Here is a 60,948-nt window from a genome sequence, read left to right as displayed (position 1 = left end):
CCCAGAAGAATTCTCTCATCAAGACTCTATATCATAGAGCCCAATGCATCTCCGACCATGAACACATTTCCAGTGAACTCAAACACGTACGCCAAGCTCTTAAGGCTAATGGTTACTCCGACTACACAATCCGCAAAGCCATCACTCCAACCACCAAGAAAGATCCTGTTGAGGAGCCTTTCAAGACCATCACCTTACCCTACATTGCTGGGGTCACAAAAAAGATCTCCAAAATCCTGATTAAACACAAGATCCAGGTCCGATTCAACACAGTACATAAAATCCGTGATCTGGTACCGTCTGTAAAAGATGTGGTTCCAGACATACAGTACCCTGGTGTCTACAAACTAAGTTGCCTCTGTGGTAGCAGTTACATTGGGGAAACCAAACGACATGTCTCGGACCGCATCCGTGAACATAAAGCTGACCTGAAACACTGTAGGACAAACACCTCAGCCGTGGCAGATCACTGTTACAACTCAGTGGGCTCACATGACATTGACTTCTCCAAGACAGAGGTTCTCTGCAAGCCATCTGGCTATCATGAGAGATTCGTACATGAGGCGATCCACATTTACAAACACAGAGACAATTTTAACCGAGAAGATGGATTCTGGCTTAGCAATCACTGGAAGGACGTAATAAACCATTTTGATACACATTAGGGTGGGTAGAATAATACATAGTGTTTTATTAAAAATGTATAAGGTATAGGGTGGTTTATAGCAATACAGTATGTAATTTAATGTTGGTTTTGCCTATGGAAGTATATAGTACGGTATAGACGCGTGTGATGTAAGAGAATAAAGTTTAGATGGAAGCATATTATATAATTTTTTACAACGTAGAATTTTTCATGTATTACTTACTGTTAGTAACTCAGCTTATTGTAGAGTATAGTAAGTTTACTGATGATGCTATGTAGTTTATACTTTAGTTTGTCATGCAGTTTATACTGTAGTTTTTTACGTGGTTGTTTAGTAACTACAGCTACATACTATTAACATTCCTTTCCTTTGTTAATGCTCCCCCCCTTCCCCCCCCCTTTGATGCTGCTAATCCTGCATAATGCACGGGCATAGTATTGATTTGGAACCCCCCCCGCCCACCTCCTACGCATTTTCCATATGCTGAATTCCTCTTGATATGCAAATTATTTTGTTTAGGCGCTCTTCTTCCCACCTCCCCCCCCTCTAACCCAGCTTAAATATACGCTCCAAGCTTGGGGTGTTTCATTCTTCGCCTGAGGATGGCTGCTTGCGTTGTGGCCGAAACGTCGTGAGAATTGTTTTATTATGTTTTATTTTTTATTATTTTATTACTTCCCTTCTACGTGACTTTACCGAAAGAACCAAGAAGATGAATCCCTGCAGTCACGAAAGCTTTAAATCGAAATCTAAAAGTTTATATATCCATCCACACACAGCCTACATGTCATGTAATTACATTTTGGTATGTGATTAAACGGGGGGGGCGCCAATTTTATAGTTCGTCCCCGGGCGCAAAATATCCTACCTACGCCACTGCCCACTAAAAGTTGCTTTGAAAGTTCAATTTTAAAATCAAGTATAGTATATCTGTGTAGACTTATAATAACTAGCTATTACAATCATCGCCCATCCATCTGCCACGATCGATCCACTGCTGGATGATGACCGCTATGTGCCATCGCCATCTCTCGTGGTCCTGCGATGCACGATCTATTCTAACACTCGACGGTGCATTCCCGCCCTTCAGCTGCCAGTCCATTGCTAGTCTCGAGCGCCAGCCATTCCATCTTCCGGCTGTGAACAAATGATCAGCCACGTGTCTTGCTCAAACGCACGTCATTTTTTAAACAGTCAATATGATGCCCCTAACCTGCATATCATCTCTGTGATCCACTCCTACGTGCTCCATGTTTTGTAAACGATTTATACATTTGTTTCTGCATATATTTACGCGGTGGTTTATGAACAATTGGACGACTGCAACCATTTCCACCGAGTCAAATTCTGCTTCATAGTCTACAATAGCTTGGCACAATTGAATTTGAAATGCATTCCTAGTATGCAGAGTCAGATTGATAATTATCGTGTGCTCGACAGAGACATTTTTTTCTATACCCTGCTTCTTGACATGGTTGGCCTGCCTATTAATTATTTTGTTATTCTGTTTTAATGGTCTTTGTGTACAATTTATATACATATTGCAAGAGGTTGAATGGTTTTTAGTTATTTAAGTAATTTTCACTTGCCATTTTTTTTAAATAGAATAATGATTAAGGCATCATTATACGATCTAAAATATTAAATTTCTGTGCGAATATTTCAGAAATAGCTTCTCAACTGTTTATTCTAACAACTGGCCCGATTATTTTATTATGTCCACACGCTCTTGTAGTCCAAGAAATGTAAAAATGTTCATGCTGTGAAGGGCAGTGTTTTATTTTTCCATTGTGACATCTGGAACTTCTTTTTGGTTCTTGGGACGTGACATAGATTTAGGGTTCAAGAGTTCATCTTAATGTCCAGTTTACACTGGGCCATGATTCACTGGGGCAAGTTTGAAGCAATTGTCACAGGCAATGGTTGCCAATCAAGATTCAGACGCTTTCCAACATAAATCACATCAGCAGCAGCAGCAAACGCAACATCAGCAGCATCGTCACGAGAAGCAGCAGGAGACGATAGTTCAGAAAATGGGTTCGTGTAACACTTCTGTGCGGAGCTTGTCATGTGCTATCCTTGTCTGACTGAATTGCCTCTGTGCCTCACCGTAAAGTAACATTACCCTTAAGTATCACAACATTCAAGATACAACTCCTAACTCTGTGTGTATCATCAATACGGCGAAAACGTAGAAAGTTGGCACAGTGGGGAGCACAGTCGTACATATGTGGAACTTCGCATCGTACATGGCCAACCGTGCTTATTGGAGGTGTGGGGGAAGGGCAACACACTAAACACAAAAAGCAGCTCTAAAGAAATCAGTTTTGGATCTGGATTTAAAAGTGGTGCATTTGCCAGTCATATATCGACCAGTCAAACCATGGCACCTGGGTCTGTTCTATGAACAATTTGCCGGCGGGCCTTCGACACTTCACGTCGCCTCCAAAGTGCACCTAGCATGGCACAAGCGCCGTGGTGACGTCATCGCCACTTTGTGGTGAACGGCGATTGTTTAGAGGTGTTGTGTCCGAGTGAATGCTGTGGGCAGTGCCAGCTCCATCCCGCTATTTGTGCTTGTGCGTCAGTATTTATCAATCTGTGGGAAAGTCCATTCAGGGGGTGCACATGGTGCAGCATTGATACCCTGCAAGATACATGTTTGTGTGTGTGCAAGTCTTTACTACGCTCTTGTGTGCCGTTCAGGGCTTCATTGGTGCTTGCGAACAAGCACTTGCCCCAACGGTCTGTTTTGGCTATGGAGGGCTTTTTGTTTTTGGTTGTGGGTGTATATACACCTTGTGCATATTTATGTACATGTGTAGTTGCAACACGCACTAATCACACATGAAACACATACCTAACTACCGCCGCTTTAATTAGTGGCATGGACATGTGGCCTAAATACAAGTTACAGATTGCGCATATATTGCAATAACAAGTCATGCTGCCGATGATAAATAGAGGGGTTTAAAGATATGACCCTCTTAATCAATTATAATAAATGCATTACAACATCCAAATGGGTCAGTTCAATGCTATATAAGGTAAAATGCTCAGATGCTGGAAGCCAGATGATTGGTAAGTTTTGCATTGGAGTGAGGATGGAGAGGCGAGTGTCCTAATAAAAGTTTGCTGTCAGCAAAAAAAAAATCCTTTTTAAAATAAGGAATCTGGGAAATGGACGTGGAAAGCTCAAAACAGTGAAATTAAAAGAGTAACAACTTCGTAGTCGTTAATCGGGCATTGAGTCCTTTTATATGTTCCATGGTTTTGTTCTGGGTGACCACAGGCATACGGTAGAGAGCTTTTACATTTTTCAGTTGTGCACCAAATAAACCGCATCTGCTGCCACGGTTTGTGCAGTGGATGCGGTTTAGGGTTGTGGCCAAGAAGCTGTGCGGAATATTGAAGCCAGTGATATTCTGCGTCGAGTCTTTCGCGAGGAGGTGTTTGTGATTTTCTTGCATGAACTGGAATCGCCATGGGTAGTGCAGTGAAAGTGGAGGAATAAGTTACAAAGCAATCCGAGAACAAATTGGCCCAAACCACAAACACCACGTTGAGCAAGAACAGATATTGATCGAGATAGGACACTGCGCAAAATATTGTATGCATAGCAGGGGCGGTTTCTTCATTAGGGCGATTGGGCGACGCACCACCAATGTCATTCAACCACAGAGTCACGCTAGCCGTCACTGTGCCTCTGGATATAGTCCAATCAGCGTCATGTCCTGTTCTGTGGAGTACCGCCTCTTTTTGGGCGATTTCACTCCGGCTGAGAATCGCCCAGAGTGGCCCCATAGACTTACATTCAAAGATGTTTTTTTTCGAACGGGGGGCGCTGCAATGCATTCTCTATGGCTTCCGGGAGGGTTCGCCCTAACGTGCTTACGTCATCATACGTAAGCACGTTGCATCCAACAATATTATTTGTCGCCACCTAGTGGAATTTTTAATAAAATAAACTTGAGTGGATTGTATTAATAGTGAGTATAGAAACAAACAAGATGTATTGTAAGAGTCACTTTATTTTTCATTAATATTAAAGAAGTGAAGTTGCCTTTACTTGCTTAAGCTGTTAATTTATCTTTTGCATGGGTGGACCTTATCCTTATAAATCATCCCGACATTTGCCCCCCCTGAGAGATTTTGCAGGAGCCGCCACTGATGCATAGATATCTGTTGAATGATGAGGTACAGAATTGGAAAGGAAATTGGAGGTTGCAACATAGGCATCGTTATCATTGAAGATTCTGTATCGAGTAATTGACAACGTAAGAAAAAGGAATGTTGATGATCACAAATAGTAGGCCACACGGTAGAGAGATACATCTTAAAATTAGTGGATACATATTTGGAGATCTTTACAGCAATTATAATAGACAGCAAATTTTGTGAGTTTTATAAAATAATGTTTGCATAAGATTATAGTGATTATTCATATGACATATGTTTTTTTATGGTTGTCATTTTTGTTAATCTTTCCTTCACACGGGGGAAAACAATACAATTCTGCAAATTAAACAAACACCGTTTAATCTTATTTGACAGGTGTTTGGAAAAATGTCAGTTGAATAGTCTTCCATTATTCTTTGGATGGCGCAAAGTTTATCAAAATAAAATGCATTGTAAATGTAATATCCCTGAAATTGCTGCACGCAGAATTGCCAAAGCATTTTGTAAATAACATTGTTTTACAGAGCTGAGAAAGCCCTCGTGTAATTCCACGGAAGCATTTTGATACAATTCTCGTTTAGTCAACCAAAGCTAATATCCATTAAATTGTGATACATTAAATGCAATCTTCAGCAAAATGTCAACTTTTATGCATTCAAACAATTACAATCCAATCACTAAATTTAAGTGCAGTGAACATGCCGTTGACATTAAAATATGGCATAAAGTTATACAATATGCATTACTATAGACGTCTGGGATTATGTTAATAAAGTCACAATGCACGTGTGTTTTCAACTTTTTCCAATTAAAATGTTGTCATTTGTTGCTATATTTACAAACAAAATGTGAAAATCTCCAGATATTTGTAAGTTTCAACTGCAAATACATTGCATTCATCTTTTTAATATATATTTTTTATTTACTCAAAGTAATTTAACTTTTCTCTTTTTCTTTCATACATACTTGTACAATTTAATACAATTGTCATTCGTCTTGCATAAGGTACACTTTATTGTTTAACGCTGCATTTAAAAGCAAATTAGACTTATTAACATTGAATCACACCTGTGTGTTTTTGGTACCTCTGTTAATATGCAATTAAAGACAATACTAAAATGTTCTTGAGATGGCAGTGATTTTTTGTTGCAAAACAACTTGCACTGCGGTTTCCTCACCGATCCTACATTATCATACCATAGCTCGTTGGAGGGCAATGCTGTACCGAAAAAGAGAGGGAATATCTGCATTTGTTTTTGAAAAAAATTGGCTTCACATACAGTATGTTAAACTTCGAATTTCCTTCGCACCGTGCACAATTTGTTAAAATGCATTAAATAAATAACGGGTGTGATTGTATTTCTTTTGAAAGTTAATTATTTAAGGTCAACCTGATCTTTGAAATGAAAGGGTTAATTTTTACTCGTGTTATTGTGAAGTAACCTTTTCTTTTTTTTGCTCCATTCTGGGATTTGTCAGTGATTTTCATCCAATGTCTTTGTGGTTTAAAAAAAGAAAAGACGTGCGCTGCTCCTGGGAATTTTTGACCTTTGAAACCTTAAGGCCGAACTTAATGGGAATATGGAAGCGTTTATCTTTATTCTGTTGTGTGCATGACTAGAACACCTGTCTATCATCGTGGGGCACTGCGATTCATTAGTCCGATGCTACGAACCGCACCTCTTCCCTATGCTCTGTCATTCTTCGAGCGGCCAAAGGAATTGGTGCACGCAATCCGACCAGCCAAAAGTTAAACCACATTGCACACAGTGCCATTCGTGAAATGTTTATAAATTCCGTGGACTTCGGATCTCAAAATGTTTTTGTTCTACGAAATATCGGAAATGTAAAAAAAAGTTCAGTCTTTAAACGGTGTTTTTGGCATGCTTATGTTTACATTTGATTCTATAGCGTATTGTTTATTTATACAATATTTAGGCACGACATTTTGCAGAATTCACTCACCGGGAACTACACAGGCAGTGTCTTATCGTGATTTTGTACTCGCGTTCAATAGTGATGTTGTTTCAAATGAAGTCTCTCCCAAGTTAATTAAAAACATGTCAAAAGTTAAGAGGTGAAACCTTAAAATGTCTCGCTTGTGCAACTGCTGGCAGGAAAAGCCCTTCACTAAACGGTGCACTCTGTCACAAGTAAATAGCATACATTAATAAACTAATGACTGTGTAGAACTAGAGCAATAATAACAATACCAGCCATATACACCAGCTTTATTAAAAATATGTTTGACACCAAAAACAACACATTACATCATGTGAACAGGCTCGAGAAGGGGATACACAAGCACCTTCAAAGCAATACTTTCGGAGTGGCTTCGGATTGAACATAATACATTAAACGCCACATTGTAGATGGTAACTACAAAAATACTAGTTTTTACATGTTACTTTTAATATATATTAACATATTGATTCAAATACATTTTACCGATTGCTGATTTTTTTTTACACCAGTAAAAAATACCAGCTCCATCAACTCCAATTTAAAATGGAAAGCATAAACAGTTTGTCTATGAATGCACACATTTACTGCTGTGGTTATGATAGCTTCGTTTAAAGATGTACACGGATGCATTGCAATCAGATGGTATATCGTAAAAATTGTCACGTTTTCACCCACTTGCTTAAATTCTCATCGCCATACAATTGCTCTATTACGTTCGCCTTATTTTAAATATTTTACTGCCGTTCACTTAAAAAATTATATATTCGTATTCTATACCACAAGGCAAGCGCTGGATCCCTAGATGTTTTTTTGTTCTGTCTCGTAGCTCTCTCTCTCTCTCGCTCTCTCTCGCTCTCTCTGTAAGCACGCGCGCGCACGCGCATGCACGCGCGCGCACGCGCATGCACACGCATGCGCACGCGCATGCACACGCACGCGCACGCACGCGCACGTTTCTTCACGCGTATGCCGACGAACGTCGCTGTTCCTTTAAAAACGGGTGTTTTGCACGCGCGCACAGAAAAAAGAAGAAACGAAACATGCTTCTCAACCCAGCTAATAACAAAGTAAAGCGTTTGGTTAAGGTGCTTTAATGATCGAATGCACGTTATCTCGGCGTGTACACGTACCACTGCAGCCACATTCAGGAATCCAGCTGCGCAGTAGGATGCAATGCAGCTGCTGAATCATCACGCAATTCTGGCCATATCATCGACGAACTACATTCTTTACTCGCAGCTGAGACTTGTGCAACGTTCTCCGAGCGTCAATCATGCTGGGAAGTCAATATGCACACGCCGCTACGATTGTATGTATGTGGAACAGTCTTTCACCCCATACGTAGGCAACCGTGCTAATCAGAGGTGCGTGTGTGTAAAGTGAAGCGAGGCATGTCAGATTGTGGCGTGAAAGTCAAAGTGAAGGTGCCGCCCTGCTGTTTGCTCGCTTACGTCACCGCTGGTGGAAGGGCCCCCCCCCACTCGAGGTAGCTCTAGAGAGCCCCTTTGGAAGGTACTTGGCCTACTCTTCCATGCTGGCCACATGTCTTGGGCGAGGTGGACGTACACACACTTTACCCCGCCGCACACAGCCTGGAAATCAACTGTGGCGCATGCATTTATACTGCTGGCTGGACAGAGGTAGGGGGCAGGGAGATTTAAGAAAGTTGCCCTTTGCCAGGAGATCGAATGGATCCGGCGACTTGTTGATTGCCTGACCAGTGGTGGGAACCATTACACCACAGCAGCAGCATCGTCTACGGACCGGTGATTTAACACGTTTGTGTTTAACCTTCCCAAAGAGGCACAGCCAAAACATGATAGTGATCTCATATGCGAGTGTCAAACAATTGCTTGAGAAAACGTATGCGCACAGAGTGTGTTTTTGCCACATGTTTAATCGTGAATTGACTGAAGTACCGTGTGTGTAGATGACCATGTTTGACACAGCCCAATAATGCTGTGCAAGTTCCGGGAGTTAAGAGTCCATCCCAAATGATGTGCTGTTCCCCAAGATTACCAAATAAAATTGTCAATATATATTCGGCAGAATGTTCTACTGCCATTATCCATTTTGCAGCATAGAACATTTCACAATGAGGAATCAAGTGATAGGGCCCACTTCATATTAATCGTACTTAAAAATAATATTACAACATTAAACATAATGGGAGGGGGGGGCAGGAGAATGAAATGCCCCTGTTTCAGTTATATTTATGAAACAAAAGCCCGTCTTTTCACACAATGTCCAGGGCAAGAAAGAAGACGACACATAACCAAGACAATTTAAAGTAAGTTTCCCTCCTCCATTATCTCACGTCAAGTTCTTCACCTCATTTCATTTAAAGAAAAAAACCCCCGAATATATACAGGTAGATTATAAATAAATTTGTTCAAAAAATTATTTGCCCGTCTTTCAAAGTCCACAACTTAGGCTAAAAGATTCTATTTGGCGCGAAAAAAAAAGAAAGTCGCGCTGTTGAGTTGCAGATGCAGTGCATAGTCTGGGCAGGTGCCAGTCCAACTGTTTAGCAGCATAGTGAAGACTGTCCAGGGCCTCTCCCTTACTCTCTGGATCATTACACGCTCGCTGGTGTGGCATCCGCCTCTCTTTCCGCCTGCTGTTTTGGTCTCTTCTGATGGCTTTTCTGCTGTTTGTTCCGTTTCCTCTTTGGTTTCTTCCTCGGACTTGTAGCATCTGGCGATTCAAACAGGGCGGTGGTTAAAATGGATAAGCGTAGGATAAAATAGTTTTTTCCAAACGCCTGTGAACTTGGTAAACTGGTCATTTGTAAGCATCGGTGTTGTTGTCGTCATCCACTTACAAAGCGATGCACGATATTTGGTTTCAAAGTGTCTAACTAGCAAAATGTACCGATAGATTAGTCAGCTCATTTGCGACACACATACACACAGATACATGTATATCCTTAACCAGTTTAACTGCATCGTTCAATCTCAAGCCTCTCCGTTTAGATCATTTACCACGACGTCGCCACCTTTTTTTTCCAGTCGAGTACATTGATACATCTAAAAAGATGCAGTTATTTTAGACAATCGTGACATTTTTTTAGGGTTCACTGTTGAACACTTTGGAGCAGCACTTTCATTGATGAGGTGTAGCTTGAGACAGAATTAATTTATTGATTTGTCTTACTACCGAGTCAATATCCTGTCACCCTCAACTCCAGCTCCACTTGCTCACTTCACATTTGCCAGCCAGGGCTTAATTCAGCCCGGCATGTCGAGACAGGTGACCCAGGACACCACATCCAGTGTCCCTCTCGCTATGGTTGTAGCTACTGGTCATGTGCCTACTCGTGTCTGCCAGCAACCCAGAACATATGCAGTGAGAAGTGACGTCCTGTTGCCAACCTTGGTGACAAATAATCCAATCATCTCTGAAAACAGGTGGCCAAACCACTGATTGAACATATTAATCCAATTTCATGTCTCCAGTACCGAGAGCCAAGCAGAGGGCTGTTAGCTGGTACCACATCAGTGAACACTCCTTGGGTGGGCACCAGCTGCGAGTTGGAACCTCCCCAGAAATCAAATTCACTGTCTCAGGCGGACGATGAAAGCTCTTGGCCAGTGAGTCGGTCTGAGATTATGCAACCACTGCTTCCTGCATCTAATGTTCTTATCCCCAAAGCGTCTGATACAGAGCAGATGGAGAAATGTATTTTAAACAAGCCCAAAAGCTAATGCTTTATCAGTTCTGGGTTATTGCTATCTCCCTTTTTCATTTATTTATTTTTTCACTTATAGACCGAAATAGTGTTGGCTGGTACTTTTGAAGTTGATTGAGTATGGGGCTTTTATTATAGAAATGGAGAACACTTTTTTTTTATTAAAATGGGTCCCTTAAAAATGAAATGCTTATTTTCAATAGTTGGAGATCTTTTGGTGGGACTCGGGTGGAACTAGGGCTGCACCAACAAATATGAATATACAGGTCTGTATTAATTAAGAGTCATATTCTCTTCCATTTACATATTTGGGTATTGACCTTTTGATTATCAGTTAATTGAGCATTCGTTTAAGAATTTCTGCTACAAGGCGACCGAAACGTGCATTTGAATTCGCCGGGAAAATAAACTGACGGGAAAAATTATGGTGTCTGACCTGCGAATGCTCCTACATGTTATTGAGCTGTTAAAATGTGTAAAAGTGTTTTCCTTAGCCTCTCGTGAATTCCAAAGTTTAAGTTACCAATTACAGAGGACGTGAAGAGATTTTCGCTCCTGAGGCCTGGGATACCTAGGGTTACACTGTAGGCTATAGCGAGCACAATGCTCTTGATGCAATATTTATCTTTTCATTTCCCCCAAAAGTGTTTTTTTCAGTTTATAAAAAATAAAAATAAACATTTAGTTTACTGGCAGTTCTTGCTTTTTCCTTCCGTGTAACAAGTTACAATATTCACGTGAGCACAACAAGAGAGTGGGAGCAGCAACAATACCAAGCTGCGAGTTAAACTAACCCACTTCACCGGGAAGGTTTCTTAAAATACAGTAACAGGATCCAGGCGGAAAGAGCCAATGGTGGCCAGTAAAACAACCGCTGTTCCATTAACACAGAGCCAAAGATTGCGAGGACAAGCTGCGGATTAACCTTCCCATTTTTGCCTTGGTGCAACTATCTAGCTATTCCGAGAAGTGCACGTCTTGCTGCTTCACTGTTATTGTTAAGCCTTCCCTCGGAAGGCCCCTTTGCCAGACGCGCACGAACACTATCAATGTGCGGCCGCTCGGTGTTTCAGTAGTAGCCGACTTGATGCGTGCGTATGCTGCCTCTGGCCTGTTGCATGGTGAGCTGAGTCCTGACCTCTATCATCTGTGTCACTGAACCACATGCATTCTCTGGGGCTGTGTGTGCTTCCGCGCATGCGTGCGTGTGTGTGTGTCTGCGCGCAGCAGTGTCGCGGTTAGCGCGCTGCGCTACGAACCCGGTGACCCGAGTTCGATTTCCGCTCACGGCCAACACTGGTGACGATTATCTGACCGGTCATGGAGCCCCCCCCTGGTCGATTCAGCCTCAAATGAGTACCTGGTGTGGTGTGCAAACATCACTATTGGAGAGACAAAGGCGGCCGGGTGTGGTGTTGGCCACCCACCCCCTCGTGTGTCGTGCCGGACTTCATAGGTGCTCGCTAACAGCACTTGCCCCAACAGTCTGTTACAAGCAATATGGGGGGTCTTTGTCTTCGTCTGTGCATGTGCCAGTGGTGACATACGTGTGCTAGCACATGTCCATGTCAGCGTGTAAGTTATTGCTTGTGTGGAAAGTGGAAGATATGCACAATGATGTTTTAGAATATGGAAATAATGGACAAGATGAAGACTGCTTTAATGAAATTTTCATCGAGGTACCAAGATTTTATATCGCAAAATTTACTTGCGTTGCAATGTAATAATGGTCAATTATAAAATATCGCACTGTTAGCATGTACTGTGCAATAGTTTTATGTTTGACATGTGTTTAAAACTTTCTTGTAACATTAATTGTTGCGCAGTGCCATGTAACAACCGCACCATTGGGCGTGCTATGTCCAACATTTATTTCAGATGGCAATGCCGACCCAAATATTGTGGCAAACATGAATTAAATAGCAGTGGTAAAATACTGTACCCATGGAAAAAGTTTAATATTTAATAAAGCTATAAAAGTGAACAATTTCACAGGAAATATTTCAAATGAGTCTTCCTCCGTGACATCACCTGAATTATTTTCAAACGCGACACAACGCTTGTGTCCACAGTTGTAGAACGTATGAAGATGACCAATGGAAGCTCCGACTGCTCTCTTATACAACCGACCATTGTGCACTCATTAATGGCGATGAAACGCACTGATTTTGACAACCACTGAAGTCGTAGAAAACGACACTGCATTAGGCAACGACCAACCATGTGGCATGGCGACCATGTGGGATTATTGGCACATCTGCCTGAAGATCACTATGGGTGCTGCTTTAGGAAGAGTTGTTTAATTATTTACGAATTCTTTTTGTTTTACCAAAGTTGATTTTCACCAGCTCAAAGTGAATAAAGGCCAACGTGTGCATCGATGTGCCAAGCCAAAGTGTGGATTCCTACTGATTACAAGAGGGTAGAAATAATTTGTGTTTAAAAAAAATGAAAACCTTATGAACGTTTTGTTTAACTCAAAGTGGTAAGATTGAGCGATACGCTAAATACTCCAGTGTAGTTGCAATGGCTAGGCTGACACTGTAATGCGCACATGCGGACGAACATGTGGAAAGACATGCACAGAAGGGCGCAATTACATAAGCCTCCCACCAGAAGTCTGGCAAGCAAGTAAAAATGAACCATGTTCTATTTTTAAATGTCAGTGCAGTATGCAGATTGTTTTTGGCACGGCATCTGCACTGCTTGTATTTTCACACAATGCTCACAATTATCTCTTGAACGCAGTGGGATTGCTTTGTTATTTACATACTCCTGCAGATGTCACGAATAATAGAATCTTATTGGATAAGCAGCCCATAAATTAGTAGCTTTGGCATTCATGCCATTTCAAGATTCACACTTCACCATAATGTCGTTTGATCGCCACGTGAAAAATACGGTCAGGTCATGCAATTTCCATTATTAGCGGCTCTGCGACACTTTCAGCCACTGTTGACTCACGATGTAACCAACACGGTGGCGTGTGCGCAGTATTATATCAACGATGGCAACTCGTCACTCTACAGGATGTCGAACAAAAACACGAGCAAGCCACAGCAGCAGCGTGTACAAAATCCCTTGGCACGTGTCGTGATGGTTGCCGTAAGATCCGATCGCATCCGCTCAGTGCTTGCTGAGCTGCATTGGCTCCCAGCTGCTCAACGGACACATTGCAAGGTTGCGCTTATTGCACACGGGGCTCTCCGCAAACGAACCACGATACCTTGCCGAGCTTGTGAAGGAATAGAGACCATCACGCAGTCATCCTCGTAGCAACTTTTAGCCACCCGCCAAACGAAGACGGTCATAACATTACGTGATTTTAGTTCTGACTATGCAACTGTCTGGAACATTCTTCCTTCTGACATTAGAAGCCCACTGGAACTGTGCACTTTAAAATATAAAATAGGACTTCATATTATTTGGGTTTTACGGTGAAGTCACGTAGATAGGTCAAGATAAAATAGGACTGTTTTATAAGGCTTTTTGAAGCATCATATATCAGTTTAACATGTAGGCTTTCACGACCAATATCATCCATAATAGAGGATGTTTGGTTAGATCGTATAAATATATAAATGTGTCGTTTAAACCCGCCACCACCCGACACAGCCAACTAGTAAGGGTTTGGCACGTAAACAGAACGTGGGCAATTCGTCACTAGTACAGCACACCGGTGTGTTGGAGAGCCAAGCCACAACATTTACAATCTGAGTACGATGTTTCGCCAGTAATTACAAATAGCTTCATCAGGCAACAGCCAGATTTGTGGAGACGTCTAACTGTTTTGTTCCTTATATAGAGGTGTAGATGTGGTGACCACGTTTCTGCGCTCTTGCGCAAAGTGGGGGGGGGGGGTTACTGAGGCAACGTACATTATGCATTATGCGAGCACTTTTAACTTGTCCTTCCTGTCTATTGTGTGTATTAAAATAGCCGTACCAACAGCAATCCCTATTGAAGTATGCTGCCCTTTGTAGGCCTGTATTTAAATATGTATTATTTTTTAAATGTATTATTTGATGATTCGCTTCCACGCAGCACTAAGGCGGTAGCTATCCGAACCGTTAAAGTTATTTTTATTTATTAAAATTTCGATAGATTCTCTAATTAGTTTTGGCCAGTAGTCGCTAGTTTTGCACAGAACTTCAACATTATCAAAATAAATTGAGTGTCCTTGTTGGCACCTGTGTTCTGCTACTGCTGACAGTTGTATTTGGGAGTATTTGATATTTCTCTGATGTTCTTTTAGTCTCGTGCTGATCATTCGTCCTGTTTGCCCAACATAACATTTCCCACACCTGCAGTTAATCTTGTAAACACCTTCTGTTGATACCTTCGGTAATACATCTTTTGTATCAGATATAAATTTCTGTATTTTATGTACCGTGCCAAGTCTGACTCGGATGTTTTGTTTTTACAAACATCTGGCTAGTTTATTAGTTACTCCCGCAATGTACAGTATTTTGATCGTTTTAATTACTTGGGCATTCTCAATGCTCGTGTTATTTGATTTGGTTTTAGCATTCAATGCCCTGTTGATTTGTGCATTATTGTAACCGTTCATTTGCAGCGCTTATTTAACATATTTAATATCACATCTCAGACTGTCACCATCTGACACTTTCTTAGCTCGATTAATGAGCGTCTTGATAAGAGCAGATTTCTGTGCGGGGTGATGATGTGACTGCATTCAGATCGGCGTCAGTATACGTTTTCTTTCGGTAAACTCTGTGTGTTATTTTACCATTTCGACCCTGACCGAGCAGAATATCCATAAATGGTAGAGTTTTGTCAGCTTCCACTTCCATGGTGAACTGGATGGATGGGCTTTGCGAGTTGAGATGATTCAGAAATGCATTCAGTGTATCTTTGCTGTGTGGCCAGACCACCAATGTGTCATCCACACATCTAAAATAAGCAGATGGTTTTAGTGTGCGTAAAGCTATTGCTTGTGTTTTAAAATCTTCCATGTACAGATTCGCTGCAATGTTGTGGCTTGGCTCTCCAACACACCGGTGTGCTGTACTAATGACGAATTGGCACGTTCTGTTTACATGACAATCCTTATTAGATGGATGTGTCGGGTGGTGGTGGGTTTTAACGACACATTTATATATTTACGCGATCTAACCCAAAAAAAAAACTCTTATGGATCATATATCACATAGGCACTTTCCAATCAGGTTTAGTCTGCAGTGCCGAAATGTTAACTATCTCGCCTGGTATTCAGGAGGTCGTGGATTCGATCCCAAGCCTGACGACGCCTCTATATTTTGAGTTTGCATGTTCTCTCCATGTTCGCTTAGACTTTTCTCCCGGGTTCTCCAGTTTTTCCCTCCAAATTTAGAAACAAGGGTTCAGAGTATTTGGCTGCTATCAATGCCCTATGAGAAGCCACTTCATTGGGCTATCCATTGTGGCCAGGTCGCTTCTGAAAAAGAGCTATATAGTTTATTGGGCATAACCTGGTAAAATAAAATCATCCGTTTAGTAAAAAAAAAAATCGCTTTTAGTAGATGTTACCTGATGGATACCCAATTATTTGATTTGGGGGTCATTTCTTAAATTTGGCAAATTTGGGCTGTGACGCTGGCACACGTGGAATCACCCTTTTCCGAATAACGCAACAGAATCCATAATGTCCACTGTGCAGCAAACGGCCTATATTTCTACGGTTAATACTCTGGCAGTATTAACCGGGGCGGCCGCTGTGCTCGAAAAAAAGGAAACCTCTCCGTGACAAAACGCACTGCAGCTCGGCCCACGTCCGCCGCCCCTCGTCATCGGTACGTCGCTCGGCTCGTCGGCTCCCAGGCAGTGGCTGTGCGCAAGTGAATCGCTCGTGTGCTGAGCGCGAGGGCGCGGGGCTCGTCTCACCGTCGCCCGGACAGAAGCGGAGGGGCGCGCGGCAGCGCCGCGTCTCCAGCGTCTGGGGGCAGGCGCGCCCGTCGGGGGATGGGGGCTGGTTGACGTGACGGCTGCGGAGCGCTTGCCCCCACTTGAAGCCGCACGTGCGTCCCTGCTTGGTGCATGTGCCCCACTCTGCCCAGGGCCCTACCTTGCAGTGCACTGTGGGGGGAGAGAAAAGGAAAAGATAATTATCTACGTATATTGAACTTCTTTCAAACCGTACGCAGCCATTCGTGTTTATTGGAGGTGCGGGGGGAGGATGACAAATTGGTGGGCAACAGGACTCGAATGCTTCTGTTGGTGACATCATGTGGATTTAATAATAATGATAATTTAGTTTCATAAAAGGCACCCTTAAACAATGCATGTCAGATCACCATGCATATAAAGGAAAACTATAAGTGAGAAGTAGCCGAAGGGAGAAATATTAAAAAGTCAAGATAGAAAACTAGAGAGAGGGAGAGGCCTTTATTTAACAAGTGGTGGGGCCTTCAGCTAGGCCTTAAAAGTCTCCATTGACTGAAAATTCCTGACAATGAACGGCAGGGAATTCCAGAGCCTGGGCACCGTACAAACAAAAGTCCGGTGGTCGGACCCCAGGTTCGAAGCCTGGAGTATGGTTACACTCAGTAGGGCTTGATCGGTGGATCTTGGAGATTGCAGTGGAGTGTGTGGCTGGTTAGCGGAGTGTGTGGCTGAATCAACTCCTGGATGTGTAGTGGAACAGGCCATTTTAAAGCCTTGCTTGGACACAAGAAGGAAAATGTTACACTTGATGCAAGGTTTGAACTGTAAGCGAATGCAGAGACATGAGCACAGTTGAGATATGGTCCTAAAGAGAAGTCCAAGAGAGCACCATGGTGGCTGCATTTTGGATGGACTGCAGTCTGCTTAGGAGGTTGCTCTGGGCTCCGGAGGGCAAGACATTGCAGTAGTCAAGAAAAAAAAAGAAAAGCGTAGTTTTTTTTTAGGTCGTGCCGTTTGGCTCTCCGTTGTGTTTTTAGGTTGTACTGCGCCTCGTTCGATTTGACGTCCAACATTTTGCTCCAAGTGCTGGAAACTTATTCAGGAAATGAACCCCCCCTGTCAGTACATTAGAGCAAAATGCCGGACATCATAGCCGAACAACATGTGGGACAAACCTAAAATAGATTGGAGAGAGGAAAGCTAACTTTGTTTTACCAATGCACAATCATCAATCATTCATTATGATTTAAAAAAACGTTTACAGTTGGGTATGAGCTGATCTCCAACTGAGATCTAGCTGAACAACTTGTTAAAGAAACAGCAGGCATAATGTATGAGACATTGAAGTCCCCACTCCTCTGTGGTTCTTTTTAGAATTGTTAGCTTCCAGGTATAAACATGGATAATAAGAAAATGTGAGGCTTATGTTTACTATGCCTTTCTCGAGACATTCCAAAGAAAGACCAATAAGTAAAAAAAAATACTTTCTGAATTCATATTTTTTCTGTAAAAAAAAGAATCAGAAATAGCTATATATACACACATATAGATTACTGCCTGTGAATAACTGTATTGGTTATACAGTATTCACAGAGTACATACCACTAAACATGATTATTCAAGGTATACAAAGGCTAGGCAAAATGGTATTCAATATTCACCCGTCTTTCTGAAAAGCATGATGGATATTATTTTGGATGCGGTAGTTGGTACAGAAACCTATTCCTAAAAGCTGGCTTTCGCACATGCTTGGTTGACCTCTACATGTTCCACTATTTTATTTCAAATGATAAAAATCAACTCGGTGGAAAATGATGCAGTCATCCAAGCTCTCACACACAGAGGACTTAAAAAGAACCCCATAAAAAAGCATTTATTGAATTGTGACTGCTACAGTGAGATTAGATTGAGATGGTACCAAAAGGCGGAGTCTGACAAAGAGGAACGCACTTTGGCCAAGATTATTCGAAGAGACGTAAGATATTTTCCAAAAAACTGGATAAAAACAACACAGCCACACACATATAAACACACATGTACAAATGTAGATTACATTTACTTTCTGATATTTGCTGATGGCGGTCGTTGTATATATAAAAAAACAATCTTGAAATTAACTAACGGAAAGGATAGATGGACTGAATAAGAAGACTAAAAAGTTGGGCTGCATAAATGTGAGCAAAACAAATGTCACGTGCAAAAAGTATTGAAAACAAAATAATGAATATATATTTTTGATGGACACAACTGGAACCCAGCATCGTATGTATAGCTTGGAGAGTTATTGATGGGCGGTCAGAATTGAAATGATGAAATGAAGAGGTAGACAAGAGTAGGTTGCATTGTTTTTGTGCAGCTGAACTTAAAAGTAACGTGTCAATTCGCCTAAAAAAATAGTTTTTCGTGCACATCACCTGTTATGCCATATGGCCATAAACATGGATAGTGACAAAGCCACATTGAAAAAACGTGCAAAAAAAGATAGGGAGAGATGCAAGCTTGGATTTTGTTTAGACAGACAGAGGCACACATGTATGAGAGAACATACAAAGACATAGCGACATGCTGTTGCATGTGAGGGAAAGTCAGCGGGCTTGGGCATACGATGATGGCTTATGCCGGATTGTCAGGCAATGGACAACATTTTCACCGTGGAGATGGAGTAATGAAATCAACTCGATGCAGGAGTCAGATGGATTGTTGCATCGCAATGCCATGGGAGATGGTAACGACCAGGGGAGAACGTCATCGGATGTTAATGATTACATATTTTCTGTTTCGTGTTTTTTTGACACGAGGGGGTAAAGCAAATTATATCTGAGATCGGTGCTTTTATTTAGCAACATTAATTCCGAATTAATGAATTGTGTATTTACGAAATATATCTAGGGGAAAAAAATCACTGTGTTTAATATAACTCACAATTTAAAGTGGGAGGTAAAAGACATAAGACGTTTCACTCGTGTGTCATGGCCATTTATGTACTTGGAACATTTATTATCTGCATGAAAAAACACACATTGTCAGAAATAATTCGTGAATTTTGGCCAAAACTGTCTGCACCAACGTTGACTTTATATACTAATACTTGCATAACTTCGCATGGACCTTTCCATCCTTGCGAATATTACTTTTCTCACAAAATTGAGTGGTAATTTGTGGCTTCTAACCCTCCAAAAGCATTCGTCATTTCACTGAAAAGGTAAAAGAAAACCTGACTTTGTTTAAGTGGTGGATAAATGTTGGCTTTGGGCATAAAACCTATTATATGAGAATGTATGGTAGCTCATTCATAATAACCATCTTAAAAAATGTGACGAAACATGCAAGCTTTACAGCATATTGCTTGGCTTCATATGCAAAAGTATCAGATGAAACCAAAGTAAGTGGCTGGGAATTGTTGTGGTGAATGAGTGAACAAAGGTGTAAATACTCACCAACACTTGTGCATTCCATGGTCTGGTTTGCAGCTGAGAAACCTTCTGGACAAGTGTTGTAACATTTTCCTTTGTGCAGGTAATAACCTTCTGTGCATTTGGTACAAAACGTGTTGCTGAAGCACATTTCACAGTTGTCTACTTTGCACTCTGTAACATATGAAGGGGGGGGGCAAGAAGCAACAAATTAGAATAATTGTGTCAATATATTACACTTCACGTTAAAACAACACAGGTAATCCCTATTATACACAAGCACATTATTTTCTAGATGTTTATTTTAGTTTATTTTAAACCTCCTGGATGATGTGTTTTTAATACTGTTTGTATCCATCCATTTCAATTATATTCATTGCTACATTAAGAGCATGGCAGAGAGAAAGATGTCCAAACATGCATGTTGGATATTTAATCGAATTATTTAAAAAAGAAATGCATAAAGAGAACTGAACATAAAAAAACTGCGGGTATGGTATCAACATTATTCTTTCTTGGTATTTAAATCTTTAAAACTACTCCATTGTAACTCTTTCGGGCAATGGTGTTGTAAACTTTTCTCTATGAACACAAACCAAACTACAGTACAGGGTTGTGTCAAATAGAGTGCTTTTCCGACATGTGTGTGTTTATGTAAGTCAATACCTACAGTACTGGTTAATACAAAACACAACCTTGAATATCTGAGGTTCACTATTTCACGGGCTCAAAATATAAGTGGATTTATACTTTTTCCACAAAGGCAGATTTTAACAAAAATGGAAGAACCTTGAAATGAAGCCGAGCCAGAAGCTGTGCGGATTAAACATTCTTATAAAGGACATTGTTCGCCTTTCATGGCTTATGCTGAGCAAAGCTGTATTTTTTAGACAAATCTGCAAAATTTTGTATTTTAAATGCCTCTGCTGCTTTAACTGTGAACTGCGCAACTTATTTTTTTCAAACTAACTCATGGATATAAATTAAGCGGACATCTGCTCATACATTATAGTTTCCAAAAACACCAAAGGAACATGTTATTAAAATTACACCTGTGCAGCTCCCAACTATGCCAAACAATGAGTAAATTATAAGCAAAATAAAATGGGACCGGGTTTGAGGTCTGGTGTGAAATGAATAGGTTTACAGTTTCTGAATAAAGTGTTCTATACATGTTGACAATGTGGTATTTAGTTCAAAGGAAATTGACATTATTTGAGATGGGTTACAAAGAGGAAGTTAACGATTAGGAACTTTGCTTAACATTCTGCACACCCATGCTGTAAGTGTACAATATTTTATTTCAAATGCCACATTTAATTGAATATCAGTACATCTCCTGGCGGCCCATTGAGAAAATAAATGTGCATCCATACCGGGTTCCTAGCAGTGGTTTCAAAACAATACTCTCAGACAAGACACCTGCTCTTGAAAAAAAAAATCCAATGATTAATATGGACTTAAGTCTCTTTATTTCAACTTTCAATACTGAGCTTCTCTCCATTGTGAAGCCCGCATGTTTATCAGCAGTGAGCATCTCCATTCAATTAGGAATTAAACAGGGGAGCGCTAGCACAGTGGTCTCAACTCCTTGGCCTTAATTCGATCTTCGGCCGTGGCCAAGATCCGTGGCGAGTGATATCAGAACCCGTCACGAGCCACCCTTCCTCCCTTTACCAACCCACATGAAATAGTGTGGTCAAGTATCGTCAAGCAACCCACAATGATCAGCAATGCTCGTGGAAGCCTTCAAGCAGCAGTGGATTGAAAAATTGCTTTACAATTATTTTTTGCATTATCTATATTTATTGTTCTGATGACCATATTTTGTTCTATCGGAGACAGAGCTTTTTGCAGTCAGGGTCTACGATTGTGGAATTATCTTCCTCAGTATATTTGGGAATCTCAGTGTTAAAAAAACATTAAGCCGTGTCTTAACACTCACCTGTTTTAAGACAGGCTTTCTCCATAACTTAGGCTGCATGTAAAGTTCTTATGAGACCTTGTGCGAATTGCACTGAATTCATTATTATTTATTAAGATTGTAAGAACCAATAATGGACCCTCTGGTTTCTTCTCTCATGAGAACGGAGTTCATTTCGAGTAGGGGTCGGCAACCTGCAGCTCTGGAGCTGCATGCGGCTCATTGAGGACTGCGTGGTGACGTTATTTGTGAAGGAACATCGTCTCGTATTCACATGCATTGCAGCTCTTGAAAATATTGAGATTTTTTTTTACCGAATAAAAAAACATGACTCTTCTTGTTCTTTTGGTTGCGGACGCCTGACTTAGAAGGTTGATGCCACGTACCCTCCCTTTCTGCCTCCCACAGGAAGAAAACAAACTAAAACAAGTATAACCCGTAAAAGCAAAGTTTTTCACTATAAATCCTTTATATGCGTGGCGGCTAGAGTCCTCTCGTCCTCTGGCTTGAGATGGCTGCCACCTATGGGTCAAATGATTGCATGGTACCATTAAGCAATTGGTAATTAAATATAATATTTTTGTCCTAAAAAGTGTAAAATGTTGGAAAATTTTTTTCACTAACATGAATTGTCACGCACAACGAGTCTGTGTAGAAAATGTCAGCTCGATTGGATCACGGGAAGTGGGTTAAAAAACGACCGAAAGATTTGCACGGTCGTAAGCAAGCAAGCAAGCGCGCAAGTGAACTTAATATAAAGGATTTAAAAACACCCAGTTTGGGCTACAGAGCCAGGTGCCCTGAAGAGCACAGGCGACACGTACTTGCACACTTGCTCATGTTGGTCCCACGCAGTCCGTAGAAGCCGGAGGGGCAGGCGGAGAGGCAGGTGCCCACCTGCCGCATGCCGGTGCGCCGCAGGTGAAAAAAGAAGCGAGACTTGCACCGAATGCAGCCGTTGGCACCGGAACAGCTGTCGCAGCCCAGCGGGCACAGGGGATTGGTTGACGCATTCGCCAGCGAGGCTGTAGAGACGGGAGCAAGCACAAAGTCAGGTCGTACGAGGTATCGAGATCACACCCACCCCACTTCACATTTACATTAGACTCCAGAGAGCCCCATGCCTGACAAAAGAGATTAAATAGTTTACGAAGAAGGGCCATTGCTCGACATTTTGCCCATTATACACATTTCCTTTTTTTAAGATGGTGTTATTGATAAACGTGAGAGCTTGTTAACTTTACGTGTAAGCCAGCTTGGTGACCTCCTGGCAATATGTAGGTTAAAGGTGAAGACGAGCCTGGCAATTGCTTTGTTCTCGCCACGGCTGGAGAGGGCCCTCCACTGAATCACCGCTGGAGGGTATTTTTGGCCTAATCTTCCATGCTGGCCCATAACGTCTTTAGAAACGGTTGGGAATACCCACACTGGCAACGTCAATGAGAAAGTTCACAATTTGTGTGTTTGTTCGTAAACCTTAATTGTTCTTACCATCTATTCTGCCCTCTTTTTTACGACAATGCTCAGAGGGAAACACCTGCTGGCAGTATATTCTAGAAAACGGAAAGGTAAAAATATGTATAAGTAAGGTAGTGTACATGGAGTTCTATTTTCAATACAATACACACATTTGTAATGTGCAGCAAAGGTTTAATTATATTGAGCCCCATGCTCCGTTGCTCTTCATTTACTTTTAATGACTGTACGACGTAGAATTAACTGCATTTTTTTTATTTTAAAAGACGTTAAATTCAGAAATGTGGTATATAGTGCAACAAAGTAAAAGCCCATGGATATATATATATATTTTAAATAGCCCACCAATGTCTTGGAATATTAAAAAGAAATAATTCATGAGTACACACATTTTTCTAGCCAAGTCACAACCAAGGATCTAATTTTCACACCACACTTTTTAATGCGACATATGAAAACTGAGTGATACATTTCAAGCATCCGTATCAAATACAAATATATTGATTGGTGTGTTATTGTGTAGAAGCTTGTGTATTTGCCACAATAGCAAGGATGACATCATTTTCTGGCTGATGTACAAATTATAATTATTTCTCAATTATTGACTTTTTTGTGGCTCACTAATGCATCTATGATTTAAATATTTATGGGATTATCCATTGCGTTTCTATGTGCTGTGGTCTTTGGTCTGTGCATTTGGCCTGGAGTTGAAATCCCGATGCATTATACCCCATGAGGTAAGCATTAACCTTCTTAATGTCATTGGTGATGGGTTGAAAGGAAATTAAATTTTGCAGGCACCTCTGAAGGCAAATGTTTAGGTCTACTTGGAAACACAACGATACATGTGCTTTCCCAAAAATGTACTTTAATATAATTGCAAAATTATACGAAAGATTGCTTTTAATCAAGATTTTTTTTTCAATAAATCAATTTAGTGTAATAGGAGCAGCCCAAACTTCGTTTAGATGTACCCCTCCCCCTGCCTTACTCCCTCCCCCCTGGTAGCGAGCCAGCCAGCCAGCAAAACTGCTTGCGATTACGGTACAGTTATAGTATTATAGCGTATCCCACACATTTCCGTGGAATACACGGCAGGGGGTGGAGGGTGGGTGGGGTGGAGGCGTGACTGACGCATGAACCCGGCTCATCGCGCAGGGATGCGGGTGATGTCATCACGCAGATGTGCGCGGTGACATCACCAGCGTGGATGCGCACTCGGGTGCGCGTCAGGCAGGCCGGCATACAGGAATCCAGGCAGGAAGCCACATAGAAAACGTGTTTCTCATCGAGTATGATAGGCATAACACTCAGGGGAGAGGTCATCGCAGTGCAAGTCCTGTTTTCCTGATATTAGATTTATAAGGTTGGCTCCAGCTCCAAGTTTCATTGACTTGATACGTTGAATTGGTTTAAGTATGCATGTGGATATACATAATGTGCGCATTTGTTTTACAATGCTAAAATCTAAACAAAGTGTCCGTGGGTGTTTTTGACAGGGAAAAAAAACATTCAATGAAATATAGGATGCAGACTCCTGAAAGCATGTGAAAATAAAGGGTTATGATGAAAACCATGCAATACAACTGTGGCACACGAGTGAATATTGTCTAAAACTAGTTGCAGATGTCACAAAGCGCACCCTACAAAAAAAATAAAAACGCATACGGTATACAAAAAAGTACTATTGGAATAGCGGCATATATTGTGGAGTGTTATTGGTGCTGACAAACAAACACTGGATTTTGTATCTCTTTAGAATTGTGAATATTGCGAATAACTAATAACTAACTTTTACATATACGTGATTGCAGGCCCTTGATTAACTTCTCTGAAAATTCAATCACGATTTCCTTCACCCGTCACACACATTCACATTATCATTACAAATGTCTGCACTTTATTAGTACGAAGAGGAATTTGAGCCATTCGTGTTCTCCTCGTTTTGTACCGGTTGCAGTACCATGCCAGAAATTCACCACTGTTTTTGCGCCACAAGAGGACTTACAATGCTAAGGCAAAGGAGATGGCTATGGGGAATTGTGATTTAATGGGTGGGTTTGCAATGGAACATTGGTCACAATGGTCTACTGTTGTAAAAAGTGTCATGGGATTTTTTTTACATCTCAAAGCAAACGGAAGCACTGGTTGCAAACGACATTTTGACCAGAGGGAGTGCAAGGGAACTAAAGTACATACATAGGCATGTGCCATATGGGGCCACATTTGTAACTTACAGGGCACCCAGCAGGGTCAAATTCATTATCTTGCAGGTGGGTTTTTAACATTTTCACGCACACACACAACATCAGTGTAACCTTAAACGTAACCTCAAATTTGTTTTCAAATTTTTACATCAAAACTAATTTATCAAGCCCTTTCAATAGCTCAGTGTAGTCGGTGTGGCATGTTGTGAGTCTGTTTTATTGTAGATTTTTTTTGGTTTTAGTAAAATTTATGAATTTCCTGGCCTGTACTTTCAAACTAGCTCTACATGGCAAATTACGTGGCAGAATGATGGATTTCACCGTAGTTATTGAGCCTGACCACATTTCTCATGAATCCCGGTTTAAATATCATTCTCCCTTACTCAAACCATGGGCACATTAAATGAGTTTTTACACCTGGCCACAGCTTCCTTCTGGTAGACTCGGCCTGAAATTAGTACCTGTGTGTGCGGCAGGAGTTGGGGGGGGGGAGACGGGGCAGGGGACAGGGGAAGGGCATTTTGCAGTGAAAGCCATCCCCTCGTGGGCTGAAATGACCCCAATAAAAGCACAATCGATTCCTACACTTGCTACACTTTTCCAACCAGAACCTTTCGTCCGAGAATGTAAAAAAACTAAATCAAGCCAGTAGGCAACATCTTCATTTTGCAAAGTGGCTCTTTGTAAACAAAACGGATGTGCCCATTATCAAGTCTCTGCGTGTGACCTTTTGCATAAGAATGTCATAAGAATGTCTCTGTGTGAGTGCATTGTGTGTGGGGAGTTGTAGTGTAGCGGGTAGCGCGCTGCGCTACGAACCTGGCGACCCGGGTTTGATTCCCGCTCACGGCCAACACCAGTGACGATTATCTGAACCAGTCCTGGGCCTCCCCTAGGTCGACTCAGCCACATGAGTATTTGGTGCGATGTGTAAACATCGCCACTCGGGAGACAAAGGCGGCCGGACGTGGTGTTGGCCACCCCCCACCCCCTTGTGTGCCGTGCCGGCCTTTATAGATGCTCGCTAGCAGCACTTGCCACAACAGTCTGTTACAGGCTACACGGGAGATATTTGTCCTTGTGTGCTCCACCAGCATTATAATTACAAATTATAAAACATTTAAGGAGGGGGGAGGGGGGTAGGTCATAAAAGCACGGGACACAACTACACAAACATACCGTAATTGTAAATGTGCTTTCTAGCACCCTTTAGCATGTTATATTCACATGCTGTCGTGTGCTTTATTTATTTAAAAAATAAAACCCTACATTCTTTGATATAGGACCTGTTATGTTAACCACTGATTAATTTTACCAGTTGCTGCAATATGTTGAGCTCTCTTTTTGTATTTCTGCAAAACGAATCCATATGCGTTCAGACCACTCTACATTACCTATTAAAGAAACACTGCTGCTTTGTAATATAACATTGCGAAGAATGAAATAGTCATGACAATTAATAAAACTACAATAAAAATGCAATTCTGGGAAACAATGCATTACATTTATGAGAATTCGGATATACAATCTCCCTACTTAACTTTAGAAATACCTTGGTGCATAAATAGACCTTATAACTCGTCCAATAAAATAGTTTCTGACAGAAAGACCATGCACCTTGAAAAGCTAGACATGCAAAACTGTTTGGGCTATTGGTTGCCAAGTGACCACCACCTGCAGCCTGTGGAGAAAGCGTCTATTTGGTAGGGTATGTGGAAATGCCCTCTAAAGTTTAATTTTAGCCTAGCCCACCCACTTCCCACCCCCGGCCCTGCATTTGGCATTTTAAAATAATGATTCGGAAAATGTGAAACAGTCATATCCCTTTCCCCATTGCTCTTTTACCCATCACTATTAATAGAGCATTAGCCTCCCCGTGGCCTGCAATTATATTGGTAAGAACTACTCCCGTTCAAGTGTATTCTGAAATGTCACTAAACGGATTAATTGCATTTTTCAATGTCATGAAGTAGAACAATGCCTTTATCTAACACAAACCACAGCCACTGTAGTGTTGGGTTACTTTATAAAAATAAGCAATGATTTTATGTTGTACAAAAGACATGGGCTAAATCAAATAACATTTGCAATTGCCCTAAATTGACTTTTTTAAGCAGACACGCACCACACGATTTAAATCATACTCTCTGCATAACAACTGCCGACACCAACATTCAGTAGAAACGTTTGAGTGCAGCTGTTTCTCTCACTACAAAAGTCGGGGCATTGCCGAGACAATTATCTCATTAATTTACTAATCAAAGAAGGCAGACAGTGTTTGCAGTGAAGATGTAAATCATGTTAAGCCCTGGGTATCCATTATCCACACGCCCATGGGTATCTACAGGTCATGAATTCTCACATGACGATGACGAAAAACTGTGTTTATTTCGTTACGGGAGATGCACTTGAAGTGTCTCGCGCGACTGGGCAGACAAGAATCGCTCGCCACTTGAATTCTGGAGCACAGGTTCATAGCATTCGACGATCCCAATGACGTAAATCGCTGCGCTCATGAAGTCTAGGAGCGGACGAGGTTAAAACCATTAATGTCATTAACTGGCTCTCTAAAAGCCATGGATGAGAGCGAGAAGAGTGAGGGGAGAAGGGACGGTGTGGGCTGGGGTCTAGGAAGCAGGAGAAGAGGGGGGCCTCTCACGAAAACGGAGCATGTGTAGATGTTGGGGTGGACTCGTAATGCTCGACAAAGCCGTTTATATTGCGGCAACTTGAAACGTGAGGCTTTGAGAATTACATGTTCAAGAGCCGCCGAGTGAGAGAGGGCATCTGGCCGCGTGTGTGGGGCTAGCCCCGCGCATAAACAAACCAGGGAGCCCGACCCCCTTAGGCAGCTAATGAGTGGGGGCCACGCCCTCCCATCTCGCGTGGCACACCAATAAGTCCAATACGAATTATCGTCGAGTAAAATGCGAATCACTATTGAGCCCCGACAAGTCGAACACGAATTATTGTTATTTTTGAAGCAACGTTATATTTTTTGGCCAATTTCATGCAGCGGTTATGACGCTAGAGAAATTGGTGGGGGGGGGGGGATATACAATTGTAATTCATAAGTCACGTCCTTTACATCGTGGTTATTATAATGAAAATTAAAAGAATGCGCTTATACTAATTGATGTGTAACGTGAGGAATACTAATCAGGCTTTGGTATGACTAATTTTCAACGTAAATAAATTCTGGTTTCGGAAATCATCTTGAAAGGAAAGTCACATTTCTGGTGGGTGTACTTCTGCCCAGTGATAAACTATTGTACAATTTAATATCGTATTGTAATGGTGACGATAATGATGTTTAGCAATAATAATAATAATAGCATGATATACGATGTATTATATCGTACCGCGGCGAACGATCATTTAAATATCATTGTTTGCACTGTTGGTAAACACGATTAAGGGACGTGACACCATCGTTTTGGACGGCGTATCACTTAAATAATACTCCATAACGCCGAGACCGATTAACAGTCGAGAGCATGGAGCCACGCGGTATTCAGGCAGTTACCGTGCATCATACGCGGCACTCGTTATAGACACGTTGACCTTTGCCGGTTTTTTTTTACACGCGCTATGAAATACAGATCGACGTTGCATTGAAATAATGTGGTATTTTAGCATCGCATATGTGCGTAGATATGTGCAGTATCGATTGACTCCTAACCATTGTGGACCGATTTAGCGTATTTCCCGGCACAAGCTGGGACATGCTCAGACACCTATATATTGAATCGTTATTGAATTGAAATAACTCAAGCGCCGCTTATTGCGATCCAGCGCGGCTGCCGTGTTTCATGGCGACATGCAATGCACGTGTACACACGTGTGTAAGGTGTGCGGACACACACACGCTCGAGCCACATATGTTACATGCACACACAGCACGGTGAACTTACTGCGGGCGTTCCTCCTTGGTCTTATAATGCTCTGGCCATAATTGTACTCCATAAGGTGAGCAGTGATGAGTATTAGAGGCAACAACCACAGATGCATATTATAGTGGTTGTAAGGTCTTGCTCGCCCAAAGGACCGTCGCTTGGTATGTGATCAGGTCGCAGATGTCTGCTGGTTGCAAAGGCGCTTCAATCGCTCTTCCATGTAGGAGGAAGCGAGGTGGAGAATCGACGCCGCAGCTGACTCAATTGGCTTCCCCCCATCCCCCCCTCATGGCATCTCTCCAAGGGGATGTCTCGACGTCCAGAGCAGCTCAGTGATGCGCCAAGATCTGGAGGGATGCAGGCGTAGCTGGGCGTGGGGCTGGCTGCACCATGCAGACGATGTCTGGACTTTCAGAAAAAAAAATGCAGGCGCCTCCGCTTGCCTCTTGTATACTTGTTGGCGGACGGCTTTTTTGTATCTGATAAAAACAGCGGACAAGGAGCGTTGCGCCAATTTAAGACGACGCCACTTATTGTGGTGCAATTTGAGCCGCAGGCGATTCAAGAACTGCATTTTACAAAATAAAATAAAATGGGTTCGTGAAAAAGAAAAGTCACGGTTTTTCCCAAGACCGGTCAATAAAAGTTAATACAAAATTGGAAACACAGTTGCAGTAAGTGCGCACGAGTATTTACGACTCATTAAATATATATACACATCACATAATTAATTCATATTACAGCATCACTTTTCATGCTCCTTAATAGGAAGCTAAATTATAAAGTTCAATAGGAATTGCTACACAGGACGTGGGAGACGACGAGTGGATTTGAAGAATAAAAAGCACGCTGCCACAAGAAAGTGATCTCACGTGGTTTATTTAAAGTAACGGTTTTGATGCAAAGACCCAACTCGCGCGTGATGTTCCAGCTGCTCATTTCGCTGGTATTTTATCTGGCATGCAAACCAATTACCCTGCAACACGATCTGCTATTTATACATATTCCAGTCCAGAGTAAATAACACATTGCGCATAAAAAAAAACGCTCGCACACACACATACGCACAATACAAATCGCGCGTATTGTTCCAACAAGGCTCAGCAATACATCTCCAATGACCAAAAAAACAAGACATGAGAAAATACACTTTAAAATTCTTACCGTTCACGGAGAGAACAGAGAACGCAAGAAGAAAAAACAACCTTCCCGCTTCAGATGTGGATTTACTATCTAATCTCTGCGCTTAATCCCGATCAGTTGCATCATTTGTTCGTCTAATCTTTCCCAGTAACCATGTGCGCCGCGCACGTTTCGCAGGTCTCAGTCCGCGCGGGGAGGGACCTGCCGAGAGCTTTTTGCCACTTGAAGCTGCGGGTGGTGAGTGACGCAGGCGGACGTCAATGGCAATGCAACATACCTCCCCGTTCTCCTCCTCTCTCCACTACACCCCCCACAAACCACTCTCTTTGCACACCCCCCCCCTCGTCTCTCCTCCTCCTCCCGTACCTCCACAGGCCGGCTGTGCCTCATTACATGCACCCTTTCAGCCCCCCCTCCCCACCCTCTCTCCTCGATTTTTTTTTCTTTTTCAATATATCTCCTCCACCGTGCTTTCGTGCAAGCACTGATCTAACTCGCTGGCATCCGACAATGAAGCGACGGTCTGAGTACTAGAGCCAATGGACGTGTTCAAGAGGGTGTTGTAACTCCTCGAGCAATGATACGTCGATGTGTAAAATGAATGGGAAAGGTTTATCCAATTTTTTTCCCGCGGTGCTTTATTTGACACAAAAACCCCGATTACACGTGAATGCTGGAGGATGTGACACAATTCCAGTGGCCTCCTTTGTTTTCAATTATCGCGCACTTCATGGCGAGATTGTACGCGGTGATCGCGGAACGTAAAGATCCACAACCAGCACCTGCACGCGAGCTTATTCCGTCGCTCCCATTTTCCGAGGCGGACGCATTCCCCTTCCTTGTTCTGCCACTCTGTTGCTGTTCTTAACCGTCGGCCATCACCCCTTCTAGCGATGTGTCCTGCCCAAGCCCACTCACTTTCTATTTTATTATGTTATTCACCTGCATACATTCCCGAATCCATGTGTTGCTCTTTTGGTTAGTATCCTCTGCATTTATTTAAGTCATACATTTTGCGCTAAAATCCCGTTGAATGCTTTCAGAATCAGAATCTTTATTTGTCGTGGTGAAATCCGATGAGCTATGAAGCTCTTTCTCACAGATGTCCAGTAAGGGTGGGTCAGAAAAAAAGTAACAGTGACAGAAGGAGGGGTAACTATACTTTAAGAGTGTGTCTCAAATGGAAACGTAGTCAATCTACAAGAACAAAGTTCACAAATTTAACAAACGCTCAAGGAGGTCGGAAGTTGCCCGGGGGATGATAATATGCGTCGTCATTGGTTTTTAATGTTCCCTTTCACCGAAGGTTATTCGACGGCAATGTATAAAGCTACGCACGTACGTCACCGCTACACGCCACTTGTGACCTTGTGACCTTATAATTATAAGGTCACAAGCGGAAGAGTTGCCTGGCATGGGTTGCGTTGTTTTCTCGTTTTGTGTGACATCTTTAAGGGGAATTGTATGTTTGGGGGGGTGGGGTGAATTCGACTACAACAAACGACAACAATTGAGTCAAATAAAGTGGGCTTGGGGGTGGGGGGGCAAAACGCGTCGCGAGAAGAGATGCTTGTCAACGGTAGAGAACAACGAGGCGCCATGGAACGCGTCCCAGAGAGTGCGATCCACCAAAGGGATGGAGCCCGTCAAATTGGCTTGTGTGTAGTAGGTGCTGGGTGGATTATTCTTCTTCTTATAATTATTATTTAGCAATTATACTTAGTAATAGATGATGGCGATGGCTTTGGGAAGGCTTTCACGCAGCAGTGAATTGATCGTGGCTGATTGTTGATGGCAATGATGAAATGAGTGTGTTTTTTTTGTACTCGTCGAGGAAATGCATCAACGTCGATTTGCTAAGATTCTTTAGAAGACGACGACCAAAAAACTCCGACCAAATCCAAAGCCCCATGCGATTACCATTAAAGCCTCGATCACATCCCCGCCTAGCACCATCAGACACCAGCGAAGAAAATTAAATAAACGCAAGCTTAGCGCACCACGTGGCTCGAGACAAACCGCAACTTTAGATATGTTCTGTTTTGATTTAGATATTTGGAATTATCATCTGAATCATCATACCATACCTCTGGCGTGACCGTTTAAAGGTGGGGAGGGGGGGGGGGCACGGAACATCGTGAATGTTAAACAAACTTTAAACAAATGTTAAACACTAAACAGAATGAGTAACGGTATGATTTGCTTTCGTCTATCATGCATTCTGGCCGAGCTCCCACTTACCCTCCCCCTATGTAGCGAGCGCATTCTCCGAGTCGCAAAACGCATCGCGTCCTCCTGCATTTTAAAGCAAATTCGAGGGTGCGTCTTGTAATCCGGTCGATGTGCGTGCGTGTGACCACATCTGTATTACTCTGACACGGGGCACACATATGTGCGGGGGTGCGTCTTACAATCCGGGGAATATGGTTTCTTGGTACATATGTGAGGAAAGGCTGTCCCTACATTTATTTTGAACGTAACAATTTTAAAGGGGAGGGGGGGGGGACTCAGCCAACCCTACAGCCCCCCCCCCACCCGTTCCTCATCCTCGGTGTAAATTAATTGATCTCCCGAGTTAACAAACGAACGTCGTCACGTGTAATAACACCGTAAACACATACTAACACACATAATATCTACACACACACGCGCGCACAACAAAGTGAGCGGCAAAGCTGTCTCGCTAAAGATGAACGCGGACCGCTGGCGGTGGCGACCGCGGGGTGGAGGGGCGTTTACGCAACGCGCGGGGTGGTAAGCGAATACGGCAACTGCCGTAATAAACGAGCGCTCTTGAAAATGAGGGGGTCACGCATTGCAGGCGCGCTCCGGTGGTGCCTCCTGAATCACCGAATCCCAACCCCCCCCACCCCCCGTGTGCTTTGATTTTCCCTGCCAGTCAAGTGCCACCGTGTTTGGCTGGCTCGCTTCCGCGTGTGTTTCCCAATCCCGCAGGGCGCGACTCTTCCTGCCAACTGGCAGATCGTCACGCTCTTGTCAGTTTTTTGTTCTTTTCATGCCGAACTTTATAGCTGCCCCCCCTTCCCTCTCTGTATTTAGTCGTAATGGTATTAATAATATACGAGCGCTAGGCGCTTTGCTGTGCGCACCTCAGGGTGATGCCAATTCTCGGGCCAATAATTGGATCCGTCCTGTTGAAGAAATGAGGATTAAATGAAATGGATAGAAACTAAAGCCAACGTATATCGCTGCTGCCACTGTATAGTTAAGTCAGCCTTATAAGGTATATGGCCAGCATGTGAAGTGGTATATTTACTTTTGTTTTTTTAAATAATAGTTGCTGCGTACAGGCACAACTCCAAAGTGGCCATCAACAAACAGCACACATCTCTGGGAACCTTTCACTGTCGGTATCAAAATGCTGAAAAAATAGGCTTTATCCTTTCTGCCAATAAAACAGTAAGTGTCAAGGTATTCAAACACTAAATATACACTTATTGCAAGGCATCAGGGCTGCATTAATCATACGTGGCCTTGTCTCATCGTGTGGTTAATGCAGACTTGATGGTTTTCAATAAGTGTCCAATTGGCGTTTCAACATCTTTCATACGTGTTTTACTACCGTACGGGATAATGCTTATTCTCTTTTCATCACAATTAAAGTTGTTATTTATATTAAAAAAAGGAGTCAACACGTTTCTTGACTTGAGCAAGGTTAAAGGTTAGAATAACTTGGGGAACAGGCGATGGGAGGGAACGCCAAAGTCGAGTCGTGCGAGAGGGGAAGACTCAAATATCGAGGCAGTGCTGTGACCTGTAGGGTGGTGTTGTGAGTGGATGGGTGAGCGAGGGTGGTGTAGTGAGTGGATGGGTGAGCGAGGGTGGTGTTGTGATGCAACTTCGTGGTTGAACGCAGTGTGGACGAGGCGGGTAGATCGAGTCCACAACACGGGTGGGATGAACCAACAATTGGAAGCCCACAGGAACAGTAAACCCCTTTGTGGTAGCCATAGCAGAGTGATAGGGAGGCGACTGACCTCTGGTGAGAGTAGAATCGTGCAACAATAATGTGGATGTAAATATTGCAGAACGGTGCAACTCACTGAACGCTGCGTTCCACGTGGATTAGGATACCTGACCCACGATGATGTATCATATACACTGTTTAATGTTGATAAACGCACGGGCAAATTGCAAGGCTTATTCTTAGCCGGAGCTGTCCGGGGCTTAGCTCTGGAATAAATTTGCCCCACCGCCTTGTGTGTGTGTGTGGGGGGGGGGGGGGGTTAGAGAAGGGAGGATGGGGGGAGGGGTTGGGGTGCCGCTGGGGAAATGGGGGGGGACCTCGAAAAATATTGCATGAGTAATGAAGCCCAGGTCGCATGAGTATCCGCTTGCCCCAGTGCTACAGCTGCGTCTGAACATGTGGATGGATGCAAGGCATCGCTATTGCATTAATTGACTGACGTTCCTGAATCGATCCACTTTTGGCAACAATGGATATTTTTTTAGGTATGATCACAGCTCCACTTTAGACGTGTGCATGTTGAACTAATTTCGCAATACACGTAGCCAACCGTGGTCATCGGAGGTGCGGGGAGAAAACATTTTTCTCAAAATCTTCACAATATAATTTTTCGTCTGAACGTAGGACGCCCATATATTAAAGAAGAGGGTCCTTGCCAATAACATTCAGTAGTTCACCAGCGTTGATTCTGCCTGTCTGCTGATGAGACGCTGAATGTCAAAACCGGTGTATAGTTTGCTTGTGCTTAATCAAGGCTGCTGGAATGATTCACTCCTTTACGGTCGTTGGGTTGGGCAAGATGGATTGTGTAAGAATGATTTTATTGTGGAGAGACACGTGAAGGATATTGCTTTTTCAATATTGCTCTTCATACAGTTGGCGTGTTTGATCAACTCTCACCGTTTCCAATGCCTGAACCCCGAGCATTAACCCTTCTCTTAAGTTTTGACTTAAAACTTTCGTGACTGCAGGAATTAATATTCTTTGGTTCTTTCGGTTTATTATTATTATTATTATTATTTTTATTCACTTTATTTTTATTCTTATTTTCGTTCTTGTAAGCCCAACAGCAAAACTTTACTCTCATAAACACCATATAGATTAAGCTTATATGATACATACGACATGGATAGCATGTATAAATGTGTCTGCTTTGTTATTATCACGGGGCTCGAATCGGGTAGTACTTGTAATTTCGTGGAGATCTGAGCAGATTGTTCTAAATCGTAACCATTCTACACAATTCCTCGGATTCCTTAAAAAAAAAATAGCAGCTGCCCCTGCATCCCGAACATGGGAACCCCCCCCGCGCCACGCACATCCCACGCCCAGAACAACGTGGCGAATGATAGTGACGTCACTAAGCCCCTTCAATCACACGGAGGGAGAACAAAAGTGACATTTTGTTTTCGTGAATCTCCACCGTTTTCCGACCAATCAGTAAGTAGCGAGATGTTCACTACTTCGCCTGGTATGCAGGAGGTCGTGGGTTCTATCCCGACCCCGTATGCCTGCATATTTGGAGTTTGCATTTCACTCTCCCCATGCTTGTGTGGATTTTTTCTCAGGGTCCTCCGGTTTTTTCCCCTCCAAAATAAAAAAAAACACGCGTTTAGAGAAGTTGGCTGCTATACATTTCCACGTGATAAGCCACTACATTTAGCTATCATTCATGGCCAGGTCGCGTATGAAAAATAGGTATATATAGCTCAGTGGGCCATACACACCTCACTCTAAAGTAATTGACTCAATTACATTATCTGACATTTAAGAATATCACGTAGCCTACTACCATTGTTGACATCTCATTTCTTCCAAGTGACGGCTGTATCATTATATTACTAAATACGTATTACGTGGCTGATAACAACAACAACAACAACACAAATCCACCCGTTTTCCAATAAGCGGAGCATAATCAAAGGTTAGCGAGGCTCGCGGCAGGCATTGATGGCAGCGCGATGGAGTTTGCGAAGTAGCTGCAGCATGATTCGATTTTTTTGGTGGAGGGGGCGAGTCGCGTGGAAGAATATTCTCCACCCGTGCGCGCTGCGATGCTTGCTAACCAAGTGTCCCTCCGAGACCTTGCCTAATTGGGGCTAAGCACTAAGCAGTGCAGGTTAGAGAGGGGTGCACGTTTCCCCCAGCCATGTGCTCAAGCTCACGCGCAAGGGGGCGGGAGACCCCCCGCATGCCGGGCGGGCACTACCAGGGGGAAAACCAAAGTGAACAGACCTCCTGTGTTTTACAATCGTGGCAAAGCAACACAATTAAGGACGCACAACCCCTCACCCCCCACTCTTCCTCTTACTGGTTTCAATCTTTAAAGAACTAAAAAGGTCCTTTTGTCACCTATGTGAACTTACACGAACAGAGGGGGAGGGGGGGTGGGATGGTGGGAGGGGGGCAGGCGGGCAGGAGGGGCACCAAATATTTAGGTTTGAAGGAGTACATCGAAGATAAGTGCACAGCAAAGCCTATGGACTGAGGTTCCACGTTGTTGCCTAATTCTACCCCCCCCCCACACACTTTGTTTCAGAGCAAATTTTTTTGGAGTTGCTTGGGGGATTAAATAACGTTTTTTCAACTGTCACGCCAGGAGATTCGATCGAAAGGGTGACCTCTGGATGGCACGTCCAGTGTGCTGATCGTTACATAATGACAGCATCCCATGGAACTAAGATGTAAAGTCAAAGGTGTGTACATGTCTCGCAGCCTTAAAACACAAGCCAATGTTAAGCATAATTATCTTCAGACTGGATTCTAACAACCAACTATAGTATCTTCAGACTGTCGTGTTAAACATGCGTTTTTGTAGATAGAGCTTCGTACACATGGGCGACTGTCTACCAATATTGTTCTGGCTTAACCACCAACGTTTAACTGCATCAAAACGTGTGACCATCATCAAAACCCCTATTGCATGTTCAACACATGTCTCACATGCCACACCACGGGCCAATTGCAATCTTCTTCATTGAAGGACAACAGAAACGGCAATGGCCTAACCAATTACAAAGCTTGTAATGGAAACAGTCATTGTTACGGAGATGAAAGATTCATTTCCAGCACTATAATTACCGGTAATGGGCTTAGGGCTGCAATCTGATGGAGACGATCATTGTTTATCTTGCCTGTATATGTTTCTTACCTGCATATCCCAGACTAAATAGCTATTGATAAAAAATCTACATCACATGTGCAGTATGAAGATGCAATGGACATATCCTTGATTTAGGAGAGTAATGAGGACGATTTGAAGCCAATTTGAAATAAAAACACGAGCATCCATCAAGGCAAAATAACCACATTGCCAATTTACTGTTATAGTATTTCAAACTAACGAATCTGTCACCATTCTTGCGTGAACAAATTAATTAAACATAGCCCTGTTATTCATGAAAGTAAATTACAATTAAGTGCCTTCTAAGATTATAGATAATAAATAGTATTGGTTCTTTCGGTAAAGTCACGTAGAAGGGAAATAATAAAAATAAAACATTTTTTTAAATTAAAAAGTCACGTAGAAGGGAAATAATAAAAAGAAATCTAGTTTTAATTTTTATTATTTTATGATTTCCCTTCTACGTGACTTTACCGAAAGAACCAAGAATATGGATCCCTGCAGTCACGAAAGCTTTAAATCGAAAGATAATAAATACTTTATTTCCTTAGTATATTGTCCACTATACCAGGAGTGTCATTATTTAACAAATTTAGATAATTGTTATACATTATAATGTAATATTTAAGAAAATGCATATATATATACTTTAGAGTATACTTTTTGGTTCTTTCGGTAAAGTTACGTAGGCATAAAATAAATTAAATCACGACATTTAGATAGCAACACCAGCAATCATCATCAGGTGGGAAAACCACAGCAAGAAATGTTTTGCTGAAGTGGGAGAGAGATACCGTGGTAAGAGGTTATATAGGTAAGAGAGGGGGGAGGGGCAAGAGAGGGGGGTAGGGGGAGTGGACGCGAGGAGAGGGAGACGTGAAGCTAGGACGACGGGAAGTGGGCGGGGCTGGAAGTGCCCTTGCCCCTCCCCCACACAGACACAATTTCAACCGAGAAGATGGGTACAAACTGAGCAATCATTGGAAGGACGTTATCAACCAGTTTAAGTCATAATGTTCACATTCTACCACCTTCCGATGTTAGTTGTGCTTTACGCCCATTTTAAACCTTGTGCTTTCACGGTCACTTCGCGCGCCAACCCCTTGGTTGCGGCTCTGCGATATACCATTAATATGCTAATCTCTCATTAACATGCTAATTTTTACCTGGCAGCCCTTTGATTGGTGGAAAACCAACCACCGTCGGTTTGGCTGCCCACCTGGCACCTTACACTATCATTGGCTGCTGACATTTGGGCTATGCTCGTTTCAAACCCTTATAAACAGTTTGCCTTGGAAGCTAACCCCCCTTTTCCTGAAGACGACCGCTTGTGTTGCGTTCAAAACGTCGTAGTTTTTTTGTTATCTTTTGTTATTTTCTTTTAACGTATCTACGTGACTTTACCGAAAGACCCAATAATATAAATTCCTGCAGTCAGTGGCGTCACTAGGGTTGGTGTCACCCAGTGCGGTAACTCGTGGTGTCACCCCCCATGGACCTCCTCCCGTACCACACCATACAGAATCCTTAGTAATGTTTTGTGTACTGTTACTCGTAAATCGTAATTCCCGAATATCACTGAATGTAATGGCAATAGTAGTGGCAGAAACAACTACACCTTTAAATTACAATATCATACGTACAGCCTAAATGTACTTTTACATAGTTTCATGTGGTTTATGTGAAAATGCGGTAAGAAAACAATAGAATACTAAGTAAAAAAAAACGTCAAAACATTTATGAACTACATTAAATCAGATATATATATTTGCAAGACAGTGATTTTTGAAATATCAATTTAAAAAGACTAAAATGAAAAAAACTTAATTTAATATTTAACTTATATTTCTAAACATGTATCAAGAAACAGCATTTCCCCCCACTTCATTTTTAAAATGGTAAATTTCTCTATTTAGTTATCAAAGAGTTATATAATCAATAATTGTTCTACATGTAAGTTTATTATCAATTATAATCATAGAATAATATGTGATATAGTTGTAAATTTCATAAATGTAATATTTCTTAAATTATATGAATACTAACAACAGAATTGTTTTTATAAAATCTTTCTACATTGAATTACAACATTATTAGTTATAACATTATTAGTAACTGAGCGGAAGTCTTTTTTTATTCTTCTCCTTTTCCTTTAATTACCACTTAATTCTCAAAAAAGTTATTGATATACGTTCACAAATACTAATTACTACAATATTGTAGCTAAAACACGAGAAAATGTGACAAAATCAGCGACGATAAAAACACCAGCAGCGACGAAAACAACAGCGCGTTGCTGTAGCGGTGCAGACGATACCACGTGACTCGAAGCGTCACTGTAGTTGGGTAACAATGACAGCTCTGACCGGAGTGCATTAGGAGGTTTTAAAAGGTAATTAGCATCGAGTTTTAGCCTTGTAGGTATATTGATACAGTACATGTAAGCTGGGCTTAGGGAAATGTTTTAGTTGTTATAACTACTGGGATATTTTTAGTAACAAAAATAATACATTTCTGCTGAAACACTGCGCAAAATGTTTTCATAGACAGTCATTTTGGTGTCACCCCCTCTGATGGTGTCACCCGGTGCGGTCCGCACCCCCCGCACCCCCCTAGTGACGCCACTGCCTGCAGTCACGAAAGTTTTAAGTCAACATTATAAACACTTGGTAATAAGTGCAATTATGTAAGTGAGAAAAATACAGCCAACAAAGTGACGTATGTAAAATATAGGTGCAGTAAAAATACAACTCTAAACATTGTGTTTTTAAGCTCAATACCCTTGGACGCAATGGACGTGTTTCTTCCGCACCTCCGATTAGCACTGTTGGTTACGGTGTGAAAGAAGTTGAACATCATACAAATCCCCAATTACCCATCACCCAAACCCTTTCTACTCAGCGGTAACGAGTGTGCCACAGTTAGTGACGGAGTAAAGTGTGGGCACGTCCACCCCTTCTGAGACATTTGGCTAGCGTGGAAGAGTTGGTCCAAATATCCCCTATAAGGGTTCCCTAGAGCTTCCTCTAGTGGAAGCCCGTCTGAACCAGCGATTGTTAAATGTTGGCTTTCTCTTTTAGTCACAAGTAATTATTATCTGTTCACAGTGATACCGGGGGTAATATGGCTTCTTTTTGAGAACAGTTGAAGGTTTTTTTTGTGTATAATGTAGCAAAACACATTCTCTACATCGAATAAATAACACGCACGTGTTATAAGCTATATAGCGCATTGTAGGCTCGTGCACATGTTTGACAACTGGCCATTTATCTTTTTTGTGAAACAACAAAATGAATATTTGAGGTTTTTATAGGGTGCTTCACATTCGGCCAACAGTTCGGTCGGTACTGGCATCATCGGGAAGATGTTACTCTCTGCATATGCAAATAATTTTGTGCATTCCACTGTGACCTCAAATTAATCAGCATTTTTGGCACCGTATGAACAGAGGCCCCCTTTTATGTACTTACTACAATAAGTCAAATGACCTGAGCACTTTATAGAAACGATTACATCTTTTTAAAGCGCCAGTGAACCGAGTTGCTGCACGTGCCTGCAACTGTGGTGAGCTGTGGATGATGATTGGCCCACCTTGTTAAATAGGCATACGGTTCAATCATAACTCCCCAATCGCTAGAAACGGGGCAATTAATTGCAAGTGCAAGAAAGGACCATCTGAAAAGCGGACCCTGGTGTTCTTGGTAGACCGGCGTGGTGATTAACTTGTGATTCTGCCAGAGGTCATTAACAGCCAGAGGCCGCAAAACATTGATCTACTTGATACCAGCCAGGCCACAGGCGCACGCAAACGCGGCCCAGCACAGACCACGTGAAAAAAGTGCACTGCTCGTGTAGCTTCGTCTGTTCGCTAAATGGGAGGTAGGGGCGTGGGGGTGGAGGTAAATTTAAACACCATTTGTAAACTCTCCGAAATGTCTCCTAAGAGCTGAAATCTGGGAATGCAGACAGATGTTCAATGTGCAGCAATATGCAGAATGTACGCGTGTTTTCCGTCCAATGTACAAGCTCGTGTTTCTGCTGGAAAGCTTTAAAAAAATTATAGGATAAACAAAACAATTAAATGTAAAATGCAATCTGGACATTATTAAAGAAATGTAAAGAATCCAAAGAATTTTGTTTCGAACCAAAACGCTCAAAATGCATATTTAAACATATATTTGTTTCTTTAAATATAATTCGAAGAAATACCTCGGCGCTCAACCGGAGCGCTGTTAGACATCTGTAATAACTCTTATGCCTCTACTGTGATGGCGTTGTAATTAAACATTTCCTACTCATTATACACACTCGTGGGGTATTTACCGCAGCCCAGAAACATTGACACTCAAGCTCATTAAAAAGGTCGACCTTTCAATGAAAACCACATCTGAAAGAGCTAATTGTGCTCTATTGGCATGTGCAAATTGCGTGACTTAGACAGTGTTCATGTATGAAAACGAATACCCCACTTGTAATGCAAAAACCTAAAATCGTTACAATGATAAGGATTTAAGGACTACTCTAACACGGTATGTGGTATCTGATGTTTAAAAAAAATCAGGGTATTCCATGAGTGGAATAGTGGGGCATTGGTTAGCGCACTACACAATGAGTCCTGTAACCTAAATGCAGTTATGTCCATGGGTAATATCACTGTGATCTTTGAACTAGATATGCCTCGTTCTTCAACCCTCCAACCCACGCTGACACAGCATGGTCAAAAAAATGTCAGAAAATGGGAAGGCCTTCATCCCGCACTGGATTGACAAAGGGTGCTAAATTCCTCTTGTTCATGAATTGAAATGGAAATGTACAGCTATTTGTCAATGCGCTGCTGGATGAAGGCCTCCCCACGCCTTGTTGGTCGCGAGGTCTGTTTGAACATATTTCATTGCGCTGATCGGTGCAGGTTGGCAAAGGAGGTCCTGCGACCAATTCAGATATCTTAAGCCACGGATGTTAGCGGTGGCCTGGAATCGAACTCAGTGGGCCATGTCCGTAGTGCAGTGTGCTAACCTCTGTGCGATCGTCCACGCAACATTATTCCTAGTAAATGTGTATCTACCCATTTAATTTTTAGACGTGACTTAACCGAAAAGAACCAAAGAATAATTCCTGCAGTCACGAAAGCTCCTAAATTAAGATTGAACCACTTCTACGGGGAAGTTTTAAGCTTATACTTTTTCTTTCTGGCTATTTGTTCTCTCTGCCTGTGTCCTCTCTTTGGAATTTTCACACTTAAAATTCTAACTTAGCAAATTTTGAAAAACGTAATCAACCAGGCTATGCGTTAATTGTGTGTTAACCGAATCTCTGTGTTGTATTACATCACATTTCGATATTTTGCTAGGTTATTTAATTTTTGTGTGCCTGTCTCCTAATTTTCAATTTTGCGTGCCCGTTTTCAATTTTGCGTGCCCGTTCCACATTGTCATCTTACTTGCAACAGCAGTACGTTGCCGTACACTCATTGATATGCTAATTCTCTCTGCCCCCTCCCTCTCTCCGTCCCCGCCCCCCCCTCTCTATATTTAAGGGACCGTCACAGAAACGACCCCTCTCTTTGTGCCGATTTGTGTCCTCTCTCTGTGTGCCGTTGTGATGTCTGTCTGCTTGTATGTCTGTCTATAGTTTTCTAGTTAGATTTTTGTTGCTATTTCTTTTATACCTGATGATGATTGCTTGTGTTGCAATCGAAACGTCGTAATATGTTATTTTAATTTATTATTTTATTTTTAGACGTGACTTAACCGAAAAGAACCAAAGAATAATTCCTGCAGTCACGAAAGCTCCTAAATTAAGATTGAACCACTTCTACGGGGAAGTTTTAAGCTTATACTTTTTCTTTCTGGCTATTTGTTCTCTCTGCCTGTGTCCTCTCTTTGGAATTTTCACACTTAAAATTCTAACTTAGCAAATTTTGAAAAACGTAATCAACCAGGCTATGCGTTAATTGTGTGTTAACCGAATCTCTGTGTTGTATTACATCACATTTCGATATTTTGCTAGGTTATTTAATTTTCGTGTGCCTGTCTCCTAAGTTTCAATTTTGCGTGCCCGTTTTCAATTTTGCGTGCCCGTTCCACATTGTCATCTTACTTGCAACAGCAGTACGTTGCCGTACACTCATTGATATGCTAATTCTCTCTGCCCCCTCCCTCTCTCCGTCCCCGCCCCCCCCTCTCTATATTTAAGGGACCGTCACAGAAACGACCCCTCTCTTTGTGCCGATTTGTGTCCTCTCTCTGTGTGCCGTTGTGATGTCTGTCTGCTTGTATGTCTGTCTATAGTTTTCTAGTTAGATTTTTGTTGCTATTTCTTTTATACCTGATGATGATTGCTTGTGTTGCAATCGAAACGTCGTAATATGTTATTTTAATTTATTATTTTATTTTTTAGACGTGACCTAACCGAAAAGAACCAAAGAATAATTCCTGCAGTCACGAAAGCTCCTAAATTAAGATTGAACCACTTCTACGGGGAAGTTTTAAGCTTATACTTTTTCTTTCTGGCTATTTGTTCTCTCTGCCTGTGTCCTCTCTTTGGAATTTTCACACTTAAAATTCTAACTTAGCAAATTTTGAAAAACGTAATCAACCAGGCTATGCGTTAATTGTGTGTTAACCGAATCTCTGTGTTGTATTACATCACATTTCGATATTTTGCTAGGTTATTTAATTTTCGTGTGCCTGTCTCCTAATTTTCAATTTTGCGTGCCCGTTTTCAATTTTTCGTGCCCGTTCCACATTGTCATCTTACTTGCAACAGCAGTACGTTGCCGTACACTCATTGATATGCTAATTCTCTCTGCCCCCTCCCTCTCTCCGTCCCCGCCCCCCCCTCTCTATATTTAAGGGACCGTCACAGAAACGACCCCTCTCTTTGTGCCGATTTGTGTCCTCTCTCTGTGTGCCGTTGTGATGTCTGTCTGCTTGTATGTCTGTCTATAGTTTTCTAGTTAGATTTTTGTTGCTATTTCTTTTATACCTGATGATGATTGCTTGTGTTGCAATCGAAACGTCGTAATATGTTATTTTAATTTATTATTTTATTTTTAGACGTGACTTAACCGAAAAGAACCAAAGAATAATTCATGCAGTCACGAAAGCTCCTAAATTAAGATTGAACCACTTCTACGGGGAAGTTTTAAGCTTATACTTTTTCTTTCTGGCTATTTGTTCTCTCTGCCTGTGTCCTCTCTTTGGAATTTTCACACTTAAAATTGTAACTTAGCAAATTTTGAAAAACGTAATCAACCAGGCTATGCGTTAATTGTGTGTTAACCGAATCTCTGTGTTGTATTACATCACATTTCGATATTTTGCTAGGTTATTTAATTTTCGTGTGCCTGTCTCCTAATTTTCAATTTTGCGTGCCCGTTTTCAATTTTTCGTGCCCGTTCCACATTGTCATCTTACTTGCAACAGCAGTACGTTGCCGTACACTCATTGATATGCTAATTCTCTCTGCCCCCTCCCTCTCTCCGTCCCCGCCCCCCCCTCTCTATATTTAAGGGACCGTCACAGAAACGACCCCTCTCTTTGTGCCGATTTGTGTCCTCTCTCTGTGTGCCGTTGTGATGTCTGTCTGCTTGTATGTCTGTCTATAGTTTTCTAGTTAGATTTTTGTTGCTATTTCTTTTATACCTGATGATGATTGCTTGTGTTGCAATCGAAACGTCGTAATATGTTATTTTAATTTATTATTTTATTTTTAGACGTGACTTAACCGAAAAGAACCAAAGAATAAGGCAAGCTATAGTAATTGTGTCATATTTGGAACAATTTGAAAAAGCTTTTTCTAAGTAAAATAAAATGCGGAAACACAGTATTAATGAAAGTTTAATTACACCACTGCCTGCGCTATATTTAAATAAAATTACGACTTGTTCCTTAATGTTTAGAAATATGTAGAGAAAACAATTTCCTTTATTCTTAGATTGTTAAGTTTTGGAGCAATTAACGAAATTAGCGAACATAACACTCTAAGTGTATATATAACACTTTAAGTATTAGGCTAAATTACAATCTAGCAAGCCGTTGGTTTATTCTTGATGATATGAGTAGAGTGTGTGTGCAATATAGTTTTCCATGAATTCATTGTGCGTCAGTATTTGTTGATATGCTCATAGTTTTGATCTCTTGCATTATTTACGTTAAAAACACAGGGAAATGGATAAACCAATATGCCACTGTTCCTTCAGCCAGTCACAAGTCCAGCCAATTGAAGATGATGCTGACCATTGGGCTCGGCTGCCCGAGCAATGTACAGTTATGGGATTCAAAATATTAATAATCTATTCCAATGTGAGTGGTTTGTGCTTTGTTTTAAGTTAACCTCATGACTCACTTAAACTATGCCATGATGGATTACATGAATGGCAAAAACCAGTTACTGCAAAGGACTACTAAATCCTGGTTCTTTGGCAACAGGTGTTTAGCCCATGGGGTAAACTTAACAGCAAACAGCCATACCTCGGTAATTATAGATGAGATGCACTTTTTTTAGCATAGTATCTACATCCTGAAACTAATACCTGGCATATGTTCTCAATCAAGACTATGCTGCTAAAATGCCAATCTATAAGCATTAAATCGTTTTGTTTATATGTACTGTGCATAATTTTTGTTCGCTATATTTTGTCCATTATTGCTCCATTGGTTTTTCCCTGATTAGATTTGCATATGTCGGTATGTATTGCTACAGAAGGATACTGCGTCCAAGCTGAACTCTAAGAGGGACCAACGTAATGAAAATGGCTGCACATAGAAGGCCTGATGATGCAGGCAGTGAGGAGAAGGACACTGCTACTATTTGGACACACGTCGGATGGACACCAACAGGAAAATGTAAAGTGTGTTGTTCGGGAAAAATGGAAGGAACCGGAAAGAGAGGAAGACCTCACAGAGCAGGGCTCGGCGACATACGAGATTGGTGCCAGAAAGTTGTGCACTTCTTGAGCATATTGGCACAAGACGGAGAGGAAAGTGGAAACAAATGACGAAATGTGCAGTGGACACCTACGGGGATATCTGCCCATGGATCGTGATGATGATGATGATGTATGCATGTTGAACTTCTTTCGCACCGTATGTAGCCCACCGTGCCAATCGGAGGTGCGGGGGAAGGACAACAAAATAAACACACACATCAGTTCTAAAGAAATTATTTTCAATTTAGATTTAAAAGCGCATTGTTGCATTGGCTTCCTAATATCGGAAGAGCATTCTAGACGGCCGCAGAAGCACATCTGAAAGCGTGCGATGGACTGCTCATTATTTCCCTGTCTTAATTATGTGCGGAATAAATTATTTTCACACATATATTTCACATGTCATCTGACAAAGTGTATATTAGCTTTGCAATGCCGACTAATTGATTGGGACAACAAGCAGCTTTCTTAACATTCCAGAATCCCATCCCTCTAAGGCAGGGGCTAACAAACTGCGGCCCTGGAGCCCTTTAAGTGACTGCTTCGTTACTTTATTTATCAAGGACTCCTGGGCTCGTATTCACATGCATTGCGGCTCTTGAAATATGGAGTTTTTTTTTACCGAAATTCGAACAAAAATTGCTCCTTTTATGTTGGTTGCTAACCCCTGATCTAAGGTGGGTGAATGGCATCATATGAGATTATATCCCTGTGCCAAGAAGAAGGTCCACTACCCACAACATCACCTATTATACATGTTTTGCTCTTTTGGGCAGTCCTATTTATGAAACTGTTGAGTGTTTGTCCTTTTGTGCTTGTGCCCCACTGGCAACAAAGTTTAATATATATTTCAAAATGTACAGAATAATGTGTTACCGCGAGCCCAAAACAGGAATTTAAAAGGAGTTCTGTTGTTGTATTAAAGGTACGTTGTTACGAAGGTATTGCCTGTGGGTTTGCTCCATTCTTGAGAGATTTCGTCGAGTTCTGTGGGTGCTTCTTGCAGTGGCCCCACCTCTGAAACCTATACCAGTGAGATGCAATTGCAGCCGCAAACGTGTCACTTGGGTTCACCACCACCTCCATCACTTTCCCAGTGACGCATACGAGGGAAATGGGTCAATTGCTGCTGGAGTCAAATTTTTACCAAGTTTTTAACACTTAAAGGAAGTTGCAAATACAGCCGTGGACAGTTGCTTTTGCTTTTAACGGTGGCATTAGCAAATACAATCAGATTGAGCTGGAATAACACTTCTTCCAGCCATTGCGTTTGTGATCATCATCACCGGCATCAGCAGCCATGGTCAATCCACTGCTGGATGAAAGCTTCCCAAAGTCGCATCCATCTCTCACGATCCTGCGATGTAATGGTAATCCGCCTAGCGCCTGCACATCAGCTGATTTCATTGCTCCATCTTCTCGTTGGACGTTCTCTCAAATACGTCCCATCTCCTGGCTGCCACTCCATCAGTACAGTATTCTTAACCATCGTCCCTTCTAACGACGTGTCCTGCCAAAGCCGACTTAATTTTCTGAACAGTTTGAATGATGATGCCACTAACTGGTGTGCAGTGTTGCTCTCTTTTCCACGAGTTACTATTTCTGTCTCTCAATGTAAGTTAAAGCTGACATATATTTAAACTATAACCTAAACTGTAAACTATTTTTTTTTCATAAGGTAAGACCCACTGAGCGATGTATCTATTTTTTTCCGAAGCGACCTGGCCACGAGTGATAGCTCAACGAAAGTGGCTTATCATGTGGAAATGTTTAGCAGCCAAGCAATCACAACGCATGTTTCTAAATGTGGAGGGAAAAACCGGAGAACATGTAAACTCAAAATATACAGCAGGTGCCAGGGTCGGCGTTCGGACCCATGATCTCCTTCATACCAGTCGAGGTAGTTAACATCTCACGAACATTAAGCTTTGACACTCAATTAAACTATCTCTCCACGCTTTGCACACTTGGAAGATTTCGTTTTATATATGTTTAAGTTAATGTTTATGGTTCTGAAGCATATGTCATTTTATATTCGGTGTTCATCGACACCTCTGCTGGTCGAGGTGCTTCTTTTTCAGTTTCTTTCCTCGTACTGCTCCACCTTGAAATTCCCTCCTCCGATAGTCTCATTTGCGACTGAAAACGTGGTTTTCTTGTTTGGGCACTTTTCTTTTTGTTGCCCTTCATTGTCAAGTTCAGCTTTTCAAACACAATCCAAGCTTTTCTCGTCTGCCCGTTATTTTTTTTTTTATATAATGTAGTTTATAATATTTGTAAAAAAATAAAAATACTTTAGCGGCGATTGCCAACATATATATATACTCCGTAGGCATTATTTTGTGACACTAATATGCTCTTGATGTACCTTAAAAAAAAACGCAGGAGTTCTAGTAGCCAGAGGCTTCATAATACATTACACTGGCTGTGCATGATGTGCACATGGGTTTGAAACTCGCTTCCACAACATTGCAGTACATTATCACTGCTAGGTTACACATATGCCCCATAACGTAACAAAATACGTCCATAGATGATTTCCCCCCCCACCCACAAAAACACCAGTTAAGCGGCTGTATATACCCCTGCATAGTTTAAAGTTATGTTTGTGTCTGTAATTTTTTACTTTGGATGCTGTTTTTAATTTGTGTAGACTAGGATTGAAGATCACATGTACCCATGCAGCACTTTTTTTTGTTAATGTCATTGCTAGCTGAGGGGCCCTACATGCTGTGTGGGTAGTGGGGGTTATTTGACCATACTTCACCACGCTGGCCACTGCGGGTTCACGGAGTGGATGGCTAGGACTGGTACAAATATCACTCGCCACTGTCGTTACCCATCCATGGCTAGGACTCAAAATCAGGTCACCAGGTTCAAAGCACAGTACGCTAACCACGTCGTCACTGTTCCAATATATACTTAATTTACCTTAATGCGATGATTGCTACAAATTAAGATTGGCTATGTGCTTCCTCTCCACATTAACAAGCATGGGTCTTTGTTTACCTTGACATACCCATATAATCTAATCCATATGCTCCATCGGCATTATGTGCCCAATTTGAGTACTTTTTGCCCAATAATGATATCTAGCTTATTCCTGCCAATTTTCCAACAGTCTAATGCACCTATTCGTTATAAATGATTTACCTATTTTGCCAAGAAAATCGCGTGCGGAATGAAACTCCTAAAAGTGCACAGAAAAGAGATTGAGCAGCCTAACTCGATGCTCGAATGCTACAGCCAACACTAGGTCTTGCAAAACCCTGAAACTAAATATGACCTTTGAAATGTTGGAAACAACACAATGAAGAAGACGGCAAACTTGGCCTATGGATAAATATGAAAAATGGCCATGTACAACAAGTTCACGAAAACAATTGGAGATATCTTTTAATTTGACAGATTTTGAAAACACAGCGGAACATGTGTGTCTAGGTGAGTTATTGAACGTGGGCTGGAATCAGCACGATGGTATAAAGAGGTGGACAAAAGCAGATGCTCTTCGTTAAATCAAACTTGATCATAAAAAAGCAACTCACCAATGTGCCTAAAGAATCACGTTTTTCATCATTGTGCACAACCTGTGGACAAAGATGCATCCTTGGAACTTTGTTGAGCAACAGAGGAACACATGCATTTCCCATACATATGCTAAATTCCTCTTGATGTGCAAATTATTTTGTCAAGGCGCTCTTCCCCCTCCAACCCAGCTTAAATATACGCTCCAAGCCTGGTGGTGTTTCATTCAGACGCTGTCTTCACGGCAGACCTGTTCTTCATCTGAGGACGGCTGCTTGCGTTGTGGCCGAAACGTCGTGAGAATTATTTTATTATGTTTTATTTTTATTATTTTATTATTTCCCTTCACGTGACTTTAGCTAAAGAACCAAGAAGAGAAAAAAAAGGAACACATAACTTGGAGAACTTATGCAGGTCAAATGCGTAATACAAATTCTGAAGAAGAGCAAGAGAGCTTGCGCCAGAGCACGTTAAAATAAAGCATGGTGGTGGAAAGTCATAAATAATAACAATATAGAATGGCAGCCATGCGATGAAATGTGACAGGACGTCCATACAGAAGATGGAGTGATGTGATCAGCCCCTGTGCAGGTGCGAGGTGAATCATTACGTCAGCTTGGGTAAGGCCTTCATCCAGTAGTGGATTTTTTCTGGCTCATGATGTTGATGTGTTGTGCTATACAATAGTAGAAATGGATATCCTTTCATCAAACCCACTATTTGATGAAGGCCTCTCCAGGACATGTTGATTGTGAGGGCTGTTTAACCATACTTCGCAATGCTGGTCAGCGTGTGTTGGTGAAGAGTGTTGCTCGCCACTGATATTCGACATGGCAGGGAATTCAATGCAGGCTACCAGGCGATTAGCACAGTGCGTTAACCATTGCACATTTAGGCGACATGTATGGTAAATACTGTGTTAAAATACACTAAGTTCAAATCATTATTATTCGAGTATGTCCTTGCAAGAATACTTGCAAACTTTTAATCGGTAGTTCAACTAATTTAAGCAGAGAAATTTTATGATTTTGAAATATGCCGAATATATTTTACATTATTTTTGCCCCTCATATTTCTTGCCGAGGACGAACGTTATGAATCCACTGGTACGTCCCAAATGTCTGTCTTTAGTTAAAAAAAAAGAACCGTATTGAAGATATAATAACGGATCGTGCATGTGCTTTGACTTATGTGTTGGCAACAAATGTAAGATTGCAGCTGGAGCCAACGCTGGTAATAGTGGTAACAGACCTAGCAGAGAGATGCGGTAGCAATAGCTAGATTTTTTTTGTTACATGCTATATTTCATCTTTTTGAATCCAAACCTAAGCACAAATTCAACGATAGTTATTTTCTTGGAATCCTCAAAAACATTAGAACGGTTGTACAAATGAACCTTATGGCGGGACCCCAGGGTCCTGAATAAACAGAAGTCAAAATCATAATAAAACATTTTTTGGCGACTCCGTCCCACCACACACATAAACGCCGCGACCTACCAGAAATAAATCCGCTCTTTTTTCACCGAGCACCCGTCGTTGCCAAAATTTCCGTTATCATAAACAAAACTTAGAAATTTTGATGAGGGCATCGTGTAGAGATCGTCAAGAGGAATAGAATGCCATATTGCTCCCCTTCAACGAACATAAAATGATGTTGCAACGCAGTTTATGCGAAAGCCGAGGGCTTATGGCACTAAGGGTCTCGCCATAAGGTTCAAATGTCATTAAATACAATGATGGTCTTTTGTAGTTTCTTAAATTAATGCCTTCAAGTCTAACCGTGGAATGGACAATAAGGGTTAAAACTAATACAAATCAATTAAGTATAAGCCATATCAAACATTGCTATCTATTCTATGTATTCCATATATATATTCATCCGTAATAAATAAACGTGCATTCTCACGGTGTCCAGTGTGAGTGAAGATATATATCATGAGGCCTCTTTTCCAGTACCAAAATATAAGAATAGGTTTTTTTCCTTTTTTCTGGCAACAAAACTGAAACCTTTTTACGAGGAATCATGTCTGCATTAACCACACTACTTGTGGTCAGAATGCAAGCAAAAAACATACTCTGATAATATATGCATTGTCCTTGAAACTGATTGGTCTACACCAGAGACAACTTTCTTTTGAGCTTAGTCTTAAAACGGTGTTCGACCAGAGGACGCCAAAAGGTATGCCGTTCTTTGGTCGAACACCGTTTGAGACTAGGCTCAAAAGAAAGCTGTCTCTGGTGTAGACCAATCAGTTTCAAGGACAATGCATATATTATCAGAGTATGTTTTTTTTTGCATTCTGACCACAAGTATTGTGGTTAATGCAGACATGATTCCTCGTACAAAAGGTTTCAGATTTGTTGCCAGAAAAAAGGGGAAAAACCTGTTCTTGAAAATATATACTGTAGTTGAGTACAAATAATTAATCGGAAAAAAAATATTCTACAGCAAGCCATTTTCATGACTTTTTTCAATTATTAAAACGCAAAGCATTCCTCAATAACACTGCCATAACGAGAACAATTACACTGTGTAACACATTTCTTTTGTTCCTGGGTAGAAAGTGTCATTTCCTAATTGCTTCTGCCTCAAATTTACAGAAAATGGCTATTATTCCTCACAAACTTTGCCTTTGTGACCAGGACAGTGATATTTTTATATTTACCTATTTTCAATGAGAAAACGGGAGAATTTGTGTCTTTTCGTTCACATAAAGTAAAAACAACAACAACAAATGAATCAAAATTAACATGTATTTATACTAAAGTAATACAAAAATTACTACAAAAGATTTAGACACCAAGGCACACTACCACAGGCAGGACTGGCCACAGCGGATTGAGTTCTTTGTGGGGAGGAACAACATAAAGTGGGAGCCACTGGTGGACCCCCGGAAGGTGCAGATGCCACCACTGCACATCAAATTGGCATTATGAAACAATTTGTCAGAGCTGTAGATAAGGAGCCGGCAGCCTTCAAGTACCTTCAAGACTTCTTCCCTAAGCTGTCTGAGGTAAAGGTCAAAGCCGGTGTTTTCGTCGGACCACAGATAAAGAAGATCCTGGAGTGCAATGAATTCCCCAAGAAGCTCACTAGTAAGGAGAAAGCGGCTTGAAACAACTTTGTCACAGTCGTTCGTGGCTTCCTGGGCAATCACAAGGTCGAAAACTATGTGGAGCTGGTTGAGACTGATGAAGAACTACGGCACAATGGGCTTAAGGATGTCCCTCAAAGTCCATATCCTTGATTCTTATTTTGATAAATTCAAGGAGAACATGGGAGCGTACTCGGAGGAGCAAGGCGAGCGCTTCCACCAGGAAATACTGGACTTTGAACGCTGCTACCAAGGACAGTACAACGAGAACATGATGGGAGACTACATTTGGGGGCTGATTCGTGAAAGTGATCTACAGTATAATCGTAAATCTCGAAATACTACTCACTTCTAAATCTTTTGTAGTAATCTTTTTATTACTTTAGTTTAAATACAAGTCAATTTTGATTCATATGTTTTTTCTGACTTAATGTGAACCAAAAGACACAAATTCGCCCGTCTTCTCATTGAAAAGAAGTACATTTAGAAATACCACTGTTCTGGTCACTAAAGCAAAGTTTTTTGGGAATAATAGGTATTTTCTATACTTTTTGGCATAAGCAATTACGAAATAACACTTACTACCCAGGAACAAAAATGGTGTAACATAGTATTATATGAGGCATTATTATGAAGATAAGGTGTGAGATGTTCTTATTTGCACTTATGCGTGCGCCACTTCCAACGCAGCATCACAAAAAACTGTTTTTCCAATATGAGAGAACATCATATGGGGCCAGAATTTGGCCTTCGCAAAAAAAAATCTGCTTAAACCAAACATCAATCTTGTGAATGTTTACCAGGCTCTTTACACGAGTGCTAACATATTTGTGTTTGCATGATGTATTGCTATACGAATAGCAACTGATGATACCAGCAGTAACCAGTGACATGCCCTTTCAGGCACCATTGAAACCAGTGACTATAGCCTATATCACTGAAGGATCCATTTCCCATGATCATTGACTCCATTAGTGTCAAGGTCTTGTTTATAGGTATTATTTTCCAATGTTGCCATGTTGTAATGCTCAGCAATCTAGAGGTTTCATTTCCCAGCACGGCAGTTGAAACAATTGTGGAAGTTTCTTTCAATCTCCCCTCCTTCTGTCCACCCAGCAAAATCAATGGGTACACCACAGTAAGGCGATTGGCAGAGCTCATATGGTGAGGGTACTCCATACCCCCCAAGATATCTGGGCAGTGTGGAAGAGTAGGCCAACTACTCTCTAGAGGGCCTGTCTAGATCTGCCTACAGTCGGGGCCTTTCGAGCAGCAGTGCGGTAATTAAGACATTTCAGGGCTGGACTTGTACTTTTCCTGGATACCTTTTTGCTGAATCTGAAGAGGTGGAGATTGTCACAAGATATATTAAAAAGTAGCAACATTCATCTCTGGGATTTTAATACTCTACTGTAGGCATATTAGGCTCTCTTATTTTTTGACAACGATTAATGAAAGGAAACTGGGGGTCTGAGTTCCACTCGCATGGTTATTTGAAATGTCATACAACTCCCCTTAACGTTTCATCAAAATGAAAAATCTACAATTGCCCCCTGAGTCGCTGGGAAAACAGCCACGACTGCCTACCCACAATTCACCTTAAATCAAAGTATTATATTCAACATTACAAGTGGCTGTCTTCTTTGTTAACCAATTTTGTGTTTCTGAAAATAATGTACTGTGTGGAATTCCTGTGCGTATAATATTGGAGTGAATTGCAATGTTCTTACTGTAGTGAATGCCCTCTTTAGTAGATTATTGCATGATAATATCTGATTCAGGCATGCGTGAGTAATCTGTGTTACTGACACTGACATTCATATTCTATAAAATCCATATAAGAAGAATATCATTGAGTAGTATTGTTGATACTCTTTGGTTCTTTCGGTAAAGTCAAGTAGGTAGAAACATAAAATAAAATAAAAAAATATCTCTCACGACGTTTCGATCGCAACACAAGCTGTTGGAGCTGCTCTCTCGCTGGTTCAGCAGTTCCACTGCTGGATTATTGTTTTTTTTCCGCCTGAGGACGACTGCTTGTGTTGCGATCGAAACGTCGTGATATATCATTTTTTATATTATTTTATTTTTCTACCTACATGACTTTGCCAAAAGAACCAAAGAGTATGGATTCCTGCAGTCACGAAAGCTTCAAATCAAGATAGTATTGTTGACCAAATCATTTACATATTTACAATTTCTAAGGGCAATTAGATAAACTAAAATGGCAGTATTGTCAACGATGTGAAATTTAGATTAACAGAACTCCTTCTCTTTTATATGAGCTAACATTGTTTCATAAAATGTGAGTGGGAAGCCTGTGCTGTGGTATCACGGTGATGTCAGAAATAAGGAATTCAGTGAGGAGACTCGAGCTGTCGCTAAAACCTGTTTGCACGTGCAGAGCCATTCTACGTGGAATACAAATAAACAAATGACGGTGGCCTTGTGGAATCGATCAAGGTGCTGACGTGTTGGAATTACAAGAGTGAAACGGTAGTGTCAGAGAATCACACTCGAGTTATCTCGCGAATTAAGCTGCTTGCATCGAGGCCATGCGAAATGTATTCCATACGGATGTCCATGAATTGCTACGTGTCTGTGATAGTGCCGCCGTGCAATGGTTAGCACACTGGACTTGCAAACCAGAGGTTGCCGGTTCGATCACCGGGTGTTGTGTTTGAAACAATTGGTATGTTTCTTAAATCCCCCTTGCTCCGTCCACCATGAAATATGTTGAATATTACATACTGCCTTGTTTGCCCGTCCAAGGATGGGTGTACATTTTCAGTAAATCTGAAATAGTCAATAGTAAATTTTTTTCAGCCCATGATTATTAATGGCGTCCATGTGGAGGACCCCACCTGTTCATGACGTGGAGTGACGTCACTCGCGTTACGCAGACATTATTGGTTCATTGACTAAACGAGTAGTTTACAGAAATTAATCATAAATCAAATTGTTGAAGTGATTTCTTATTGAAATTTGTGTTGAGGTATTGCTTATATCTTGTTTATAGCCTTGGTAGAAATTCCACATTCCTCTGCTGGGGGAGAATCTATCCATGGACCAACCACTGTTGTCTATTTATGTGCGGAGTCAACCCGCAATTGGAACTTGAACTCTCAACATTCTGAGGCAAGCTGAATTGCAAATATTTATGCCATAAATGCAGTACTTTATCGAAAAACACATTGTGATAATGCATGGGTATTAGCAGAATTAGATCAAGCCAATATATATATATTCTTAGAACATTTTTGCACGCAATTGACTACAATATTTTCAAGCGTAGGTTGATGTAATACATATTTATAATATGCATTTCTCATTAGCTGCCCTGTTGGATTTTCATTGTTATTTGAACAGTTGTCAAATCCTAGTTATAATTGAAGATGTTTTTTACTTTCACAGTGATTACATTATGTTTAATTTGTCCCATGATGTAACATTAAATGCTATTAATGAAAAGCATGAACAATGCAAAAGTAAAGGTGATGTTTCTCACGTGATAGTTTTCTAAGTGATATTCTTAAAAAGCTCTTTCAGATTCGCTTGTCTTCCCACCCCCAGCCCCACTGATTGGTAATAGATTTGGATGTGGAGTGGTAACAGACACGCATCCAAAAGGTTTAAATTGAGGTTATAGCTAAACCCACATCCACCCTGGGGTTGTTATGTTGAGGACCGAATGCCTATAATGAAAACCAGACACTGACATTTCATAACTTTTCTCTATCAGGTGTCCTATACAACGAGGGATATCCCTTTGAAAACATGTATATGCGTGTGTATATATGTGTAAATTGCATGTAGTACGTGTAATCATAGATGTGGGCAGAGTTTTATTGCAAAATAATCTAGCTGCTTTAGAATTGTCTTTTTAGTTGAAATGTCTGCCACCCTTTGATCTTATGCTGGCAGGTGATCTGTCAGAGAGGGCCGCCAAGCCTTGGGGACATATGTTGAAACGATTAATCTAAGAAAACAATCGCTAAATTGTTAGACATCAAACAAAATAAAGCGATGACTGCCTCTTCCCCATGTTAAAGGCCTCGTTCCCCGTTAGCTGGGGGTTGACAGCTTTCTCTTTTGTGGGCTGAATGTCTCCTTCTTGTTGATCCACCTAGCCACTTATGCTAAAGGGTTGATTGGTTGCATTTTTTTTGGTTGATTGTTGAGATAATGTATTTTTCTTTTCTAATGCAACGAAAAATTACACTTTCATTGAATCTAAAATTGTAATGTAAGGGCTCCTTTCGTGCGTGCTGTGGCGTTTGTGACATTGTGTTGGCCAAAACGGACTCAAATATCTCGGAACATATCTTTTCCATTGGTGGTATTTCTATATTATAAGTGCAATCCTGGTGATTCATGAGTGCCTTCAGGGTAAGTTATATAAATACATCCTTGTATCATTCAATGGGAAACGCGACAGGAAAAAAAAAACTTGTTACACACTAACATGATGAGCAGGTCGATTCGAAAGTGTTTTCAAATTTGATACACATATAGACAATCTATAGGATTAGTTACACACCAAGTGCTTGCCACAAATGAACCGCAATAACTTGCTGAACTCGTCAAGGAGCATCAACCATCACGTGAACTGCGGTCATCCAACATTGCGGCTTTTGGCTAGCCATCGAACAAAGGCAGGTACTGCATCGTGCGCTTTCAGATGTGCTCATGCAGTCTTCTGGAACGCTGTTCCTTCAGACATTAGGAAGCCACTGGAGCTATGCACTTTTAAATCTAGATTGAAAACTAATTTCTTGAGAACTGCTTTGTGTGTTTAGCTTGCTGTCATTCACTCGCACCTCCGATTAACACGGTTGGCTATGTACGGTGTGAAAAAAAGTTCAACGTATATAGCATTCAAATTTTATTATGACTAATCGTTGATCAAAACAGCATTTTTGGATTTACGGTGTTTAAAACCTGCCTCATGGCCTATTTATTCTCTCGCTTTCTGTGGTCTAAATTAGCTCCTATACTCTTTAGTTTTCCTCCGCTTAGCGAACGACCCATTTAGTCATTTGATGTACGATGCTCTGGGCACCTTGTAGATATGCGCTTTATTCATTTTATTTATGATTATAACATTACTTTACCGTTCATTTCATTGAAACGTATTCAAAGAGCCAAAAGCAAGGTTACGTTTAATGAGGATAGATATTTGTGAAGTACTCGTTTTCATATTTTATAATTCTCACAAGTGAAAGTTGTGCGTATGTGAAAACGTTTACAGCACGTACTGAATTTCCACCGTAACAATAATGCATTTTAAACAAATACAACTTTTTGTACACTTTAATCGGATAATATACTTAGCATGTCTGGGACGTGTTTATTCGGTTACATTTCAATAAAAAGGACACGCTCGAACCACTGGTGAAGCTTAAAGATCAAAGTTCGCTTGTAAGAATACTCGCCGAACCACACGAGGTGTTTTACAGCCCACGTGACGGAAACCACTGGCATCAATACATTGGGGTGGGGGTTGCGTGACAGCACTAATGGACGAAACTTTTACTGCTCTCTGATGGATGTGACTTACGGGAACCTCATGCACATGTGCCCTCTAATGAGCATCTTTATCTTTTAAAATTGCCCCACTCGATTCATGTTGGAGGTATTCTTCCAGCTGCCTTGTTAGAGCCTGCTCTGACCCCACACGCCCTGTTTTAATCAGGGTACCTAACCTAACTTGTTGGCAAATGTGATTTAATGTGGCGTGTCTTGTTTAAGTTGATGGCTCCCCTTCTTATGGGGGATGCTGCCGCCACCACCACTACGATGTAGTTGGTTCGCACTCTGCACTTGCGATACAGAGGTCGCCCGTGCGATTTGACCTCCTGGCGTGGCAGTTGAGACAAGGGGCAAGTTTCTTAAATCCCACAACCTCCCCGCCCACCAACACCTCTTTCCATCCAGCAGTATGAATGGGTGCACGGAAATTGTAAGGTGTGGGGCCTCCCAGCCCTTCCAAGATGTCTTGGTCAGTGCGGAAGAGTCGGCCAACGTGACCGCGAGACGGGATTTTTGAGAGCTCCCTCAAGTGGAGGCCCCAATGCCCACAATGGCGTGAGCAAGGAATTGCAGGCCTGCACATTTTTACCTACATTTTAAACGTGATGCAGTACCAAGTGAATACAAGCACTTCATTGCAACAATTGACGTTTGCTTAAGTGGTTGTACAATGTTGATAAAATAGCAGCCATGAACAAACAGTATATTGTATGGTCTCAACTTTTATACTTTGAAAATGTACACGTTTTGAGAGCATAAGAAAACACGTGGCTTTTATTTAGTTCTCAAAAGGCCATGCAGCACATTGACGCTTATATTTACATTCAGTAGATGTTCCTGAAACTTATTGGCTTTTTATATTCGCTCAAGGTGCTTAAGTATAGCAGTGCCATGTTGGTAAACCAATACATGACAATCAATGCGGCAGCTATTTTTTTCATTCAATGGTGATATTAGCCACTTGTACATCTTCACTGAGTGCAGAATTAATGTGATTTGTCTTTGTCAGAAGTCTTCGCAGCGTGACTGTGGGATCTATCGGTATGCTTAGACAGGTATCGTTAGTTGCTGGTAGAATAATTACTTAACATAGTTAGACCATTGGACAATCGCTTTCATAAGAAATTCCCCGATATTAAAGAATGATCCTTTGCTCAACCTTGCTAATTCTACCCTTGCATGATTATAGCTCTTTGCAAGATACCAACAATTTTACAGTGCTCCCCCACTCCCCCCGCTGCCACTGCCCCCCTCCCCCAACCCGCCCCCACAATCCCTCCTCAATAGCAGTCCTCTTGGCCAAGTACGACATCTCAGATACAACATCCTGGTCACAGTTCTCACGAGGAACATGAATTGGGAGGACTTACGATTTGTTATAGACCTTTATGTACTTGGCTTTGTGTATCGTTATGAAAAAACATAGGCATTTGTTTTAGATTTGTAACAAAAAAGTCAAGGTCTTAAGCAATGACATTTTATTATTGGAATAATTACTGTTGCATGGTGTTGGTAGTCTGAACTGTGTTATTGTTCCAGATTATATGCCATTCTTAAAAAAAATGTAATGTAATAAAATTTCAATCCTAGAACAGATTTTTTTATTTTTACAGTACAAACTGATGTCTCAAGGAAGTCAAATAAAAACAATTTCGTCGTTTGTTTTATGTTGGCCATTAGTATCGATGCAATATAATACTTGTGTGTATGTATATATATATAAATATCGAATGTAATCAGCAATAAACACAGAGGGGAGGTGGGTAAGGACTTGATGACAAAGTAACAGGGGAGGGGAAGAAACAACAACAAGCAAATTATGAGAGGTGCAACGCATATCTGATGGTAGTGCTCTAGGCAGCAAGGGTGGCGAGATGTTAACAACCTCGGCTGGTATGCAGGGGACCGTGGGTTTGATCCCGACCCTGACGCCTGCTGTATATTTGAGGTTTGCATGTTCTCTCTCCCCGTGGTCGCGTGTTAGTTCTCCGTGTCGTCCGGTTTTGCCCTCCACACATTTGGAATCAACGTGCGTTTAGAGTATTTGTCCGCAATCAATTTCCACGCGAGAAGCCACTTCGTTGAGCGATCATTTGTGGCCAGGTCGCTTCTGTACAAAGCTACGTAGCTCAGTGGGCTTTACCTGGTCAAATAAAAGGAGTTTCATATTCACAAAAAAATCGAGTAGGGTCGAAAAGGAGCTGCAGGGTTTGACTCCAGATGCTTAAACATCGGCCCAGGTCTCCATAAACTGTCGATTCCAGGTGCTCCAGTGTAGCCACTTTGTACATTTGGTTTTACCGAATGTTATTACATTCAAATTTAC

General features: G+C 41.5%; 1 protein-coding gene across 1 annotated transcript; it reads right to left on the bottom strand.

The window, feature by feature from the left end:
• Positions 1–7,062: 7,062 nt before the first annotated feature.
• On the bottom strand, positions 7,063–30,745 carry LOC144931685 (R-spondin-2-like). Its single transcript, XM_078855835.1, has 6 exons — positions 30,446–30,745; positions 29,300–29,760; positions 22,527–22,727; positions 19,803–19,952; positions 16,366–16,557; positions 7,063–9,488 (listed from the first exon to the last, which is right to left on the bottom strand). Exons 2-6 carry the CDS (start codon positions 29,394–29,396, stop codon positions 9,370–9,372), a joined length of 759 nt encoding a protein of 252 aa, XP_078711961.1. The 5' UTR covers positions 29,397–29,760; positions 30,446–30,745; the 3' UTR covers positions 7,063–9,369.
• Positions 30,746–60,948: the final 30,203 nt, after the last annotated feature.

This window comes from Lampetra fluviatilis, chromosome 4 (assembly GCF_964198595.1).
Source record: "Lampetra fluviatilis chromosome 4, kcLamFluv1.1, whole genome shotgun sequence".
Taxonomy (NCBI): domain Eukaryota; kingdom Metazoa; phylum Chordata; class Hyperoartia; order Petromyzontiformes; family Petromyzontidae; genus Lampetra; species Lampetra fluviatilis.
This window is presented reverse-complemented; position numbering and strand designations above follow the sequence as displayed.

Excerpts from the sequence above, each read along its gene's own strand:
- LOC144931685 (XM_078855835.1), bottom strand. The coding sequence starts at position 29,396 with ATGCATCTGTGGTTGTTGCCTCTAATACTCATCACTGCTCACCTTATG. Across the intron at positions 22,728-29,299 it reads ACCAAGGAGGAACGCCCGCA|CCTCGCTGGCGAATGCGTCA; the intron begins GTAAGTTCACCG and ends CCGTCTCTACAG. Across the intron at positions 19,953-22,526 it reads CAACATGAGCAAGTGTGCAA|AGTGCAAAGTAGACAACTGT; the intron begins GTACGTGTCGCC and ends CATATGTTACAG.